This window comes from Chrysemys picta, chromosome 2 (genome assembly GCF_011386835.1).
Source record: "Chrysemys picta bellii isolate R12L10 chromosome 2, ASM1138683v2, whole genome shotgun sequence".
In the NCBI taxonomy this organism is placed as follows: domain Eukaryota; kingdom Metazoa; phylum Chordata; order Testudines; family Emydidae; genus Chrysemys; species Chrysemys picta.
The window spans coordinates 28,410,517-28,482,605 of NC_088792.1; the positions used below are offsets into that span (position 1 = coordinate 28,410,517).

At 42.2% G+C, this 72,089-nt stretch overlaps 1 protein-coding gene across 1 annotated transcript; it reads left to right on the plus strand.

Moving 5' to 3' along the window:
* Positions 1–29,190: 29,190 nt before the first annotated feature.
* LOC135981142 (myb/SANT-like DNA-binding domain-containing protein 2) lies at positions 29,191–38,141 on the plus strand. Its single transcript, XM_065582422.1, has 3 exons — positions 29,191–30,085; positions 30,986–31,160; positions 38,075–38,141. Exons 1-3 carry the CDS (start codon positions 29,548–29,550, stop codon positions 38,139–38,141), a joined length of 780 nt encoding a protein of 259 aa, XP_065438494.1. The 5' UTR covers positions 29,191–29,547.
* The last annotated feature ends 33,948 nt before the right edge of the window (positions 38,142–72,089 follow it).

Consider the following 72,089-nt stretch of genomic DNA (forward strand, 5'->3'; position numbering starts at 1 on the left):
CACCCCTCTCCAGCATGAACTGCTGCCTCCTTGCCACAGTAGGAACAACACTGTCTCTATTCATCTGCTTCCTGAACTGAGAATAAGATGAGCCAGAAGCATTCAACGGAAAATTGTAATTGGAGCCTACAGTAGTTTGGAAAACAATTGAAGCTAGAAGGGGGAACTCTGCTTTCACATAACGATTCATTCTGGCTATACAGATGTATCATTTGTTCTTCTTTGGCCCCATAAACCAGTACATAATAACTTTTAGAAATATAGGAATATTGGAAACAGAAACCAGATGCTCAGAACCCAAAACACCTTTCCTTTATTTCCTCTAAATTACTCCACCTCACACACAAAAAATGCTCTGTAACATTTGTGAATATAATCCTTTTAGTATTAAAAGAAAATAACATGTTCTAGTAGCTAATTGTGACAGTAGTTCCCTATTTTTGAAGTGGCAAACTTATATTACACAATAAAGAAATATTTTTAAATGCCTGTGCCTAGAAAGCTGTAATGGTATCTATCATGCACTGGTCTCTGAAAACTTAGATGTCCATGTAATGTGTCTGTGACAGAGTGTATAAACCCATCACCAGCATGGAAGGGGTTAAGGACCTGCTTTCGGCTCAAGTTGCCCTGCCCCACCATACCTACAAGTCATGCCATGAATGGTGAAGGAATGTAAAAGGAGAAAGTGCCCTCAATAGGGGGCAGCTTTGGAAAGGCAGCAGGCTGTTGAGCGTCCCACCTCCCAGGTAGAGGCCTAGTAGCTATCAGCACTTCTGTCACCACAGAAAAGGAACACAAATCCTCTATGCTAAAAAAGGGGGAAGAAACTGTATCCTATGACTTGTGCTGGAGACCCAGCAAACTTTGGAGTGGACAGTGGCCCATTTAGGACCCCTTTGAAGAAAGAGAGGCTGTCACCAACAGAAACACTACACGGCTCTACACTGGTAAAAATGCAGTCTCCTTAAGCATCCCAGTTATTTTAAGTCAATGAGTTGGTCAAGACAGTATTCATGGAATAAATCTGAAATAATATGACACTTAATTAGACAAAGCCTACAGTAAGTCAGATACAAACTTAATTGTGGTTTCGGAAAGTTTATTCATATTCTCGACTCTGCACTTTCTACCTTCTAGAATGAGATACCAGGCACAAAGTATCCTATTTGATAGAGGAAAATGTTAAACAATTTTGTTGTGTATGAGCTATACCAATCAAAGGCTAGGCCCAAACAACCTTACATAAGAATGACCATACTGGGTCAGACCAAACGTCCATCTAGCCCAGTATGCTGTCTTCTGACAGTGGCCTTCTGGAGCACTGCTGTTACAGATGTGTTTAAAGGATCTATGTGAGTCAGATAAATGGAGTTCCATGGTCCTCAATTCCAAGTGAGATGGAAGTGTGATAAGCAGATATGCCAAAACCTATTGTGCAAAATGGTAGAGACAGTCCTTGGGATTCAGTGGGGAAACATTTTACTCATTTTGTGGAGAATTATATAATTCAAGCCCTATGGCCCATACAGAGAAGTGGAAGAACAAACAAGCATTTAGTGGCTATAAGAAAGGTTTGATATGCTTAGGGACAGCATAGCCCTGTTGTATGAAGCACGTAAGAAACTGTAAGATTTAAACATTAGGTTTTCAAGGATAGTTCATCAGAATGAAGAGAACATGTTTTCTAAGTATCTTTTTGTTTTGTTTTTAGGTTCATTTTTTCTCTTTCTGCATGTAGTGCCCATACATATCTGTCCTTCTTTGTATTCAGGGCTTCACCTCTTCTTTGTCTCTCTCCATCTCTCCACACTCAGCTCCCAGCCTTACTCCCAATCTAAAAAATGCGCCCTGCTTGTTTGCTCATTAGAGATTTTCAGAGACTTAAGGTGGATGCATCAGGGCAGGCCCCTGTTTTGACTAAAGAATCTCTATTTCCTATGGAGAAAAAAAGAGAAAAATATATTAGCTAACACAGTCTGGCGAAGACGCATTTGGGTTCTTTCCTGATTGCACCCTGGAATTCAATGCCCTTGTGTTTGCTGGGAGGCTAATAGGGCCCAATTCAGCAGCCCTTACATGGCTAGTGTATTCATTCAAAGGCTGCAGGATGAGCGAACTGTCAGAAGAATGGAATATGCAGAGCACTCCTTCATTCACACACATACACTGTGTGTTTAACTGTAGAGGGGGTTGTTGCTGTGGTGGCCAGGATTGGACTTGCTAAGTACTTTTTTGAGATGAAATATGTTTTAGTGATTCAAAGACCATATTGCCTAGAAAGTAAATATCAGCTAACTGGCAAAACTAACATTATTGCTAACTGCAGGTTTATAACCAAGGAGTTCACAAGGCAGAATCAGTGCCAAACTTATTAGGTCTCTTCAAAAAATTTCTGTCAATGGGGTTTCTGACTAATTAGTTTTTTCCAATGAGAGTCTGCTTTGTGCAGACATTTTTGAATTTTTTGTTGAAAATCTAAACACCGGAAAATTCTCAGTTTGAGGCTGAAAAAAAAAAGTCTGCTATAAATTAACACCTTCAATTTGGAAATATCACAATGTTTCATTTCAACATTTTTAGTCAAAACAAAACTTCATTATTCCCTAATCAAAAAGCTTTATTTAGATTGGATTGATGTTTAACATGTCCTCCTGAAATGCTGTGGTGCCTCATGGGAGTTGTTGTTCAGGGGCCTCATATGTACCTCATATGTACCATTTTCCTCTATGTACCAGGCTCCAGAGCTGGACCACATCTCTCATGATGCAACACAGCCATAGAACTCCCAGGATGCACTTTGAGAGGTCATTAAGCAGGGATGCTGTGATGCAGCTTGTCAAATAAGTCTTGCCAGGGAGGTGGCTTACAGGGGAAAATGGGGGCATGAGGCATAGACGAGGGGCATACAACTCCCTGGAGAGACAGTGGCAGCTCAAGCAGTTGAGATTAATGTTGAATTCACCTGAAATGAAATAATGTATTTCAATTTTTGCAAGGGAAACTTCCGATTTTTTAGCCAATTTTTTTTTCATGTTTATGTTTGTGATGAAAAGTTGAATTTTTGTGTAGGAAAAAAAAATCTTACAAACTGCTCTGAAATTGATAGTAGATGGAAATCCTCTGCAAATAGTTCAGTTCTCACCCTCTGAATTAACAGCTAGAGAAATTCTTCAAGATGCTTTTCAAAAAGACTGATAGAACAAAGGGGATTTCACAGGAATATTTTTCATTGTTACTTTGTGAGGCCAGGTTTACATAAGCAACTGCAGCAGTTCTGCTAACCCATATGCAATGCCTCAGTCCTGGTTTATGACTTCTTAAACCATCTGAGAGAGGAGCTGTTTTGCCTTCTGTCAGATAAGGATATCCACAGGGAAAATACAACTGCTGGCATGAAGACAAAACTCTCTTCATCTAGCAATCATGTATTTTTCTTCAGTTGTTAAAATGGATCTATGGGTGCCACCCAGTGCTGTGGACACCTATCCCACAAATTAAAAATCACAAGATAAACATGAATAAAGGACTGCTCATAAATATATCCACTTCAGTTCACATCATCCTCAGCAGCTGTAAGAAGGACTGGAAAAAGGTGGGTTATCAAATCAGGGCTTTTACAAACCAAGTTGGGGAGTGACTTCCAGAATTGAAGAATCCTCACAGAGAATGCCCTGCTAGGAGCCGCCTGTCAGTTATATTGAGGGAGCTCCATCTCTAGCGTGCGTCTCTGATGAACTCATCTATGGCAGTGTATCATGAGAATAGAGATAATGTCTCACAGGTAACCAAGTCCCAGACCATTTAGGGCTTTGCAGATGAATCAACAATCTTGAATTCCACCCAGAAGCTATGGAAAACCAGTGCAGATCCTTAGAACTGGTCTAATATGCTCCCAATATATAACTACACTTAGTAAGAAGGCTGCAACATATTGTGCTAGGTACAGGAATGGTTTATGTAGCCCCATTACAGCAATTTAATCTTAACGTGACAAAGGCATGGCAAAGTCCTCAACTGACAGAAACAGTTCCACTCATCTTGCCAGGTGCAGGTGGAAAATACATTCTTGGCTACAACCACTAGCTGGGCATCCAGGAGCTGCACAGGATCTCACATCCCAGAATTACCCACCTGTTAATAATTTGGTGGGTCACAGGAGAAACTGGTCTCCTCCAGGAGTTTCTGATTCTGAAGCCGTTTCCACTACACTAAGAAAGCAGAGATTTTCAGAAGAATGCAGATCCCATTCTGGCACTAAACTATGTGGCCCTATTTTCCAAAGAGTACAGCACGTTGGATGCCGAGCTCTTTTGAAAACCTGTCCCTTATTTAGGTATCTTAAATGAGAGCTGAGCTCGTCTGAAACTCTGGCCCCAGTTGTGGGGGCTGAGAACTTGAAGAGCTGGCTCCAAGTGAAAAAGGCATTGGCTACCAATAGCAGTAACAACGCTAGCACTGCCACTTTAACATCAGGCAAAATAAGCAAAGTCCAAGAACCAACAGACTCAGCTGCCCATTCTTTGAGGAATTACACTCAATCTATGTGAACTGGCCACTCTAGGATCAGAATGTTTATGTGGATAATAGCCAGGACCCCGATAAGGACTTATAGAGAAGGAGCAAAACAAGGCTCAAGAAGGGTCTGTCTCAAGAGCTGCAAACCAAATGGTAGAGGAGCGTGGCAGTAATAGATTGGAGCTATTGGGAGACATAGACCTCAGCAAGAAGTACAGAGCTATATTTAATTGTGATGTATTGTATTTGCTTGTTGTTTCCTGTGTGACTTAAGGGATGCAAAGGTGGGTAAAATCAGAGCCTGAGACTCTACTCTGGATAGCTGTAATGAGAGCTCTGCGATAGATAATTCAGAAGTCTTACAACGCCCAGCACAGAATGCTCATAAAGTGAGCTGCATGGACAGACAAAAAAAAATCCCCTCCCAAAAGGACAAGCAGTGCAACCAACAATTCTTACAATCGGCATCCCTAAAATGATGCACTGCTTTAATGTAGATGGGCCCTCAGAAACTGGAATATCTCAGGTGTTAGAAGGACATAAAGAGATATTGAGTTTGCTTGGTGACATTTGCAAAGAAAGCTTGTGATTTCCAGTCTTTCAAGCACAAATCTAAGACATTTTTTAGAATTCTGCACCTTCATAGGTGAAGACCCATTTGTTAAATGTACTGATTATCATGAATACTTACTGACTTATTGTGATATGCATAATAATAATTCCTAGGTCTTCTATAGGGTTTTTCACCAGTAGATCTCAGTGTTCTTTATAAAAGAAGGGCACTATTACTACTTTATAGATGAGGAAAGTAAGTGACTTTGCTTCTGTGTCCTAACTACAGTCATCCAGGAGGCATCGAACCCAAGTCTTCTAGCTTGCAATTTAATGCACATCTCTAGGCCATGTGGCAGTTCTTCTATGACTACCTTACTCCTGTTGGCCTCCTGGGGCACATAGACACCAAGTTTCTATAGGCATGCTTTCCCAGAATGCTTTTCTAGAGGCTGGCCCTTTAAATTAGGCTGAACCACTGCCCTCAGCTAGACATTTTGCAGACAGCTTGGTGTATCTCCTTTTGCTCTGGCTGGTGAGTGTTTCTAACTCCTGTTACGTTTTTTTTTTTTTTTCCCTGAAGAGGTGCCACATTTTCACAGTGAGCTTATTTGGTAAATTCCTTATCTGACTTCTGCTTCAGTGATGCAGTTGAGGTAACTGGAAGTTCCAAGTACAGTGATTGCTCAAAGTTGTGTGTATTTTAAATTTTGTAATTCTGTTAGATCAGAAATTGGAATTTACTGGTAGTTGTTCCCATTGAGCTTCTCTGAGGGTGGCAACACATTGCACATGTAGCAAACGCTAGACCTAGACTCGTTCCCCTCAACAATCATGTGGGGGAGGAGCCCCAGAACCAGAGGCAGTGGGAGGAGGGGAGAGAAAAAGACTGACTTTTGCAGCCTTGAATTCTTTTGGTACTCTATGATATGCTGCCCGTTTGGAGAAGGATGTCTCAGTGGTTAGGTCACTAGTTTGGGACTTCTGAGAACTGAGTTTAATTCCCTGCTGCACTACAAGCTATTTTATGACCTTGGGCAAGTCACTTAGTCTCTCTGTGCCTATAATAGTATTTTATCTTCACAACATCCCTGTAAGGTAGGGAATATATTAAAGACTGTGAGGAGGTCAGATGTTATGATAATGGGAGCCATATAAATTCCTTAGATAGATTTGTGATGCTTCACGGAATCAGCACACAGGACACAGAGATGAGGTCCCATTGTGGAGGAAAAACAAAGGAGAAGGGAAGATGTGAGAAACCAGACAGAAACTGGAAAAGAGAGAAAAATGCCCATGTATATCTATACTGTGGAGTAGCAGCAGCAAGCACCAGACTGCAGCATCTTCCCAGATAGGTTTTCAGATGTGCTGAACACCCATATTTCCAGTTAAACTTAAATGGGAGCCCACAGCACCTCTGAAAATCAGGCTTCACATAGCAGGAGTCTGTTATACTTTTCCTAGATGGCGCAGAACTGAGTCTGCAAGTATCTCCACTAGCCCTGGACCTCCAGTTACACAAGAAATTATTTTTCTTATATACACATTGTTTGGCCAGTGGGAGCTTCGTAGATGGATTAAACGGTTTTCAGTGGTGGGTTGTGGATGAGGAAGGGGAAAATGGATTGAAGGAAGATAAGTTCTGCGGAAAAGGGATTGTTTAGGTAGGATTTTAATAGGCTGTAATTTTTATTAATTGTTTATAACCAGTCACGCAAAGGGAGTTTCACATTGATTCATGGTGAAACAACATCACATGAAATATGATGAGGTATCTCATGCTATCATATAAAATAGCCACTACTGGTACATCTACATAGCGCACCCCCCACACACAAATAAATAAATAATTAAATAAATAAACAAACAAACAAACACGGCAGCAAGTCTCAGTTCCTGGATTTACAGATTAGGGCTCATGTTAGGGTACTAAACATAGCCATGCAGATGGACTTCAGATCCCAAGCTCCAGTCCAAGTCCAGACATCCACAGCTATTTTTAGTGCCTCAGAGGGAACCCTGTGACTTGGGCATTGAGACTCGCTGCCGCTGTTTTGATTTTTGTTTTTTGTTTTGTTTTGCCACATCTCAGTGGTTTGATCATTGGCCTGCTAAACCCGGAGTTGTGAGTTCAATCTTTGAGGGGGTCATTTAGGGATCTGGGGCAAAAACCTGTCTGGGGATTGGTCCTGCTTTGAGCAGGGGGTTGGACTAGATGACCTTCTGAGGTCCCTTCCAACCCTGATAGTCTATGATTCTATGACTATGTGGTTAGATTCTCTACTGCCTTGCACCTTTTGTAGTCATATGTACCTGGACAAAGTGGGTGCAAAATGTTATCATTCTGATGTGGTCATGTTGTGCGCTCACTTTGCACATATACAAATGACTATACAGGAAAGAAGGCAGGGCAGAGTCAGGCCCTGTATGTGAAGGCTGGATTCACATAGAATGGAATGAGAGCTGGATGGATGATACAGGTCTGTATCATCTTTAATTCATAGGATTGAAATTGAAATTTAATATTAAAGTCAGATTCTTAATATTACTTTAATGTAGTTTTTTATTCATTCCTTGCCTCTTTTTTTTTTTTAAAGTGTGGATTAAAAGAAAAATATTTCCAGTAAAGGCTAGCAGATGTTCTTGTCATCCACAATCTGCAGATCACTGACATAACAAAATCTTTCAGTGCGCAATTCAGGAGCTTTAAAATATAAATAGTCCACATTTTAAAGCTGTGGACTATTGACACAACAGACCACATTGTCTCCTACAGAGCCATTATGGTCTGTCTTGTCAATGGGAGTTTGCTTACTTAAAAAATAATATGCTGTGTGTGGGATCAGATCCAGTGGGTGAGCAAAATAAAGACAGATGGCAATGGATTAACTCTGACATTTCATTGCAAGGCAGCCATTACAGTTTCAGATTCATCTACTACACTGACTAAATAGAACTTTTTGTAATTACCTGAAATTGCACATGCTGGACATAATGCTGTATAATCCATTATATTATGGGCCAGGTCATCAATTGGGTGTAAACTGGCATAGCTCTATTGATTTTGACAGAACTATGGTGATTTACACCAGTTGAGGATTTGGCCTTGTCTGTGTGTATGCAGTAAAGAAGTGTACGATTGTAAAGTAGGTACTCACCCATGATACAGTAGCTACTGCTTAAATCTCAGTATTTTAGTTTCTCTCTAAAAGTTACTTAGAACATTTCCTCATTTTTAAATATTTAAAGGTAAAAAGCAGCCAAGATTTAATGTATTTCTCAGATTGGTATTAAAATGTGTTCCATCTAACAAAATCAAGGACACATTCCTTATTAAAATATCAAGGTATGTAGTTTCAAGACAAAATATTAATTACTTTAAGAAGTACAATCACAATGCAATGTTCTTAAAGAGAGGGTATTAGCCTGACATAAAAGATATTTGTGGTATTGGATACTCCCTGCTAATCCATGCTCCAAGGACAGGCTGCTTTTGGGAGCTCATTCTCATGGAGAAGTCTTAAAGAAATTAATAGGGATGAAATCTATAGTGTTAAGTCATCTTCTGTAGAAAATTTATCTTAAAAACCTATAGAATTTAATAAGGAATCATATCCATGTGCTTTAGAAATTATAGGTTGGGGCATACAGTCTATAGAGGAATTGTGATTCTCTGTTAAATTGTGCAGGACTTTTTCATAATGCCAGGGACAGTAAATGAGGTTATGTGGGGACATCAGTTTATGTTCATGCGCTGCTCTTCATTTAAAGAACTTCTAACTGAAGACTTAGAGGACTGCACTCTTCCAGAGGTCTGAAATGGTGTCTATTCTCTGAGTTCTTAGTAAATATCTGAAACATCAGATATGCATTTATGTGAATGGGCAACTACAAAATGTATGTGATACATATGACTTTTATGATAAGAAAACTAATTATTAATCAGTTGATTACATCACACTGGGGAAAATATCACACCTGCAAAACATGTTGAATGTTATAACATACATACAACCATGGAAGATTCCTACAATTTTAGTAATAATAGCTTGACTTTTTCACAGGGAACACTCCCTTCTCCCACACACACGCACAAACTCTTAAGGTCTGAAGAAGTCTGTTAGGTTAAGAAAGAAGCTGTGAGTACAGGAAAGAAAAATAAAGTTACACTTCTTTTCTCTGTCTTCGGCACCATTCTCCATGTGTGGTACTAGTTTAGTCCATCTGGAATCTCCCCAGACCTCTGTAACATGAGGTATGCATAATGGATGGAAAGCAAAGCCATTAGTAGCACTATTGGGTAGTCATCCAGTAGATTCTGTTCCCACAGAAGAAAAGAGTGTAGAGAGGAAGTTCTGGATGGGAATCCCTGTAAGTTAGCTTCATTTTCAGCTGCTGCTGAATCAGACATATCTGTCCTAGCCATTGGGTCACAGTGGTGAATCCTACTCTTCAATTTGAGTTTCAACTGTGCTGAGGAAAAAAAATTCATAGCTCTCAGCCTTCAATAATATATCTTCAATACGATATCTAGTATATCACTCCCAGAGAATGAGCCTGGTTCAACAGAGGCAAAGTAATTTGCACCTAAGCGTTAGAGAAGAATGTGTCCTATGATGTAGACCAGAGGAAAATAGATGATATAAGGTCTAATACAAGGATGAAAAATGGCATGTGTATTTACTTGTTTGACCAGCTTCATCACAGGCAGAAGAGAATGCAAGTGCATTTACATATAAGGCAAACAAAACCATTAAGCTAATAAGCAGGGAAGAACAGCTTAACAGTCACAACAGGGAATGGACAGAATCAGCACCCCAGAAAGCCTTCCTGGCTCTTTAGACAGAGAAAATGAACTTTATGGAATATATAGACAAGCAAAAAGCCAGTTTGGTTATCCATCACTGAGGGGACTTATCGTTCTGCATCCTTTGAGCCTATGAAAGCTAAATCCTCTTGGCCTAAAAGCCAAGAGTAGCTGGAAACCAACTATGGGTGAGAAACCTACTTAGACAGTTTTAGTCACTAGAAACCATGTTTTGTTTGGTTTTAGTTGGAACCATACTTGTTTCTTCTTTTCTTACATATTATCACTTAAAGCTCTGTTCTTTGTTAATCAACTTATTTTTGTTTTATTACAAAACCATCTCAGTGCTGTTCTATTACAGTTAAGTGTAAGTCTTCAACTAAACTAACAGACTGGAACTCAGGAGTTGCTGTTCAGTGATGGTTGCAAGGCAAGATTTGGATGGGAAAGTGTGATGTTCCCCCGGGTGTTATCTGGACCGGTGATCTGCTAGGTCAGTCCAATCCTCGACTCTGCGAGACAGCCTTATCCTGCTCTGTTCTGAAAACCCCCACTCCTGGGCTTTTCACGCACAGCCTCTAGCATGTAAGCTGCTCCCAGCTACGTCAGTGAGCACTTTTGGCCAGCCGCTGCTCGGATTGTGCAACTGAATGACACTAGCCAATATCTCCAATCACAGACACAACCCTAGGAACCTCCATCTTGCAGTGTCCAGTTATGCCTGCTGGACTCTGCAAGCTTATATGACTTTGTCAATTTAACAAAAAATTGATATGTACCAGGCTTGTTATCCCAAGGGGAGTCTCTGACATGCTTCAAACCAAATACACTGCTTCAGGTAGAATAAAGAAACAAATTTATTAACCATAAAAGATAGATTTTAAGTGATTATAAGTCAAAGCACAAGAAATCAGATTTGGTCAAATGAAATAAAAGCAAAACACATTCTAAGCTGATCTTAACACTTTCAGTGCCCTTACAAACTTAGATGCTTCTCAGCACAGGCTGGCTGGTTGCCCTTCAGCCAGACTCTCCCCTTTGATCAGCACTTCAGTCACTTGGTGGTGATGTCGGTAGATGGAGATGGAAGAGAGAGAGCATGGCAAACATCTTTCCCTTTTATCATGTTCTTTCTTCTCTCTTGGCTTTGCCCCCCCCCCCTTCAGGTGAGCAGGGTCAAGTGACCATTACCTCATCATAGTCCCAAAGTGACCAAGGGAAGGGGGGGTGACTTACTCAAGAGTCCAACAGATACTTTGTTGCTGCCTAGGCCAGTGTCCTTTGTTCCTCTGAGGCTGGGCTGGGTTTGTCCCATACATGACCTGATGAGGTGTGAACTGCCCCTCTGCTCCTGGAGAGTTTTTCCTGGGCTTGTTTTAAGTCATGAGGACACATTTTCAGCCTCATAACTATATACATGAAATATACAACCTATAACATTACTATAACAACAATGCTCAGTTTATCACGAGCCTTCTGAAGACACACGACATGACAAACTTTGCATTGGACACCACACAATCATATTATAAGGATGAACATGGGGATGCAGGTTGTTCCCCTGAGATATAGAGTGTCACAGAGAGTCCTGAAAAGTTTGTTGGCAAGGCAGATAAGCTAGTGTGTCAGGGAGCTGACATACACTGTAGTTAGCAGCAGCAAAACTCTCACTTGCTGAGGCTGACTGGGGTAATAAGGTGGCTCACAGTTCGGGATACCCAAGCAGGATGTCACATAAGGCAAGATGAAAATGAATCCTGGAGTAAGCCTAACACTAAGGCAAATATGACAGTACATGTGTTCATGAGCAAAATGATTCAGATACGAATAACCATTCTCTGACATATACATTTTGTGATCCCTCTATATGACCATCCCTATTAAATGTGGCTTTCATATTTGTCCCATTCACGCACCTTAGTTCAATGTGTTTAGTATAGCAAGTGATACTGTAAGCTTGCATAGGTCCAGTTTGAAGCCCTCATTAATAGAGGTGACAGTTTTCATTAAGGCCAACCTACTATTTATTCAACTACATTTCTAAACTATGGTTGCACTTACCAAAAGAAATTTTGTGGCAGCAGCAATTCTTCCAATAAGTGGAAATTTTGTTCATTTATATATTTCTTTGCAGAAGACTGTACATTTGGTAGTTATTCCAATTGTAATGTTTATTTTTCATTTATTTCCCCATGTAAGCAACAAATAATGTACACAGACATGAGGAAAATGTCACATTTGTTTTATTGCAATTTTTTCAGTATACAATATAACAGCCCATTAAAATCTTTAGAAAGAAATATAGAGACCAATACCTGAGATACAAATATATAATTTAAATACTAGCCTCCCGCACCCTACACAGCCCTGGTGGGGATGCATATCTTTTCTGCCCACACTGACATATCACCATGCTATTAAGAAATAAGAAAAGAAGACATGCAAGTTAAATGCCTCACTAAGTTCAAGTAACTTTTCCAGTATGAATTTTATATCCACGCCAGCTAAGCTAAGCAAAATGTAACAGTTAACTTTGAAGAGAGACTTTAGCAAGGAATAGAAAAATACCACTGCAGTCATCCAGTCTCTCAAAATATCATCACTGTAATTGCCAGAATTATAGCTTGTGGTTACCTGCCACATTCTTTGGTGCTCAACTCATGGTCATTGTGCTGCCACAGTTTAAAACACCAGCTAAAATGTGTTTTGCAATCCACATAATGCCAAATCTGCTGTATACAATGCTGTACCAAACTTAATAAAAACAAGCCTTGGAGTGACGTGAAACATATCCACAGAACAAAGACATTTTGGATAAGTAAAAAACATGTCTCAGTGGGTGTTATTCCTGAAAGCGTGTCTGAACATCTGACAGTGACTCTCAGAACCAAACTGCACTTTGCATCTTTTGTCTTTTGCGATCGCAGGAGACAAGACACTTTCAACAGCTTCAAGATTAAATCAATATGTGGCTTATTTCCCTGGGTCTTATTACCACAGATAATGAAGGCAATTGGGTAAAAATAGTGTGAGATGGCCAATTCATACATATGCCAAGTTTGTCGTGCTGTCTGACTCTGCTGCAGAATATTGATTTTTTTTTTAATGGCAGCAGTACTAAACATTCTCTCATAGTTTCTTCTCAAGAGAATCAACTTCTTAAAGTCTCTAAAAAAATCTTTGGGAAGCAGGGATGGGGGAGGAGAGGGAGAAAGGAAAGCAATGTGTCTCTAGAGAGAAACGTAAAAAGGCCAACTCAGTAGGACTCAATGTTCCCCATGCTGGAAAGCCTGGCAGAGCAGCAAGGAGCCATCTGTGGATATGCATGGGCAAAGATAATGAGGCTCCAATAACTTTTAGGCAGTGAAGAGATACAGAATTCTTAGCTCATTGTTTTATTTTTAATGGATCCTGTAAGCCAGATATGCTGAACTGTAGTGGTCAACCACTATGAGGATGGGATGGTGATTGTACTGACTACCTTTAGGATATGTCTTCACTGCAGAGTTAACTTGGGTGATCAGCACCTGAGTCTGAGCACCCATGTTAGCCAAACCCAGACATGAGCACCCATGTTGCAAAGCCAGACCTGAGTTACTGTACCCTCACTAGTGCTGCATTCATGCATGTGCATTGCAAGGACTTCTGGGGGCATATCCCATGGTTCTTTGTACTTCCATAAGCTGAGTAGCTCTATGATTTTTTTCCCAAGTGACATGTGGAAGAACGTGTCTGTCCTTCTGAACCCATGGGGAGAATTGTGGAACTAGAACTGTGGGAATAGATGGCATGAGAGGACAATCGGCACACAAGTGGTCTAGCCTGTGTGCTCACTGCAAACTGGGCAAGTTACCAGCCTAAGTGAAACAATACCCAAACTTTAGCCTTCACATTGGGTAACACTTGCTCCTTACAGTCCATGGTGGGGAGTTCTCCCTCCCACCTGATTTCTGTTGTTGAGGGTCTCCATGACTTTCTCTTCCACTGACCTCCGGAACAAAAAAATATAAATCATATATCCAAGGTGATCCAAAGCCCTTTGAAGTCATTGGGACCCTTCCCATTGACTCTAATGACTTCTGGATCAGACCCTTATTATTCCTCTCCCAATAGCACACCCTAGAAAAACTAGTGAATCAAAGTAGTGCAGTGTCAGAGTTCAAGGGATGATTACTTCAATTAGCCAGTAGCAACTATTTGCTATCACTCTGTAGAAACAGCATGAAACCAAGAAATGTCTGAGTGTAACCTACAGGATGACATCTGCACTAGTGAATATCACCTGGCTCAGAGCAGCTATTGAGCTGCTCACCCAAGAAATCATTCTCAAGACAGCCCCAGTTACAGGCAACAAACTTATGTTTCAGTCATTTGACCTTTATTAAATGATCTGGTTCGGTTTACACTTACAATTAACTCCTCCCTGAACAATGGCTACCAGTGACTTGCATGGACAAGTTCTGATAGACTTGGTATAGTTCTGTTAGACTTTACTCTGCCCTATTTCCTTACCATACTACTGGCTGAGAAGCCATTGTAAGGGGTGGCAATGTGGACCAATGGATGGAGCCCTGGACAGGGCTCCATTTCATTCCATGCTTTGCTGCTGACCTGCTGTGTGACTTTTGGCAAGTCACTCCAGTGATCTATGCCTCAGTTTCCCCATCTGTTAAATGGGGATAATGGTACTGACCTCCTTTTTAAAGCTCTTTGAGATCTACTGATTGACAAACACTGTATAAGCTAGGTATCATTTATTTCTAAGCTTTATTTTGATACTTGTTTTACTAAAATGAAATGAATTAGAAAATTCCTGCCCCCCCAATCACCACCATTGCAGAAACAGAACAAGTTAAAGACTCCACACACATTACAGATCTCCCTGCAATTGGTACAGAATCTCCTCCATACAAGCAGCTCCCCCCACATACTGATGTGCCTCCCCACCACCCAACCACCCCTTCCACACACACACAGTTGATATCCGCCTCCTTCCTTTCCCCCATCCTGGGGGGAAATGACAGCACTTGGGGGATCTTCACTGCCCCCCTGACTGAATGGAGAGCAGAGGTGGGCAAAAGCTATTCAGGAAATGGGGACAGTTGTCCATCAGCACATCGAGCAGCTCTGATTGGCTAGGTATAAACTGCATTTTTGCTGGTATAACTGCATCTACACTAGGTTTTTTGCTGACACAGCTATGCCAGTCACAAATTACATCTCCTCACTCCCCTGACCAACATTGCTATGCTGTCAAAAGTTTGTCATGCAGACCAACAGTCTCTTACTGTGTAAGTTGCCAAGTATTCATGGCAGGATTGGTTCCTAAGTGAGAGTGAATGAGTGGTTTTTTTTTTCAAATAGTCTATTAGCTGAGTATCTGTTACTGTTCAGTGTTTTAACAAGGTTTGACAAATCTAAACAAACCCTCTAATGTATATGAGTCGCATGCAGCAGTCAGAAGGGCCTCCATTACTTCAAGCTACAGAACAGTTCAACCCACATCATATTATATAGCAATGTATCCCTTGAAAAATGTGTCCATATTACCAATAAGCCAGTCCATTATCATTGTATTTCTATCTGTCACCCTGGGAAACAAAGGCATTTGATATAACACATCCAGTCATCTTCATTGTGTCATCCACTGCTTGGGTCACTACCACTGCTGCCTCTGTATCTGTCATAGACTTCCCACCTAAATCCTGTAAATCCGGGAAACACCAACCAAACCACAACACCACCACCCACCGCAAAACAAACCCCCAACGAGCACCAAAATACTGCCAGAACACCACACCCCCCCTTCACAACCTGTCTGTTCCTCTGCCTGCCTCTTAGTTTTCCCTCAAACTCCTCTTCCAAACTTCCAAACTCCCACTAAACTCCCCTATTTACAGCTCTGTTTGCTGGCTCCTGTGCCGCTGCAGCTGTCTGTGCCGCTGCCTGACTGGCTGGCTACCTTTATAGGACCCCTAGTCAGAGATGTAGTATTCTGTGTGAACCTTTCAGACTTGCATCTGAAGAAGTGAGGTTCTTACCCACGAAAGCTTATGCTCCCTATACTTCCGTTAGTCTCAAAGGTGCCACAGGACCCTCTGTTGCTTTTTACAGATTCAGACTAACACGGCTACCCCTCTGATACTTAACCTTTCTAGTGGTCTTTTTCCAAAGATGTAGCCACAGCCCTACAGGAAAAGCATTGTTGATGAATGCTCATCAAGGTTAATTATGCTCTATAAAAGAGCTCACACAAGGTTAGTTTGTCCTTGCCTTCAGTGTGGATGTAGAAGGATAAAGTGCAAGTAGGTCTCCCAGTGCAAAGGAGCCAAAGAAAATTGCAATACCAGCATGCAAAGAAGCACATGGGATGCTGTTTCTTCTGTGAGCACCAGGGTGTTCAAATAGCCCCGCTGAATATGGGAGAGGGTGGAGACAATCCATGGCCTTGCCACCCTTTCCATATCATCTTGAGGAGTTGGTTGCATTTGTTGGAGAGCAGGCTGCACCTTCTAAAGGGACAATGAAGTTTTCATATGCAAGATGGGGACGAAATTGTACAGTCCCTCAATGATTGGGGTAGTGTGCCTTTGTTGTGGCCAACTACCACAATCTGGTCCTTAAGGAGAAGGAAAAATGGGTGAGGAAAGAGGGCTTATGCACACAAGGAAGAAGAATGAAAATATAAACAGAAGAACTGCTTCATTTATAACAATACAGGCAAATTGGCAAAGTTGTATTAAAGGCAAATTCAATTTGAAAACTAAATTCAGTTTAAGTTTCCTTAGTCTGTCTATTAGTAACAAAATAAGTAAGAAAGAAGTTGAAGGCTCCATGTGCATTCCTTTCATCTGTTTAATTTCCTTCTTACTTGGAGAAGGTATGCAGTAAACAGGCCTACTGCAAAGCTTTTTCTCTTCATGGTGTCGTTAAAAAATCTCTTACAAGGGAGAAACATATGGAAATGAGACACAGGAAGCTCACATCAGATAAACACAGGAAGTAATTATTCAGCAGGAAAGTTTGCAGGAAATGGGTTGTTTTTCTGTCATCTCTGGTGTTCCTGGGGTTTAAGGACATCAGCAGTAATGAAGGAAATAGATTTGTAATTGCAGGGCAGCTATTGTTTATATAGAGTTGACACCAAATGTCACTCACCTTGTATTTACCTTGTACAAATAATCCAATATTGTGTGAAATTAGAGTCTCTTTTAGCAATGATATAGACGTTAGTCTCTCAACATCTATTCTCTGCTTATTGGACTTTGACAGGGGAGACATGAGAGGGAAGGAACTAATTGGCCAAGAAGTTATCCTAGGCATTTCCAAACGTTGTTTACCTTTTTTTTTTTTTTTTTTTTTTTTTTTTGAGGTGACAAATTCTGATCCTGGGAGAAAACAAAATAAATTTCCAAGGTTCCCATTTGTTGTACTAGAAGGGGAGAAAACATCTTCAAATACCAGTGAACTTTGGAAAGGATGGGTTTTGAATGGAAAAGAAAGGCAATTGTGAAAGATGTTCTCTTCCCCACAACCTACCATGTAGCCAATCATAGAATCATAGAGTCATAGAATCATAGAGTATCAGAGTTGGAAGGGACCTCAAGAGGTCATCTAGTCCAACCCCCTGCTCAAAGCAGGACCAATTCCCAGCTAAATCATCCCAGCCAGGGCTTTGTCAAGCCGGGCCTTAAAAACCTCCAAGGAAGGAGATTCCACCACCTCCCTAGGTAACGCATTCCAGTGTTTCACCACCCTCCTAGTGAAATAGTTTTTCCTGATATCCAACCTGGACCTCCCCCACTGCAACTTGAGACCATTGCTCCTTGTTCTGTCATCTGCCACCACTGAGAACAGCCGAGCTCCATCCTCTTTGGAACCCCCCTTCAGGTAGTTGAAGGCTGCTATCAAATCCCCCCTCATTCTTCTCTTCTGCAGACTAAACAATCCCAGTTCCCTCAGCCTCTCCTCATAAGTCATGTGCTCCAGACCCCTAATCATTTTTGTTGCCCTCCGCTGGACTCTTTCCAATTTTTCCACATCCTTCTTGTACTGTGGGGCCCAAAACTGGACACAGTATTCCAGATGAGGCCTCACCAATGTCGAATAAAGGGGAACGATCACCTCCCTCGATCTGCTGGCAATGCCCCTACTTATACTGCCCAAAATGCCGTTAGCCTTCTTGGCAACAAGAGCACACTGTTGACTCATATCCAGCTTCTCGTCCACTGTGACCCCTAGGTCCTTTTCTGCAGAACTGCTACCTAGCCATTCGGTCCCTAGTCTGTAGCAGTGCATGGGATTCTTCCGTCCTAAGTGCAGGACTCTGCACTTGTCCTTGTTGAACCTCATCAGGTTTTTTTCGGCCCAATCTTCTAATTTGTCTAGGTCCCTCTGTATCCGATCCCTACCCTCTAGTGTATCTACCACGCCTCCTAGTTTAGTGTCATCTGCAAACTTGCTGAGAGTGCAGTCCACACCATCCTCCAGGTCATTAATAAAGATATTAAACAAAACTGGCCCCAGGACCGACCCTTGGGGCACTCCGCTTGAAACCGGCTGCCAACTAGACATGGAGCCATTGATCACTACCCGTTGAGCCCGACGATCTAGCCAGCTTTCTATCCACCTTACAGTCCATTCATCCAGCCCATACTTCTTTAACTTGGCAGCAAGTCCTTGACAAGACATGTATTCTGATAAGACATGTATTCTGATAAGCTGTAGTGAAAAAGGGGACAGGGAGCAGGGAAGACATCAAGAAGCAGCAATTTTAAGCATCCCATTTACCTTCCTATGTGAACAAATGTCTGCCCAGAAAAACAGGATTTCAGTAATTACTGCACTTTACTCTGTGACCTCCATTGTAACGGTTACAGAGCTTAGCTGTGACCTCTGCTGAAACAATGGCAGAACTGAGCCAGCCATTCCACTATTCCTGGAGGAGTCCTGGAGTGGAATGTAGTAATAGAAAGTCTCCATGGTGCTTATCTGCTATCCATAAGTTGGAGACATTAGCAGTTCTGTTGTTTTCTGTATGTTATTGTAATTGTTATTGCAACTGTAATTTTCCTCCCTCCCTTATTTGATCAAAGTCATGGATACATGGTAAATTGAGGTGGATGTGTGCACCTGTTTCTCCCATAAATGGAAATGTGTCTCTACTGACCAATGCAATTCACTCACTTTTTCCATTCTACAAAACCAAATATTAATTTATTTGTATTTCTTTAATGAACATCCAAGCAATACAAAGATATTGGCAATGTTCTTCAAGTGCATAATATTCAAATATGTGACTATGCAAAAATAGGGTTACAATATGTCCAGGTTTTCCTGGATAAAGCCTCTTTTTTTTTTGTTTCCTTTCTCTATCCAGGGAGGATTTTAAAAATAAGGGGCAATGTCCTAGGTTTTTGCAGAGCAGACAAGCCGCAGCTCAGAAAGAGCCCTGATTGGTCCACTTCCCAATTGGTCCCTCCCCTGCATCTGCAGCTGATTGGTCTGTTCCCCTGCAAGCCACAGCTGCCAGATCCCACCCACACAGGCCCTCGCTCTCAGCCCTGGGGAAGGGGTCCCACAGGAGATGCTGACTGATGGCTGTCACTGCATCCTCAACTTGCAGCAGCTGCACTGCCACCATGACAGGGAGTAACGTTGTCCCTCACATCCAGTGAGTACCCCTGCTGAGGTACTCCCTCCAGTATCCCCAACTGTATCCCCCTCCACCTCCCTCTTCCTCCTCCGCCTCCCCCCCCCCCAGCTCCTTTCCCCTGCAGTGCCCTCTTTTTGGGTGCCTGAAATATGGTAACCCTGCCTTCTCATCTTGTATATGTAAATTGAGCCTATTCATACAGACTCATTGAGACATTAGGCACGGAGCCCTGTGAATAGAGCTGCACTTGGGCCTAATTTGAAGCCCAATGAAACAGATGGCAAAATTCCCATTGGCCTCTGTGGACTTTGGATCAGACGCTTGAAGGCCAAGTCCAAACTGAATAAAATCATAAAATATTGTCTCCGGTGGGACATGAGTACAGGTTTGTAGGATTTGGCCTTCATTATTTGACTGAAATAATGTCATGTGGGGCCCTGCTTGGGGAAGCTTGACAGAAGTCGGATCATCCATACACTGTGTATCTTCCACAGGGGGAGGTGGATAAATGAGATATCAGGCAGTAGGAGCTGCCAGTGATTACAGGGGCCAAGTAAAGGGAAATCTTTTTACACTCAGAAACTTCCAATAACGTGGATGCCTTCATGGATTCCCCTCTCTACACTAGGATCTCAGGTTATGCAGTGGGCAAGCTGGAACGTGGGCATAGTGGAGCTGCCCGAGGCGGAAGGGTGGCCTGGTGGTTAGGATGCTAATAGGAGACCCAGGTTCAATTTCTTACTTCACCACAGACTTCTTATGAGGGGAAGTTACTTAAGGTGGGACTCACAAGGGGGACTTAAGTGCTGCAATGCTCAGTGTTGCAGTGTCTAACATTAGGCATCAGGGTGCCTACATGGAATTCACAATCTCAAGTTAGGATCCCTGTGCATTCTACAGGGCTCCTAAAAAGTGGAGTCACAAAAGCCAGCATGTTAAACAAGGAGCTGCCTAATCTATCCAATATGAAATGCTGAGAAGAGGGGTATGGCCTAAGTTAGGCACTTAGGTGCCACCCTCCAGCCTGAATTTATCTCCCCTTGGGATGCACAGCCATGAGCCCTCTCCTGGAAATAGGCACCTAAGCCAGGTCTGTCTTTTTTCAAGGATACATTTGTTATATTCTTAAAACTGTCTGCTGTTTTCATGAAGCTTGCAAGGAAAAAAATGTATAAAGGTTTTTCTTAAAATACAAAGGTTCTTAATGTGAAACAAATAAATTAATAAATTACCGTAAACAACCATTCGCAGGCTGTATGCAAGCTTTTCTCTCCCAGTTCAGTTTAAGGTTATGAAGAACTAAATGGAAAATTGTATTGAACCTGACAGCTTAATTTTTCAATATTTAGCCATTTGAGCAACTGGCCATCTCCATCATTCAATGTTTAAAGTGTACAAGCTTATAAAATACATTAGTTAAAAATACTAGTACTTTCTATGCATCACCAAAGTATAGAGAGAGTATAAAACATCAGTATATCAGCTCTCAAGAGAAATGTCAAATAGCAATCAAACAGGGTTGCACTCTGCAGATGCTGAGCTTAATTTATATGCCACGATCTGTTACACTTGAAAACCTTGGCATATGCATCTCATAGGCACAAATTAAATAAGATTAATGTTCTCTTACTTCTTGAATAAAAATGCATTCACCACATAGCTTGTGTTTCAAATGAATTGCCAATAAAGTAGTTTGGGGATTGCAATTAGTTACTTACTAGCTATGTTTAAATGAACTTTAAAAAGGACTGGTGTTGTAAATGAACCGGTATTCCCCTTTGGCCATCTAAAGCAAAACTTCTCCTCTTTCATTCATTTCACTTTTTAAAAATTGTTGTGCACTATTCCAATATCTGCTCTTTAAAAGTTTGTGAGTTACAAAACTCACCACCATCACTATACAACAAGATGAAGTGAAAGAGCACTTCTTACTTAAATAGCTTGTTCTTCTCTGCATGATCCAAGTCATGAATAAATTGTCAGACAACACTTGGTGTTTACATAGTGCCTTGCACTAAGGCAATGGGATTGTTTTGGTGTAACAGAAATGAAATTTAAGTTCTCTGATCCTACATTTCACCACTTTCCCATCTTTCCAAAGTCCTTGGTGATTTCAGGGTGACAGGTGCCATACAGCAATGTGTTATTAATTATTACTGACTTGAGTGGGACTGCCCCAGGGTAAATGACAGGAGAATTTAGAATAGGTATAATAGCACTTCTCTACCTCATTGGGATGTTGTGCGGCTAAATGCATTAAAGACTATAAAGGGATCTACTGAGGCAAAATGCTATATAACAGGTAGCTATTCATATAAAGGATTGTAAACAAGGTTTTAATTTCAGAATCAGATGATAAAATGTGTTTAGAGCTGGGTTTGCCTAAATTTTGCCCAGCTCAGCACATCACTGGTTCCTTGTCATCAGGATCCTGAAGGTCACACTCAGTTCATGTAGTACAGTGAAACAAATTGCAACCACCTCACACCAGTGTGGGCCACAGAAACTACAGAACTCCATATGCAGTGTTCTTTCTCGGTGTGAGAGCCATTAAAAACAAGATGGAGCACTGTATACATTTAAACTTGGAGTCTCCAGAGTTGGCATCTCTCTCTGTGTGTATATATATATATACTGAAGTGGCCATTACTGGGCTTTCAGTGTTCATGTGCTATGCTATGGTAGCTATATCACTGGGGAAGAGGACACAGCCATAATTTGGGGAGTCCAAAGGAATCACAAGAGTGGGACAACTGGCTGCAATATCTGCCCAAGAAGAGGGATGGCTGATTCTAGGAACTCTGGCAGGGCCGTCCCTAGGCATACGCAGCATACGCAGCTGCCTAGGGCATCATGAAATTTGGGGCACTAAATTGCCCCAAATTTCATGGTGCCCTAGGCAGCTGCGTGCTGCATACGCAGCAGCACCAGCCCCGGCGACCAGCCCTATCCCTCAGCCTATCCCTGCCCTCCCCGTTGGCTGCGCCCACTGCAAGGGTCAGGGCTGAGGTTGTCCCTGGGGGGATGTGTGGGGTCCCAGACAACTCCCTCCGCCCTGCCTCTTACCCTTCCCCCCTGCCCTGCCCCCCGCCCACCCCCATTCCACCTCTTCCCCCCGTGACCCTGCGCTCACTGGCAGTGGCAGGAAGTGGAGCAACTTGGCCCCAGCCCGCTCTACTCCGCCAGCTCCCAGCAGCGGCGCTCCGCTTCCCACCGCTGGTGAGTGCGGGAAAAGGACCACCCCCAGCTCTCACTTGCAGCGGGAAGCGGAGCGCCGCAGCTGGGAGCTGATGGAGTAGAGTGGAGAGAGGGCAGGCTGCTCCACTTCCCGCCGCTGCCTGTGAGAAGGAGGAGGGGGGAAATCCCTTCCCTTCCCTTCCCTTCCCTCCCTCCCCCGCAAACACCTTCTCCCGAGCAACACAGCTGGGGCCAGGGCGAGGGAAGTGGAGCGGGCTGCTCCCAGCCCCCCGCTAATCCCTTGGGCCACTCTGGGCCTGTGGGGCCCCCAAAAGTGGCTCCCCACAGCTCTTGCCTCCCAGACCCTGGTGTGGGGGGTGACGGGGAGGCCTGGGGCCTCACACAGTCCCCCACGGGGGGGCTGCATAAGGCACCCAAATGGCTAGGGACAGCCCTGTACTCTGCCCTTACCTTGCACCCCGTGTACCCTAATAGGGCTGAATTCAGGACTGTGTGAGGAATAGGCAGAGCTAAACGTACCTGTTGCACAACAGTCTCCGATTGCTAGATGTTTGTAGTAAATATTGAGGCAGGTTAAATATCCTGTATTGTGTGATCGTGCCAAGGGTCTCATAGATCAAAGAACACACTGAATATACCAAATGCTTTGTATTTTCCACTGGAAGAAAAATTAACCAACTCCCTCCTCTCCCTTCCCCTCCCCAAAAAAACTACAACCCTGAAACAGCTTTAAAGAAAAAAGCAAGTAATCCAGATAAAAATGCCTTTTCCTGCTCTACTAACTTCCTTAAACCTGATACATGGCACTTGTTTTCTGCTGATTTTCCTTGTTTACCCTCATTAACATCTCTTCCTGAAAACAAAAGCACTCCTAAGATTATTATAGTCCACATATTTGCTTTTATTAAGTTATTTGTTTGTGCCTACATCTGAATAGGGAAAGATAATTGTGGGATTGTCATTTACAAATGATTGGTCATTACTCCTACAAAAGAAGTTATTTATTAGGATAGTGAGAATAATGCTCCTTATAACCTGTTTATTTAGACTTGCTGAATGTCCTTGGGTTCATGAGTTGCTAATTATATGTTTCTTTCCTAAGCTGGTAGCTTTAGCTGAAGAGAGACAATAGTAATGAATTGCTTGAATAATTAGGGAATTGTTCAATTTGTCTGGTGTTGTAGTTGACTAAATATCTGTTGAGGTCTAAGGAATTTCTCATTATCACCTGTGTAGCAGCAGTCTGTGGTCTCACTTTCATTTTTTCTCCTAATGTAACTTCAACATTACCAATTTTCCATTAGTGAATGCAATGAAATTACAAGTGTGTTCTAGTATTAAGAACATTCACAGCAATTACTACTTTTTAATCATCACCAATGCAATGTAGTGGTGCTGTTCAGATACCATTTTGCTCCACCTCCCTTCAAAAGTTACTATTCCACTAGTTCAATCTAAGGCCTTGGCTACACTTGGGAATTCACAGCGCTGCCGCGGCAGCGCTGTGAAGCGCGAGTGTAGTCGCGCCGCCAGTGCTGCGAGAGCTCTCTCGCAGCGCTGTAGGTACTCCACCTCTCCGAGGGGAATGGCTTGCAGCACTGCGAGCGAGTGTGCAGCACTGCAGGCGCTGATTACACTGGCGCTTTACAGCGCTGCACTCGCTGCACTCGGGGGGGGGCGCGTTTTCACACCCCTGAGCACAGCAAGTTGCAGCGCTGTACAGCGCCAGTGTAGCCAAGGCCTAAACAATAGCTGTCAGTAGTAGCATCATCCACAGTCTTCCCTCAGCTGGTGTTAACATTGGTTTAACTGCTAGACTAAAGGAGGCGTGGCCTTTTTTCAAACACTTATAGAAAGTAGATCGAATGGAATATCTTGAAATGGCAATAGTCAAACTGTCCCCTCTACACTAGCAGTTAAACCAGTGGAGTGACAGGTCAGCAGTCCTTTTAGCTGACAGTATTTTTCTTAGTAAAAATTGTACTTGTAGGTATTAAGTTGACCTCTACCTTGATTTTATTGGACCATCTGCTGTTGCTAACAGAGAGGAAGACCAAGGACGGGGTAGGCCCATTACTCAGTGGGGGTGGGGGGGGGATAATAACAGAAAATGTGGAAATGGCAGAGGTGCTTAATGATTTCTTTGTTTCGTTTTTCACCAAGAAGGTTGGTTTTGATTGGACATCTAACACAGTGAATGCCAGTGAAAATGAGGTAGTATCAGAAGAGGCTAAAAAAGAGAGAGAACAAGTTAAAAATTAATTGGACAAATTAGATGTCTTCAAGTCACCAGGGCCTGATGAAATGCATCCTAGAATACTCAAGGAGCTGACTGAGGAGATATCTGAGCCATAAGTGATTATTTTTGAAAAGTTATGGAAGACAAGAGATTCCAGAAGACTGGAAAAGGGCAAATATAGTGCCCATCTATAAAAAGGGAAATAAGGACAACCCAGGGAATTACAGACCAGTCAGCTTAACTTCTATACCTGGAAAGATAATGGAGAAAATAATTAAGCAATCAATTTGCAAACATCTAGAAGATAATAAGGTAATAAGTAACAGTCAGCATGGATTTGTCAAAAACAAATCATGTCAAACCAATCTGATAGCTTTCTTTGACGCGGTAACAAGCCTTGTGGATAGGGTGGAAGTGGTAGATGTGGTATATCTTGATTTTAGTAAAGCTTTTGATACTCTCTCACATGACTGTCTCATAAATAAACTAGGGAAATGCAACCTAGATGGAGCTACTATAAGGTGGGTGCAAAACTGGTTGGAAAACCATTCCCAGAAGATGTTAGACAAACACCTGTCAGGGATTGTCTAGATAATACTTAGTCCTGCCACGAATGCAGGGGACTGGACTAGATGACCGCTTGAGGTCCCTTCCAGTTCTATGATTCTATGATTGCCCTAGCTCAAACAAACCCATAGTTATCCAAATACTTGCCCTACTTGCGGGTTGGCAATGCCAGAAAGCATGGCTGGACCTAATCATACAGAAGATGGCACTTTTAGCTTAAAATTGCTCTCGCTGAATGCTTTTTGTATTGATTGGATGGTGTTGTTCTTACAGTCTTCTTATCTGGAAAAAAAATGTGGCTGCAAATCAGGCTCCTCATTTTTACTAAAGTGATCATCAATCAAAAAAATGGAAATAGAGGTGTAATGTTCAGAAAACTTTCAGGAAGCCAAGTTTTTCAAAACATTGTGTCAAGTTAAAGAGATTTGGTTAGTAAATTTTCTAGCCAGATTAGATAGCGTCCTTTCACTGACTGGAACACCTACCTGACCAATACTCTAATAAATATTTGTATTTCCTTTTTATTTGCTCTCCATACTTTTATCTTCTGGTGTTACCCCTTATATATCTTCATTTAGCACATTTTTCCCCATTCTGCGTACTGATGCCAGGAATGGAGATTTCACGAGTCTCTCCCAACCTTCTCCCCTCATCTCTAGTTTAAATTCCTATTCATAAATCACACCAGCCTTGATCCCACAAGATTAATAGCTCACATACTCAAATGGAGTCCATCAGCCAAAAAAAGTCTGCTTTTGAGAATGCCTTCTAGTAGCTGATGATTCCCAAACCTTCCTCATAGCACAGTCCTTGAGACACCTGTTGATCTTCATTATCTTGCCTCACCTTCACCTTCCTTCTGTTGAAGATCTGAGCTTCTATTTCTTTAACTGTCTTACCCAGACAAGCTTAGTCATCCTTGATCCATTTGAGTGGGAATGTAGCAGTTTCATTTGTCTCAACATGCAGCCCAGTCAGTGGATTTTTCCTCCCACTTCCATAAGGATCCTTCTCAGTCACATCCACATCTCATATCCTTGCTCCTGGCAGACAGCAAACTCTTCTGTTCTCTGGATCTGGTCTGACAAGGCTGTTGATTCTTCTGAATATGGCATCCCCAGTCACATAGACCTGCCTCTACGTTCTCTCTCACAGTCCCCTGTACATAATCATCATTTTTCCATAAGCTCCAGTCCCTGGCTAACTCCATCATCTCTTTCTCTCTTCTTCAGGGACTGTCTTCTCTTCTTTTCTTCCTTGCCACTCCATCTTTTGCCTGTTTCTCCTCCTTGTTCCCCAGTGCAGCAAACCTGTTACTCAATTCAGTTTCATATAGGCGAACATATAGGTTTGGCCCCATTCTTTCTGAGGGGTGATGTGACTAAATGGAAGAGACTCTAAGTGCTAGATGAATCTGGATTCTGTTTCTAGTTTGTGTAACCTCTCAGTGGGATATGAGGCCTTGCTCAAAAACAAGAGTTGTGAGGGGCATAGAATTAACACCAGTTAGGGGAAGTGGTGAGCTAGAATTATGGTTTGTTGGCTCCTAGTCCATTATATCTTCCAATATGCCAAACAGCATGTCAGTGAGATCTTTTTATTTGCTCCCCATCTGGAGGTTCAGTTGTGTGCAGCATGCTGAAGTGAGACATTGGAAATATGCTCAGTCCAGTCCATTGAGTGATTTTTTTTTTAAGCATCAACCATCTTGCAAACTGGTCTATGCATAACACAGAATGCAAATGGTGATTTTCAATAGCTTCTAATCTAGCCAAAACGAAATGTATTTTCATGGGTACAAGAAAAGGCACAGCTCTTATCCCAGGACTATCACCCTGTCAAATTCTAAAAAGTCCTGCTGAAAATCATAAAGAGAATTCCTCAAAAGAAGCTTGGAAAAATTTTACAATGAGAAGTGCAAGGCAATCTTAAAATAGGAGTTGCTAATGCTTCACCTATTATTCCTATCTCAATGTTGCTCTAGGCTTTGTATATGAAAAATAAAATGACAGGTTAATTATTGTTTTAAATGTATTAGCCTAATTTCTTCAAAATAGCTAAAGTTACAGAAGACAAGAGACCTTTATGGCTCAATAAAATCATTTAAAGTGAAAGTGTTAGTGATCTAAACATAATGCTTAGATATTAAGACATGATGCTGCACAAAAGAAATCACTGAAAAGTTTGTACTGAATGCAGTGATTGCAGAAACAGGCACAAAACCCACCACTAATCTTAATAGATGAAGACAAATATCATTATAGGAAAGCTACCAGTACTTCTTGTGGCACTAGCTGAATCAGCAAGGCTTCAGAGAGATTTCATCCAGAAAGTGATGGAGTAGTACATTAATAATTTGGTATTGTCTGTTATTGTGTTTAAAAATATTACTAAATATAGAACATAATTCAGGAATTCCACACTGACATTTAAGCAAGCTACTATTTTTTTGTGGTGCACTTCAAGAAGGAAGTGGTGTAAATCCAAATAATTAAAATGTTTCTTTTTATCATCTTCAGCCTAACTCACAGTGAATCAGATGCAACAGCAAGCCTGTTTAACAGGATAAAATGTGGTAACTTGAACATTCACTTTTCTGACAACCAGTTTCCAGATTTTCATAATCTCATGTAAATAAACCCAGAAATCCATGCCAAGACTTGTGGACTCTCTAATGGGATGTAAAAGCTTCCAGCAGGAGTAAGCAAGCATGATAAGGCAATTAACGCTATTGCTGTCTTTGTTGACAAAAGTCAAGTAAGATATAAAGAACAAATTATTCCAGGTAGCTCATTTGCAGAAAGATCAAGGCTTGTTGTGTTTCCATTTAGCCTAGCCTATAATTATTTGCATTTAGAAAGGACCTTATAACTGAAGTGAACAACTTCTTCCCTTCATAAGCTCTATTTTAACAACAAATCAGAAGTGAATATTTTATACAGATCCATTTAATTATCTTGCAGTTGATACACTTCCAAAGAACAGGACAAACAAGTGATATTTTTACATATTTGTGTGTGTGCATACACACACACTCACTCACAGTAATATCTAGCTAGATAGTGATAAATCTTGGGTCAAATTCAGCCTGGACGTAAGCGGCCACATCACAACTGATTTCAGTGGGGTTGCATCTTCTTACATGAAGGGCCTGCCTTGACTAGTATTATAACGTTGGTCCAGATTCTCAGCTGGTGTAAATTGGTATAGCTGCATGAGCTATGCTGATATACATCTGCTGAAAATTGAGTCCATTCGCTTTCAGATGGACATTGACTAGCTAAGTCCCAAGTTGAACACAGCTTGACCTGTTAGCATAAGGTTCAAAGTCCTTCTTAAGATCATGTTAGTTAAAATGTGTTAACTCTCATGTTTAAAACACATTTTTTTCAATCCATGCATGCCATAAGGCTGTGTCTACACTAAGACTTATCCAAAAATTCCCCCCATTGCTACTACCAGTTCAGCTTCATCATAGTTAGCCACTTTGAAAGTACTAATGCATCCAAGACCCCAGAAATCCACTGTCATTACTAGCTGCAGCGGCACAGGAGCCAGCAAACAGAGCTGTAAACAGGGGAGTTTGAGTGGGAGTTTGCAATGGGAGTTTGGGGGAAGACTAAGGCCTGGTCTTCACTACGGGTTTAGGTCGACTTTAGCAGCGTTAAATCGAATTAAGCCTGGACACGTCCACACGACGAAGCCCTTTCTTTCGACTTAAAGGGTCCTTTAAACTGGTTTCTTTACACCACCTTCGACGAGGGGATTAGTGATAAAATCGGCCTTAGCGGGTCGGAATTGGGGTAGTGTGGACGGAATTCGACGTTATTGGCCTCCGGGAGCTATCCCACAGTGCTTCATTGTGACCGCTTTGGACAGCACTCTCAACTCAGATGCACTGACCAGGTAGACAGGAAAAGACCCGCGAACGTTTGAATTTCATTTCCTGTTTGCTCAGCGTGGAGAGCACAGGTGACCACGCAGAGCTCATCAGCACAGGTAACCACGATGGAGTCCCAGGATCGCAAAAGAGCTCCAGCATGGACCGAACGGGAGGTACGGGATATGCTCGCCATATGGGGAGATGAATCAGTGCTAGCTGAACTCCGTAGCAGTAAAAGAAATGGCAAAGTATTAGAAAAGGTCTCCAAGGCCATGAAGGACCGAGGCCATAACAGGGACACACAGCAGTGCCGTGTGAAAATTAAGGAGCTACGGCAAGCCTACCACAAAGCCAGAGAAGCAAACGGAAGGTCTGGGGCAGAGCCGCAAACTTGCCGCTTCTACGCGGAGCTGCATGCCATTCTAGGGGGTGCAGCCACCACTACCCCAACCGTGTGCTATGACTCCATCAATGGAGAAACACACAGGGAAGAGGGTTCGGGGAACGAGGAAGATGAGGATGGAGGTAATGTAGGTAGCTCACAGCAGCAAGGAAGCGGAGAAACCGGTTTCCCCAACAGCCAGGATATGTTTATCACCCTGGACCTGGAACCAGTAACCCCCGAACTCACCCAAGACCCTGAGGGCACACAGGAGACCTCTGGTGAGTGTACCTTTTGTAAATATTACACATGGTTTAAAAGCAAGCGTGTTTAATGATTAATGATTAATTTGCCCTGGCAATCGCGGCCAGTACAGCTACTGGAAACTTCTGTTAACGTGTATGGGGATGAGCGGAAATCCTCCAGGGACATCTCCAGAAAGCTCTCCTTCATGTACTCCCAAAGCCTTTGCAAAAGGTTTCTGGGGAGGACTGCCTTATCCCGTCCGCCATGGTAGGACACTTTATCACGCCAGGCCAGTAGCACATAGTCTGGAATTATTGCATAACAAAGCATGGCAGCGTATGGTCCCGGTGTTTGCTGGCATTCAGACAACATCCATTCCTTATCTCTCTTTGTTATCCTCAGGAGAGTGATATCATTCACCTGGTTGAAATGGGGTGATATCATTCACCTGGTTGAAATGGGGTGATTTTATTAAGGGGACATTCAGAGGTGCCCGTTCCTGCTCTTCTGAACAGAAATGTTCCCCGCTGTTAACCACGCGGTGGGGGGAGGGGTGAAGTGATCATCCCAGAGAATCGAGTGTGTGTGTGTGGGGTGTGGTTTACTTGGGTTTGTGCTGCATGTTAACCCGGAAACCGCAGCCCCTCCTTTTACATTGAAAACCCATTTTCAATGGCCAACCCAATTCATCCTTGATATGTGAAATGCGCTGCTGTTTGAAACCATTCCCACATGTTAAGAACGTTAAAAAAGCCAAAACACTGTGGCTTACCATGGCTGCCTGCAAGCCGAAATCTGTTGCCTGGCACTGCGTGAGTGATCTCTCATACCAAACCGGCAGGCAGAGGAAAAATGTGACCTTGTAACGAAAGAGTGTACCCATTGTTCTCTAAAATGTGTCTTTTTTTAACCACCTCTCCCTTCTCCTCCACCAGCTGCAAATGTTTCTCCTTCGCAGAGGCTAGTGAACATTAGAAAGAGAAAACGGAGGATGCGGGACGATATGTTCACGGAGCTCCAGATGTCCTCCCACGCTGATAGAGCACAGAAGAATGCGTGGAGCCAGTCAATGTCAGACATGAGAAAAGCACAATATGAACGAGAGGAGAGGTGGCGGGATGAATGGCGGGATGAAAAGAGCAAGTGGCGGGCTGAAGATGATAGGTGGCGTCAGCTTGCAGACAGAAGGCCAGAGTCAATGCTCCGTCTCCTGGAGCATCAAACTGATATGCTCCAGCGTATGGTTGAGCTGCAGGAAAGGCAGCAGGAGCAGAGACCGCCGCTACAGCCCCTGTGTAACCAACAGCCCTCCTCCCCAAGTTCCATAGCCTCCTCACCCAGACGCCCAAGAACACGGTGGGGGGGCCTCCGGCCACCCAGTCACTCCACCCCAGACGATTGCCTAAGCATCAGAAGGCTGGCCTTCAATAAGAGTTAAAGTTTTAAAATGCAGTGTGTCCTTTTCCATCCCTCCTCCCCCACCCATCCCAGGCTACCTTGGCAATTATCCCCCTACTTGTGTGAGGAATTAATAAAGAATGCATGAATGTGAAATAACAATGACTTTATTGCCTCTGCAAGCGGTGCTCGAAGTGGGGAGGGGAGGGTGGGGGTGGTTGGTTTACAGGGAAGTAGAGTGAACCGGGTGGGGAGGGGCGGAGGGTTCATCAAGGAGAAACAAACAGAAGTTTCACACCGTAACCTGGCCAGTCACAAAACTCGTTTTCAAAGCTTCTCTGATGCGCACCGCGCCCTGCTGTGCTCCTCTAACCGCCCTGGTGTCTGGCTGCGCGTAATCAGTGGCCAGGCGAGTTGCCTCAACCTCCCACCCCGCCATAAATGTCTCCCCCTTACTCTCACAGATATTGTGGAGCGCACAGCAAGCAGCAATAACAATGGGGATATTCTTTTCGCTGAAGTCTGAGCGAGTCAGTAAGCTGCGCCAGCGTGCTTTTAAACGTCCAAATGCACATTCCACCACCATTCGGCACTTGCTCAGCCTATAGTTGAACAGCTCCTGACTCCTGTCCAGGCTGCCTGTGTACGGCTTCATGAGCCATGGCATTAAGGGGTAGGCTGGGTCCCCAAGGATAACAATTGGCATTTCAACATCCCCAACGGTTACTTTCTGGTCCGGGAAGAAAGTCCCTTCCTCCAGCTTTCGAAACAGACCAGAGTGCCTGAAGATGCGAGCATCATGTACCTTTCCCGGCCATCCTACATTGATGTTGGTGAAACGTCCCTTGTGATCCACCAGGGCTTGCAGCAGCATTGAAAAGTACCCCTTGCGGTTTATGTACTCGGTGGCTTGGTGCTCCGGTGCCAAGATAGGGATATGGGTTCCGTCTATGGCCCCACCACAGTTTGGGAATCCCATTTCAGCAAAACCATCCACTATTGCCTGCACGTTGCCCAGAGTCACTACCCTTGATATCACCAGGTCTTTCATTGCCCTGGTAACTTGGATCACAGCAGCCCCCACAGTAGATTTGCCCACTCCAAATTGATTCCCGACTGACCGGTAGCTGTCTGGCGTTGCAAGCTTCCACAGGGCTATCGCCACTCGCTTCTCAACTGTGAGGGCTGCTCTCATCCTGGTATTCTGGCGCTTCAGGGCAGGGAAAAGCAAGTCACAAAGTTCCATGAAAGTGCCCTTACGCATGCGAAAGTTTCGCAGCCACTGGGAATCATCCCATACCTGCAACACGATGTGGTCCCACCAGTCTGTGCTTGTTTCCCGGGCCCAGAATCGGCGTTCCACGCCATGAACCTGCCCCAGTGACACCATGATTTCCACATTGCTGGGCCTGTGCCTTGTGAGAGGTCTATGTCCATGTCAATTTCCTCATCACTCTCTTCGCCACGCTGCAATCGCCTCCTCGGCTGGTCCGGGTTTCGCCTTGGCATGTCCTGGCTCTGCATATACTCCAGGACAATGCGCGTGGTGTTCATAGTGCTCATAATTGCCACGGTGATCTGAGCGGGCTCCATGATCCCAGTGCTAGCTATAGCACCTGGTCTGAAAAAAGGCGCGAAACTAGTATCTGATGGACCAGGAGAAGGAGGGAGGGCGGGAGGGAGGGAGGGAGGGCTGAGTGACGACATGGCGTACAGGTACAGGTACAGGGAATTAAAATCAAGAAAGGTGGCTGTGCATCAGGGAGAAACACAAACAACTGTCACACAGAATGGTCCCCCCAAAGATTAAACTGAAAAGCCTGGGTTTAGCAGGCCGTTGATTTCATGGAGGGAGGGGAAGCAAATGAATACAGAACAAATCTATTTTTTACATCTTAAGCTGGCAGCCGACAGTGCAGCATGACTGATAGCCTCTGCAGTACGATGACGATGGATACCAATCGTAATATACCATCTTCTACCAAAAGGAAAGGGGCTGCTGCTGTTTAGCAATGCAGCCCCACGTCTGCCAGCCCCACGTCTGCCAGCACCCAGATCGCCCTCGGCCTCTTCTGGGTGCTTAGCAGATAATACTGGGCAATTGGCAGAAAATAGTATACTACGACTGATAGCCATCATCATTGAGACAGTAGCATGTCTGCCCAGGTGCCCATGATTGACAGCCACTGCAGTACGATGACGACGGATACCAGTCGTAATATACCATCTTCTACCAAAGGGCAAGGGGCTGGTGCAATGCAGCCCTACGGCTGCCAGCCCCACGGCTATTAGTCATGCTACACCGTCTACCGCCAAAAGGCAGTTAGCAGCTGCTGCTGTGTAGCAATGCAGTCCCACATCTGCCGGCACCCAGAGGACATATGGTGACGGTGAACTCAGCTGAGCTGAGCGGGCTCCATGCTTGCCGTGGTATGTTGTCTGCACAGGTAACCCAGGTAAAAAGGCGCAAATCTATTGTCTGCCGTTGCTGTGACGGAGGGGGAGGGGCCTGACGACATGTACCCAGAACCTCCCGCGACACTGTTTTGCATCATCCAGGCATTGGGATCTCAACCCAGAATTCCAATGGGCGGCGGAGACTGCGGGAACTGTGGGATAGCTGTGGGATAGCTACCCATAGTGCAATGCTCCGGAAGTCGACGCTAGCCTCGGTACTGTGGACGCGGTCCGCCGACTAGAGCACTTAGAGCATTTTATGTGGGGACACACACAATCGGCTGTATACAACCGATTTCTATAAAACCGGCTTCTATAAATTCGAACTAATTTCGTAGTGTAGACATACCCTAAGAGAGGCAGGCAGAGGAACAGACAGGCTAGTGAACGGGGGTGTGTGGTGTTCTGGCAGTGTTTTGGTGCTCGTTGGGGGTTTGTTTTGCTGTGGGTGGTGGTGTTTTGGTTTGGTTTGTGTTTCCCGGACTTACAGGATTTAGGTGGGAATGCTATGATAGATACAGAGGAAGCACTGGTAGTGACCCAAGCAATGGAAGAAACAATGAAGATGACTGGATGTGGAAGCTGCGGCATCCCAAGAAAGGGCAAAAAATTAATAGGCAGGAATTGTAGACCAAGCTGGATGAGCAAGCATCTCAGAAAAGTGATTAAGAAAAAGCAGAAAGCCTACAAGGAGTGGAAGATGGGAGTGATCAGCAAGGAAAGCTACCTTATTGAGGTCAGAACATGTAGGGATAAAGTGAGAAAGGCCAGAAGCCATGTAGAGTTGGACCTTGCAAAGGGAATTAAAAGCAATAATAAAAGGTTCTATAGCCATATAAATAAGAAGAAAACAAAGAAAGAAGAAGTGGGACCGCTAAACACTGAGGATGGAGTGGAGGTTAAGAATAATCTAGGCATGGCCCAATATCTAAACAAATACTTTGCCTCAGTCTTTAATGAAGCTAATGAGGAGCTTAGGGATAATGGTAGGATGACAAATGGGAATGAGGATATGGAGGTAGATAGTACCACATCCGAGGTAGAAGCCAAACTCGAACAGCTTAATGGGACTAAATCAGGGGGCCAGATAATCTTCATTCAAAAATATTAAAGGAACTGGCACATGAAATTGCAAGCCTATTAGCAAGAATTTTTAATTAATCTGTAAACTCAAGGGTTGTACCGTATGACTGGAGAATTGCTAACATAGTTCCTATTTTTAAGAAAGGGAAAAGAAGTGATCCGGATAACTACAGGCCTGTTAGTTTGACATCTGTAGTATGCAAGGTCTTGGGAAAAAAATTGAGAGAGAAAGTAGTTAAGGATATTGAGGTCAATGGTAATTGGGAGAAAATACAACATGGTTTTACAAAAGGTAGATTGTGCCAAACCAACCTGATCTCCTTCTTTGAGAAGGTAACAGATTTCTTAGACAAAGGAAATGCAGTGGATCTAATTTACTTCAATTTCAGTAAGGCATTTGATACAGTTCCACATGGGGAATTATTAGCTAAATTGGAAAAGATGGGGATCAATGTGAAAATTGAAAGGTGGATAAGGAACTGGTTAAAGGGGAGACTACAACGGGTCGTACTGAAAGGTGAACTGTCAGGCTGGAGGGAGGTTACTAGTGGAGTTCCTCAGGGATCGGTTTTGGGACCAATCTTATTTAATCTTTTTATTACTGACCTTAGCACAAAAAGTGGGAATGTGCTAATAAAGTTTGTGGATGACACAAAGCTGAGAGGTATTGCCAATACAGAGAAGGACCGGGATATCATACAGGATGATCTAGATGACCTTGTAAACTGAAGTAATAGTAATAGGATGAAATTTAATAGGGAAAAGTGCAAGGTCATTTAGGGATTAATAACAAGAATTTTTGTTATGAGCTGGGGACGCATGAGTTGGAAGTAACAGAGGAGGAGAAGGACCTCAAAGTATTAGTTGATCACAGGATTACTATGAGCTGCCAATATGATATGACCATGAAAAAAGCTAATGCGGTCTCGGGATGCATCAAGCGAGGTATTTCCAGTAGAGATAAGGAGGTGTTAGTACCATTATACAAGTCACTGGTGAGCAGGGCCAGCCTTAGCAAGAGCGGGGCCCGATTCCTGGGGGAGGGGCTTGCCACCAGCAAGCCCCTCCCCCAGGAATCGGGCCGCGCTCCGGCCGGGGTCACGGGGTTTGGGTCCGGGCTGGAGCCGCCGGGGCCGGGGGTGCTCGGCCGGCACCGCTTGGCTGGGGCCGGGCCGGAGTCGTTCGGCCAGGGACGGGGATGGCGCCCCGGGGCCTGAGCCAGAGCTGCCGAGGTTGGGGTGGACAGCTGCAAGGCCTTCTTAGGCGCGGGGCCCGATTCAGCCGAATCGGCTGAATCGGCCTAAAGCCGGCCCTGCTGGTGAGACCTGATCTGGAATATTGTGTGCCATTCTGGTCTCCCATGTTTAACAAGGATGAATTCAAACTGGAACAGGTACAGAGAAGGGCTACTAGGATTATCCAAGGAATGGAAAACCTGTCTTATGAAAAGAGACTCAAAGAGCTTGGCTTGTGTAGCCTAACCAAAAGAAGGCTGAGGGGAGATATGATTGATCTCTATAAATATATCAGAGGGATAAATACCAAGGAGGGAGAGGAATTATTTAAGCTCAGTACCAATGTGGATACAAGAACAAATGGATATAAACTGGCCATCAGGAAATTTAGATTTGAAATTAGATGAAGGTTTCTAACCATCAGAGGAGTGGTTCTGGAACAGCCTTCTAAGGGGAGCCATGGGGGCAAAAGACATATCTGGCTTCAAGACTAAGCTTGATAAGTTTATGGAGGGGATGGTATGATGGGATAGCCTAATTTTGGCAATTAATTGATCTTTGACTATTAGCGGTAAATATGCCCAATGGCCTGTGATGGGATGTTAGATGGGGTCGGATCTGAAAAGTTACTACAGAGAATTCTTTCCTGGGTGTCTGGCTGGTGAGTCTTGCCCACATGCTCAGGGTTTATCTGATCTCCATGTTTGGGGTCGGGAAGGAATTTTCCTCCAGGGCAGATTGGCAGAGGCCCTGGGGGGTTTTCGCCTTCCTCTGCAGAGTGGGGCACGGGTTACTTGCTGGAGGATTCTCTGCACCTTGAAGTCTTTGAACCATGATTTGAGGACTTCAGTAGCTCAGACATAGGTTAGGGGTTTGATACAGGAGTGGGTGGGTGAGATTCTGTGTCCTGCATTGTGCAGGAGGTCAGACTAGACTATCAAAATGGTCCCTTTTGACCTTAAAGTCTATGATTCTATGATTCCCCTCAAAAAAACCTTCCCTAATATAAACAGAAATTGGCTCTTTCTTTTTAATTGCCTTTTATGGGCAGCCCAATCCTGTACATTCATAATCCAGTAATAAGTCTTTGAAGTCAAAGGGAGTGATCAGTAGGCCTATTGCTGTGTGAAAGAGGTACTTGTATGAGAAAATACTTGCAATATTTCATTCTTGTTTAGAATCACAATCAATGGCTCCTTCAGATGAGAAATTATATATTTAATATAATTAAACCTTCAACAAATTAAGGGCCAGAACTACTTTTGATGTAATTTAACTTTTGGTAGAGTAACCATACCTACAAGCTATTACTGTGCTCAACTGAAGATACCGCAGAAATATATCCACTGAATGAATTATTTTGTATGATGCTGTTGCCTTCGTAACATAAGAGTCTGATCCTACAAGATGCCTATAAACCATTAACTCTCATGAATTTCAACTGAATTTAAAGGTACTTAGCACCTATCTGGATTGGGCCTGAAAATTGCCATTGCTTTTCTTTTGATTACATATCACATTCGCTGTAAATTGTGTATAGCCTGATTCCTCTAAACATATTTCACTAGCTTGAATTAATGAATAAATAAATCAGATTATAAACCCATGCAATTTAGAGGTATGTTCCCCCAAGTTACTAAAGATCTATCTACCTACCAATCCTAGAAAACTTATTGACTAAGAACCTTTGTGAGTTTGGCTCCTCCATTTCTGTCATGATATCTCACAACATTGGCAGAATGTGGCACAATGTGTAGAGCAAATCTAGTCACCAATATTTTGTTAACCTTTCTGCATATGAGAAGTTCTATTTTACTTATAAATGAGCTTTTTATGTTGTGTTTTTCTCAGAACTGTTGTGAAAATCTGTAACTATGTGCTGCTGAGGGATGAGTCTCAAAGTGCAATTTTACTCTAAAAAGTGTCTCTGTCATAAATGGCCTTTTGGAGTTCCATGTTATTGTTGTTATTTATTATTTGTATTACAATTACAATGACTAGCAGCAACCCCAGTGATGGATGAGGTGCTAGCTGCTGAACAAACATACAAGGAGCTTGCATTCTAAGGATAAAACAAGAGACAACCGATGGCTACAGACAGATAGGAGAGCATAAGAAAACAAGGAGAGAAATTGGTTGATAGGCAGTGGTCACAGCACAACAGCTGCCTTGATGGTTTCCATATAAAATATAATCGGTAGAGGGCCTGATCCTGCTTTCACTAACCTTAATGGGAAATTTTCCATTGATTTCAATGAGAACAGGATCATGTCCTGTGTTAACAGGGGTATTTTAAAAACATTTTCCTTTTAAACTCTGAATTTCACCTTTTAAAAAAAATTCAACACCTTTCACTGCTGTTAAATCTTGTTTATATATTCACAGTTATTTCCTTCCAATGGAACATCAGGTTACAGCTGTATGACCAGACTAGCATGTTAATATCAGGATATATAAACCCAGTAAACTCTAGCATACCATTCGATACTATCATCCCCAGATGACATAGGAGGAGATGAACTTCCTTAAATGCTAATTCCTGTTTAGCTTTGGATTGAATAAAATGTGTTGTTAATGCTCTGTTAATGCTCTCTGCAGCTGATGCTGGGTAAAAGTTCAGATGACTGCCAACATTTAACAGGATTCATAGCATTTAACAATTGCCAGTAATCCTCCAGCATGTTGTCAGAAATCTTCTACTGTTTATATTTCCAAGAGACCAGAATTCAATCAACCTGTTTGTGTCTGGTTTTATTATTTTGTTCAAGCATTATTAAATTAAATACAATAAATATATATATTTTCAATCTTGCTCACTTCTATTGCTAATCTAATGATTTCATAAAGAAAATATTTTTTCTGTATATGTGTATATATATATGTATATGTATATTTCTCCTTGTAATTTATGGCAAGACATTGTAGGTTTGGCACTGTTACTTTGTGTTGATGCTAGCAACATTTATTCAAGAAAAGGGGATTATAAACTGTAATCACTGTGATCATAACTATTGCTTTCACTATTTATTTGTTTTATAGTAGTGCCTCGATGCCCTAACCAAGAGCAGGGCCTTGGTCAGCTAAGTACTGTGTGTACACATAGTAGAAGACAGTCCCTGACCTCAAGAGACATCTAAATAGACAAGACAGAGAAAGGATGAGAGGGGAAACAAAGTCATTAAGAGGTAAAGTAACTTGTCTAATTTCACACAGCAGGTCAACAGCTGCGCACTGAGTCTTAATCCAGCGACCTCTACTGGGCCATATTCTTAAAATGAACCACAATGCTTCCTGCTGTTATGTGCAACCTGACAGTCTAATAAAAAGTGCAGAGAACTCAGTCCTGCTACCATTGAATGCAATAGGAATTTTGCCATGGTCTTTCAATGAAAGAAGGCACAATCCCATAGAGCTCAAACCTGGGAGAAGCTGACAGGCTCCCAGATAGAGGCCACTCTATCACTCCCAGGAAGCCCTCTGTATTTTTTTAAGATTGGGACCAAAATTTTATGTCAATTTGGGGGTAGGTCCACAGTGGGATTTAGGCATCAAACTGCCACTTTAGGCACTTACATCCAAAAGTTAGAGCCTCAGGAGCCCTGCTCAGGTGTCACCTAACCCTGTAGGCACCTAAATTCCCTGGGTGAGTAAGGGTGAATCTACATGGCAAAAAACACCCTGCAGCAGTGTGTCTCAGAGCGAGTCTACAGACTGGGGCTTGCAGGCTCACCTATGGTGCTAAAAATAGCCATGTAGATGTTCTGACTCAGGCCCACCTCCCTTCTGGGCTTCAGAGACTCAGCTCCAGCCTGCACTGCAATGTCTACAAGGCTGCTTTTAGTGCCGTAGCGCAAGTCCGGTGAACTGGGGGTCTGAGACTCACTGCCCTGGGTTTTAAAACACAGTGTAGATATACCCTTAATCTCTCCTGTTGACACTGTTCCACTTTGTGTGAAATGCTTAAATATTCATTGGGCCAGAGCGTGCGTGAGAATAATTCTATATCCCTATGGTTAGGACACTCCTCTGGGCTGTGAGTAAGTCAAGTTTAAGTTCCTGATCCTCTCAGGCAGAAGGGGGATTGGAACCTGGGTTTCATGCATCCCGGGAGAGTACGCTAACCACGAGGCTATTGGGTAAAAGAAAACTAGAATCACCTACTCCTTGTTTCTTTTGAGAAAGGGCTGACTTGGCTTAAGCACTTAACTGCAGGGGAGGAGTTCTGGCTGTGATTCTTGAGCAGAGATAGGCACCTCCCTCTAACCGAGAGTTAGGTATTTAATTCCCTTTAAGGGGTGGGCCTTAAGCCATATCTCTCTCCTCAGCATTTACTATTGGCTAGTTTAGGTGGCTTCCCACTCAGATCGCTGGCTTTTCTGAATCCCATTTTTAGGGACCTTACTCTCCCAGTGCATTGCATAGGATGCCTGGGCGCCTAACTCAGGACTATGGATTTCTGAGGGGCATCTAAGTTACATGTTGCAGCACTGAGTCTAAGTTGCCTTGGTTGATCTATCCCTTAGAATCTCAAAAGTTCATAGTAATATTCTGTGTGACATACTGTGCAAAGCCATGCGGGCCAGAGAGCGCGAGTTCTTGTGGTGACAGTGTGTCAGACACGGCACGTATAAACCCTCAGGAGAGCAGAGAAGGGAAACAGTTTGTGTTTTATTTTCTGTTAGACTCATAAACTTTAAGGCCAGGAGGAAGTAACATGATCATCTAGTCTGACCTCCTGCATATTACTGGCCACAGAACCTCACCCACCCACTCCTGTAATAGACCCCTAACTTCTGACTGAGTTACTGAGCTCCTCAAATTATGATTTAAAGACTTCAAGTTACAGAGAATCCACCATTTACACTAATTTAAACCTGCAAGTGACCAGTGCCCCATGCTGTAGAGGAAGGCGAAAAAAAAACAGGTTCTCTGACCATCTGACCTGGGGGAAAATTCCTTCCTAACCCCAAATATGGCATCAGTTAGACCCTGAGCATGTGGGCAAGACTCACCAGCCAGACACTTGGGAAAGAATTCTCTGTAGCAACACAGCTTTCCCAATCTAGTATCTCCTCAATGGCCATTGGAGATATTCACTGCTAGCAGTCACAGATTGGCTGCATGCCACTGTAGGCAGTCTCATCATACTGTCCCCTCCATAAACTTAGCAAGATCAGTCTTGAAGACAGTTAGGTTTTTTGCTCCCTTTGGGTAGCAGTTCCAGAACCTCACTCCTTTGATGGTTAGAAAACTCCATCTAATTTCAAGCCTAAACTTGCTGATGTCCAATTTATATCCATTTGATCTTTGTCCATATTGGGGCGTAACTTAAATAACCTCTCCCTCCCTGCTATTCATCCCTCTGATGTATTTAGAGAGAGCAATCATCTCTCCCTTCAGCCTTCTTTTGGTTAGGCTAAACAAGCCAAGCTCCTTGAGTCTCCTCTCATAAGGTAGATTTTCCATTCCTCTGATTGTCCTAGTACCCTTTCTCAGCACCTGTTCCAGTTTGAATTCGTCCTTCTTAAATATGGGAGACCAGAAATGCACACAGTATTCCAGATAAGGTCTCACCAGTGTTTTGTATACCGGTACTAACACTTCCCAATTTCTACTGGAAATACCTCACCTGATGCATCCTAGAACTTCACTTAGTTATTAAATTTCATCCCATTTCTATTACTCCAGTTTTCAACGTTGTCCAGATCTTGTATGCTATTCTGGTCCTCCTCCGTATTGGCAATACCTCCCAGCTTTGTGTCATCCACCAATTTTATTAACACACTCCTACTTTTTATGCCAAGGTTATTAATACAAATGTTAAACAAGATTGGTCCCAAGATCAATCCCTGAGGAACCCCACTAGTAACCTCCCCGCAGCCTGAAAGTTCACCTTTCAGTCTGACCACTTATAGGCTTACCATTAACCAGTTCCTTATCCAACTTTCAATTCTCACATTAATCCCCATCTTCTCCAATTTAACTAGTAATTTCCCATGTGGAACTGTATCAGAAGTCTTACTGAAATCCAGGTAGATTAAATCCTCTGCAATTTCTTTCTCAAAGAAGATCAAGTTGGTCTGGCATGATCTACCTTTTGTAAAACCATGTTGTATTTTATCCCAATTATCTTTTACCTCTATGTCCTTAAATACTTTCTCTTTCAGAATTTTTTCCAAGACCTTGCATACAATTGAGGTCAAACTAATAGGGCTGCAGTTTCCTGGATCAAATTTTTCCCCTTTCTTAAAAATAGCTTAATATAGTACAGGGGTGGTCAAACTTACTGACCTTCTGAGCCGCATATAACAATCTTCAGAAATTTGAGAGCCATGGGGCTCGGCATGTCAGCCCCGCAGGCCACACCTTGCACGGCTGAAGCCCTGAGAGCCCCCGTCCCTGCTGGGCAGAAGCCAGAGGAGATGCATGTGGGGGGAGGGAACAAGGGGGTCATTTGACCCCCCCCAGATTTTTGCCAGGATTTGCTGGCCCCGGTCGGTCACATGGTACCACAGGGCCCTCTCCCTGCACAGCAGCTGCTGGAGCCTGCAAGCTTGGACCTGCGGCTGTGGGGAGAGGCAGCGGCAAACAGCTGGGAGCTGCAGGGTAGGAGCTGCTGCTTTTGCTGCTGCCTCTCCCCACGAGCTGCAGGGAGGGGTCACTGAGGGTAACAGGAGGATGTGACTCAAGCTGATGCAGGGGCAAACCTTTAAATTTTGCCCCCCACACACACTTTCAGCAGTCACCAATAATCTCTGCTGAAGCCCCTAGCCTCACCATCGCCCTGCAGGGCAGAAGCCCTTATCTCCCCCCCCCCCCCAGCAGTCTGATAAGCAGAGAATGTGGGGGACTCCACAAGCCGCACTTTAAATGTAAAAGAGCCGCATGTAGCTCGTGGGCCACGGTTTGGCCACCCGTGATATATTAGCAATTCTCCAGTCATAGATATGACCCCTGAGTTTACGGATTCATTAAAATCTTTGCTACTGGGTTTGCAATTTCATATACCAGTTCCTTTAATATTCTTGGATGAAGATTATCTGGGCCCCTCAATTTAGTCCCATTAAGATGTTTGAGTTTGACTTCCACCTCAGATGCAGTAATTTCTACTTCCATATCCTAGTTTCCGGTAGCCACCCTGTCACTACCCCTAAGCTCTTCATTAGCCTTATTAAAAACTGAGGCAAAGTATTTGTTTAGGTGTTGGGCCATGCCTAGATTATCTTTAATCTTCATCCCATCCTTAGTGCTTAGCGGTCATAGAATCATAGAATCATAGAATATCAAGGTTGGAAGGGACCTCAGGAGGTCATCTAGTCCAACCCCCTGCTCAAAGCAGGACCTAATCCCAACTAAATCATCCCAGCCAGGGCTTAAAAACCTCTGAGGAAGGAGATTCCACCACCTCCCTAGGTAACCCATTCCAGTGCTTCACCACCCTCCTAGTGAAAAAGTTTTCCCTAATATCCAATCTAAACCTCCCCCACTGCAACTTGAGACCATTACTCCTTGTTCTGTCATCTCCTACCACTGAGAACAGTCTAGATCCATCCTCTTTGGAACCCCCTTTCAGGTAGTTGAAAGCAGCTATCAAATCCCCCCTCATTCTTCTCTTCTGCAGACTAAACAATCCCAGTTCCCTCAGCCTCTCCTCATAACTCATGTGCTCCAGCCCCCTAATCATTTTTGTTGCCCTCTGCTGGACTCTTTCCAGTTTTTCCACATCCTTCTTGTAATGTGGGGCCCAAAACTGGACACAGTACTCCAGGTGAGGCCTCACCAATGTCGAATAGAGGGTAACGATCATGTCCCTCGATCTGCTGGCAATGTCCCTACTTATACAGCCCAAAATGTCGCTAGCTTTCTTGGCAACAAGGGCACACTGTTGACTCATATCCAGCTTCTCGTCCACAGTAACCCCTAGGTCCTTTTCTGCAGAACTGCTGCCTAGCCACTTGGTCCCTAGTCTGTAACAGTGAATGGGATTCTTCCGTCCTAAGTGCAGGACTCTGCACTTGTCCTTGTTGAACCTCATCAGGTTTCTTTTGGCCCAATCCCCTAATTTGTCTAGGTCCCTCTGTATCCTATCCCTACCCTCCAGCGTGTCTACCACTCCTCCCAGTTTAGTGTCATCTGCAAACTTGCTGAGAGTGCAGTCCACACCATCCTCCAGATCATTAATGAAGATATTGAACAAAACTGGCCCCAGGACCGACCCTTGGGGCACTCCGCTTGAAACCGGCTGCCAACTAGACATGGAGCCGTTGATCACTACCCGTTGAGCCCGACGATCTAGCCAGCTTTCTATCCACCTTACAGTCCATTCATCCAGCCCATACTTCTTTAACTTGCTGACAAGAATACTGTGGGAGACCGTATCAAAAGCTTTGCTAAAGTCAAGGAATAACACATCCACTGCTTTCCCCTCATCCACAGAGCCGGTTATCTCCTCATAGAAGGCAATTAGGTTAGTCAGGCATGACTTGCCCTTGGTGAATCCATGCTGACTGTTCCTGATTACTTTCCTCTCCTCTAAGTGCTTCAGAATTGATTACTTGAGGACCTGGTCCATGATTTTTCCAGGGACTCAGGTGAGGCTGACTGGCCTGTAGTTCCCCGGATCCTCCTTCTTCCCTTTTTTAAAGATGGGCACTACATTAGCCTTTTTCCAGTCATCCGGGACCTCCCCCGATCACCATGAATTTTCAAAGATAATGGCCAATGGCTCTGCAATCACATCCGCCAACTCCTTTAGCACCCTTGGATGCAGTGCATCCAGCCCCATGGACTTGTGCTTGTCCAGTTTTTCTAAATAGTCCCGAACCACTTCTTTCCTTGTTTTCTTCTTATTTATATGGCTATAGAACCTTTAACTATTGGTTTTAATTTCCTTTGCAAGGTTCAACTCTGCTTGGCTTTTTGGCAGTTCTCACTTTATCCCTGCACTTTCTGACCTCGAAGAGGTAGCTTTCTTTCCAGATCCATCCCATCGTCCATTCCTTTTCTGCTTTCTCTTTGAGTTTCTTTTTCTGTTTGAGATGCTTGCTCATCCAGCTTGGTCTGCAACCTTTCACTACATATTTTCCCCCTTTCTTGGGGTACAGGCTTCAGATAGTTTCTGCAACTTTGACTTAAATTAATTCCAAGCCTCCTCCATATTCAGATCCTTGAGTTCTTTAGTCCAGTCCATTTCCCTAACTAATTCCCTTATTTTTTTAAAGTCTACACTTTTGAAATCAAGGACCCTAATTGCAGATCTATTTCAGTTTATCCTTCCATTTCGTTTAAACTGAATAAGCTCATAATCACCAGAACCAAGTTTGTCCCCTACAAGCAGTTCTCCTATGAGGTCCTTACTACTCACTAATACCAAATCTAAAATGGCATCACCTTTTGTTGGTTTGGCAACTATTTGGTGAAGAAATGTGTCAGCTATCACAACCGGAAAAATCTGGGCCCTACTATTATTAGTAGCACTTGTCCTCCAATCTATATCTGGGAAAATAAAGACCCCATAACCACATAATTCCCAATAGTATTTATTTCATTAAAAACATTAAAGAGGTATCTATCCTGATCGAAACCTGGGGATCTGTAGTGTACCCCAAGCACTATCCCACGGGAACCTCTGGTAGCTTTCTTCCCCAAAGTGATTTTGACCCAAATAGACTCTCTTTTATCCATTCCATCACTTCTAATTTCTTTACAGTCTACCTCATCATTAATATACAATGCTACTCTACCATCTTTACCTGTATTTTTGTCTTTCCTGAACCACACATACCCTTCAATATCTGTACTCCAGTCATGACTACTATTCCACCATGTTTCTGTTATCACTATAATATCTGATTTCACTCCTTGCACCAGTAGTTCTAGTTCCTCTATTTTGTTACGTAGGCTCCTTGCATTAGTGAACAAACATCTTAGTTGTTGCTGCTTGGCTTTGCCCAGTTTTCTCACCCGATTGGGTACAGTCATTCTACTGACAGTATCTCCTACCTGACTATTAAAGGAATTTGGTGTTAGGTTGGGAAATGTATGAGTAGGTGTGAAAGCTGGTGATCCCAGAACTTCCCCTAACAGTGTCTTCCATTGCCATCACCTTTTTTAAATTACTCTCCACTTAGTTTCTTTCATACCTCAGTATAGACGATCAGGATTTATAAAGATTAAGTGCCTAAGAAATCAGTAACAGCCCCAAGGACTAGGTTGTGGCCATTCCCAGCTATCACTGCATACAGTGCAAACCATTCACTTTCAGAATATTTTTAACAATTATAAAATGTCATTCAACTGAGGATCTATAAGTACTTTGCAAATATCAGATAATCCTCAACTGAGATGCTGTAGGTACATATATCTCTGTTTTTACAGGTAGACACAAAAGGGCTAGGGAACTTGTCCAACATCACACAGAAAATTAATAGTGGAACTGGAATTAAAAAACAGAACTTTTGATAGATTACTTTCTGCTCTCGCTACAAACACACATGCCAATAGTAGGAGGGAATAAGGGCACTTGTAGAGTGTTATATTTACAATGTCATTAAAGGATTTCTATTTTATACTGCGTTGGGACACTAACATGCACCTATTACCTATTTTATTTGACCTAACATGGTTGCTCAGTTTGTATTCCTTTCCTTTGTAAGAAAACATATGAGCTGTTGTCTTTTGATATTATAGTGTAGTATCATAAGTCTTCTTCATTTGAACAAGGCATTTGAACCACTTTTTTTTATTTCTAGAGTAGTTTATGCCCATCAGAAATTATCAGCGCTTAATAATATTACAGATTCAAAACATGCTTCTAGAAAAGTGAAGTCAAATATCACAATGAATAAATCTATATAGCTGTCTTCTACTGCTTTACATACCTTAAAAGATCACACATAATGGTTTTATTCTCCCAAAAGAAAGAGCTGGCATATTTCGCCTCAGCTGAATCAAGCCTGAGACACATCTGAAGATGTTGAAAAATAGCTTAAATTACCGCCACCCTCCCAACAAACTCACAGTTTGCATTAGCCCATTAAACAGATATGTTGCTGATGGTGTTACTTTTATATTTGTCACACCACTGTTTATATAAACAGTGAAATTCATGCTGATTTTTTTCTTTTCTCTCTAATCCTCATGTTTTTTGAAATCCATTAACGTCTCTTCATATAATCAAAACACAACAGATGTTATCAGTCTTCATAAAGGATTTGGGATATTTTTTTCATCAGGGACAAGAAATCAGAGCAGACCAGACTGTACCGCCTAGTACAAAAAAGATTGAGATGTCAAGATCATCAGTACAGTCATTAAAGAATGTGGGAAATGCATATAAATATAGATGTATGTACACTGTCCCATATATTTTACAAAAAACAAATATTTTTTTTCTGCCTTTACTCTTTTTCTAATCTGAAATTCTATATAATCATATATTGAAGGTCTAATTTAACCTGCGAAATTAGAGAAAGCTCTACCCTGTCACCAGCTTGTGCCATGACATGATTAGCTTAAAATTTAAATAAAAAGTCATTTCACACTGGGGGTATGTCTACACTGCAATGTAAGCCCAGGGTTAGTGAGACTCAAGTCTGGAAACCTTGGGTTTGAAAACCCAGGGCTTGAGTGGGACCTTAGATGGAGAATTTTTGATCCTGGACCACAATCTGGGTCTCTTGCATGTACACCGCATTCTGCAGGCCTGAGTCCAACCAACCATATCCTACACTGCCTAGCCTCATGAAAGGTGATTGCTCTAAAACTTTGTTCCTGGTGCAGTGTGGGAAAACTTGACTGTCCACCCCCATGCATCCCAGGAAGTTTGACCAATCTGCCAACACATCCTGCCAAGTCATGCACTCCCAGCAACCAGAGTGAGCAACATGGAGGAGTCACCATATGAAGAACTCTCACTTGTACTTTCACTTTTGTTTAAGGGAATGGGCAGAACTTCCATGAGACACTGATGGACATTCCAGCAGCATTTTCTGACCCATCAAATGCACCTGACAGAGAAGAAGGAGGAAGAGAAGGATGACACAGATATGGCAGACTCAAACTGCCTGATGCTGCTCATGACACTCGTTATAGCCACTGATGCCCTCTACATAGACTGGCGCTTCTGGAGCAGGGCAGCAAGCACAGACTGGGGGGATCAAACCGTCCTGCAGACTTGAGATAACCAGCAGTGGCTCCAGAACTTTGGCATGAAGAAAGCTACATTTCTGGAGTTTTGTGAGCAGTTTGTCCTGATCCTCAAGCATCAAGACACACACGAGGGCAGCCATGTCGGACCAGAAATGGGTTGCTATAACAGTCTAGAAGCTGACTGCCCTAGACTGCTACAAATTTGTTGCCAGCCAGTTTAATGTTGGATAGTCAACGGTGAGTGAAATGGTTGCAGATGTTTCTGAGGCAGTCAGGCATGCAGTTTACCTCAGGGTGTCTGACATAAAAGATATTCCTAACGAAATTACTGGCTTTGAGAGAATGGGGTTTCTAAACAGTGCCAGCGCCATTGATGGGATTCATGTGACCATAGTTTGTATTCTTCAAGGAGCACTTGAATATATAAACCAGTAGGTATACTACTCCATTGTTATGCAGGTTTTTGTGGATGACAGAGCCTGATTTATGAATGCCAATTTGGGCTGCACTGGAAAAGTTCATGATGCCTGAGTTTTCTGCCGATCAGGAATCTACATTCAAGGACTGACTGGGACACTATTCCCACCAAATGACATGGTCATTAATAGAGATATTGTTGCCACTGTTATTCTTGGGGATCCCATTTGTCCTCTTTTTCCTTGGCTTATGAAACCATATCCTGATCGTAGAGGCCTTGGCAACAGAAGGTTTGATTACACTCTCAGCAGGTGTTGAATTTTGATTGAATGTGTGTTTGGCAGATTGAAATCCTGCTGATGCTGTCTGCAGACCTGTTTGGATTCCAGTGTCATCAATACTATCTGGATTACTGTGGCTTGCTGTGCTCTTCACAATCTTTGTGACGACAATGGTACATTTCCCCATGAGTGGACCTATGATACTGACACATTGCTGAACAGTACACTCAGCCAGAAAGTGCACTATTACCGCTGGAGCTGGATGCACCTAGACAACAGAAATTAGGGATGCTTTATGCTCCCACATCATGGACTTGAATGGGCCAACGGAAGACGGAGAATAGTACCTTTATGAATGTACTTGTGCAGTGCTTACAGTACATTAGGTGAGGGGCAGAGGAGGCTGGTGTTGATTGACCTGCATTGTACTTATGAATGACCACTTATGCAATGGAGGTGGGAGGTGGGGGGTGGAGGTGGAGAACTGTGGGTTTAGATGTCTGTATAGACAAATAATGGTTGCATGCAACTTCAGTTGTCCCTTATCATGTGTTTAACTTTATTTATTGAAATATACATATGATGTGATGCAGTGATGGTAATACAATTTCTTAATAAAATAAAAAGCTTTATTTTGGGACATTTATTAGAAAAGCACAATATTAAACTATTGCCGGCAGGCCAGCTGCCACTAGCATATCAAAACACTAGTAACACCAAAACCTTTAACAAATCCACTGTTTTCTAAAAACTGCAGACCAGTTTGAGCTTTGGGCAGTTACCATGGTGTTCTACATAAGCCTCCTTTACCATTTCAGGCATTCCATATTTTGGAGGACATAACCATTCTTGGTGTTCCTGAGTGGCAAAGAGAGGTTTTATTCAAGCTGCTGGTGGGAAGCCAGCTTTGTATGCCACCAAAGTAAACAAGTCTGTAGTGAGTGAACAGCACATCTACATCTCCTCTTGGCTTCCAATGCAGTCTGTTATGACTGCGTGCGAACACACATTACTTTACCAGAATCCCAGTTTCTACCTCCCCAGCATGTTTCTGGACTGCATTCAAATCTCCAGACCTATTTTGGACAAATGATTTCATCACCTATGGACCACGTGGACTACATTTAACTGAAATGGGATACAGTTGTAAATGGACTACATTTGGACATCCCTCCTCCTTCATTTGGTTCATTACACTGTTGGGTTGATGAGGAGCCATGTACTTACAGGGAAGGCAACATAAGTTTCTTATTTTTAACAAACCAGCAAGTCCTAGCAAAAATGTGTGCTCTTCTAGTAAAACTTTATTTTCAGAGGCTTGTTTCACTGCTTGCACTTCCTGGTCTCCATTTTGAATTCCATGTTGGGAGGCAGGGGACACTAAGGTAGTGCTCTGCAATCCACCATTAGTGGATACACACTGCTTCCCGAGGCTTGTAATAGCTTTTGCATTGGTTAATGAAACAGAAATCCCTCCCATAGCTATACAAATAAACACAAAAATGAAACCAAGAACTTACCCAGCTTTAGGGTGACTTCTGTCTCTTCTGTTTCTGCTGCTAGTTCCATAGCAGGCCGCTCCTCCAAGTATAGCCCCAGGATGTCCTGCAACTGCTCTTGTGGCAAAGCCTCATCCGGCACCTACAGCTGCCTCCCATAAGTTCCCATGCTAGATTCTGGGGTTGGCAGGGTGCCATTCCTGCTGACCAGGTCATTGTGTACCACTGTTGGCTCTGTGATAGGCACCCTGTCAAAGTCCTCATGAGTTGAGCATGATGATGAGTTCCCAGGGGTGCGTTTCTGGTATCTGATTTTGTGGTAGTCAATCTTGAGCCATTTAATCCATTCCCTGCATTGGTAACTGGTCAGGTAAATTTCCAATACTGCCATCTTCTTCACTATTTGCTGGTAGGAGTAGTCATTTCTGGTACTCTTACTAAAATCAAATCTTTTGCTTGCCTCACACCAGAGATGCATCAAAATTTGGCTGTGCTCCTATGACCAGAAGTAGCACATTTGGCAAACAAATTGGTCTGGTCGGTATCCATTGCAAATGCAGGAGAAGATTCACTGTATTTGCAGCTCAGCGGTCACAATAAAATGGAAGGGCTAAATGCCATGCTGTACTTGAAGAAGGGGGGTTGCCTCCATTTCTTGGGAGTCAGTTGGCAATTCATGGGATAGAGAACACTGGCCATGGGATTTTGGGATAGCATTGGCAGACTTCCAGGGCCCAAATCTAGCATGGCCATATCCACATTTCAAAAAGATAGGGCTTGATCCCTGGGTCCTGTCTGGACTTGGGTTCAAACCCTCCACCCCATGAGGTCCAAGAATTCTGAATCCAAGCCCGAGTCCAAGAGATTTGTGTGTGAATGGAAGGGGGGTTAGGGCTTGAGTCTGAGTCGGAACCCAGGCTTACATTGCAGTGTAAACATTCCTTGGAAGACCAAAATGTTAGTTTTGAAAAAGTCAAAACAGGTTATTTCAATAATTACAAAATTTTTCTCAAATGCTTTTGAGTTGAGAAATTTGCTGAAACTGACCTTTTCGGACAAAAAGTATCCATTTGTATGAATTGGCATTTTTCAACAAAAAAGCTTTCTGACCATTCCTGATCAGCTTTGCTTTCAAGAAATATGATAGCAAACATTTGTTCATTTATTTCCAGAAATGTTCATCAACAGAGAGGTTTTGGTGAGTATGAGCAAAAGCAAAGTTTGAACTCTAAATGTGAGGATTCACACCAGAAACCTGCTTCTAATAGTTACTCATCCATTCAGAGACAAACAACATTAAGCATCCTGCTGGTGGGGGTCCAAAAAATGCTAACACATTTGGAATACTGAATAGCCACAACAAACCGCATGTGAATCATTCACAGTGCAAGAATTACGCAGTAAAATTATTCAGAAAATAATACAGAATTACAAATAAGTTCATGCAAATTTATTCATACAATTTGTCACTATCCATCTGGGCTGGATTCAAACCATAAAATGATATTTCACAAGCAAGGGGGAGAGAGGACTGCTGAAGTCACTGACGTATGTGAACAAGATGAAACATAAGAGAGGCTGTACTGAAATAAGTAGTTAGAGGTACTTATTGTGAAAATAAAGTATATCAAGACTTAGGCATAAATGGCCTGAACCAAAGTCCATTGCACTCAATGGAAAGATTCCTTTGATTTCAGTGAGCTCTGGAGCAAGCCATAAAGTCTCTGACAGCCTGCAGCCTGTTTCAGATTGGTTAGTCAGTACACTGAATGCTGTAAAATAATCAGTACTAAAACGTATATTCAATTATTATAGGCAAGATGTTTTATCTAGGAGGGGGGGAAGGTTGCTATGCAATAAACCTGCACAAGAATCCCCCTCCCCCCCTTAGGCCAGTAAACCAGCATCATCTAAAACACAGCAAATATAATTAGTTACAAATTGCTTTTTACAATTTAATTAAACTTCGTTGCCTCTGTGCTGCATAGGCAACATGTAGAATCTTTTATGTACATGCCAATTAATGCATGGGGATTCTGCTTTGTAATTGGACTGGGAAAAAACGGAATAAACTGAGCAGCACACTGTTGATATCCAGAATCAACTTCGTTTTAAAAAACAATGAAAAGTGGAGAGAGCTTTAATGCTTCAAATATTTATCTCAATTGAAATTGATTAAAACAATTTGAGGTTCCATTAGGTACAGATACAACCATTTTATTAACAAGATCCATCTGGTCTAAGAAAGAAAATTAAGATGAACCAATTGAAATTTGGAAGCTTTTTCCCAAACACACATAATTCATACTGACGGAAAACAGAAGCCGCAATTCACCACAAACTGTCAAGTAGATGAATGTTTCATTTAGCTGGAATTTCAGATTTCACCCAGCAAGAGTCTATAAAGGCTTGTAGTGAGGCACAGCCTGAGAAACAGAAAATCTGTTCTCATTTTACTGGTATCATATTAAAAGCCCGAGTACAACTTTTTAGGATTTATCTTCATGCAACATGAAACCACTTCAGCCTTAAAACATTTCTATCTGTGGATTTCCTGGTCATGGATATTGGCCAGGATCTCTCTAGTCCCTGTGCAACACTGTGCCCAACTCTTTAAAATTACATCCTCATTACAGTCTGCATTGCTCTCTTTCAGCTTGCACCAGGCATTGCTCTTGTGTAACAGTATAAAATAGTCTCCAGAAGGCTCAAACTACATCAGGCCAGCGCTGAAAATTGGAACAAAGCCTCACAGCACTTGTTTTCCTATGCACATATATTGTTATTATTTATAACAATAGGGCTCACTGACATCATGGTTAAACACATAGTGGACAAAGTGAACTCTACACTTCCAGTTTCCCACCTTGTCTCATAACTTTCTGAGTTCGTTAAGTGGGACTCACTTTATTTTTCATGTATTTATTCATTCATGTATTTAGGTATTCACCTATTTCTAAATTGCCCCATCACCTCAGCATCTGGGTGCCATACCTTGGAAAGAAAATGAAATCAATGCAATATACACAAGTTACAGGTACAAGGCATAACATATGTTCCATCTCTAAAGTGATCTGGAGGCCCATATAAAAGCTGCACTAGACACATACATCTCACTGCTAATGTTGACATATGGTGGATTGCCAGAAGGAGCAGTTTCAAGAAGCATGGGTCTTCCGGTCAGTGACGTAGCCAGCTTCTAAGAGGAGGGGGAGCAAACATAAAAAAAGCGCCCCCCCTTGGGTCCTCCTCTGGCCATGCCCCCCTTGGCTCCTCCTCCGGCCGCTCTGTGCCCCCGCCCCATGGTTTCTCCAGCCCTGCCGTGCCACCCCTGTGCCCCCCCCCGCTCCTCCGGCCATGCCCCCCTGCTCCTCTGGCCATGCCCACAGCCCCCCCATGGCGGCTGGCTGTGCTGCGGGCCGCCAGCCTGCGCCCCCCTCACTCCTCCGGCCACTTTTGGAAAGGCAGGGGAAGCGGCTGCTTCCCCTGCACCCCGCTAGCTACGCTACTGCTTCCAGTGAGAACGCCCTACTTCTATGATCAGGGCTTTTACCCCAGCAATTGTCAGCAAGTGCTAAGGAGAGACGATCCCTATAAGATATAACTGGGTTCTAGACATATATAAACTTATCAGTTGCAAACACCTTGGAAGAGATGAGGTAGACAGTGCAGTACACAGAATACTGATGGTCTCTGCACATAAGGCCTATCTCAAAGCCCATTGAAGTCAATGGAAAACCCCCCATTGACTTCAGTAGGCTTTGGATAAGGCCCATGGACCCTGATTCAGCAAAGGCCATGAGCACACATGGGTGCTTGACGTTAAGGTCATGTTTAAGTATTTTGTGGGATCACAGCCTGAAAGTGTAAGCTGATGCATTCTGCAGCTTCTGAAGTTTCTAGTTGCTTTTGAGCTAAAACCCAAAGTAGAAGTCATTGCTTTAATATAGTCTGGAGGAAGAAACAGAGGAACTAATATCCCATAGTGGAACAGTGAATACCACAACATCAATCTCTTGACGACAGTCATTCATGTGTATTGAACAGGAGAAGTGATAGGATGGAATCCCAAGGAGCCCCACATGGGAGAATATTTGAAGGGGAAAGGGTAAGTCCTCTATACTTCCTTTTTGGTGCCTCTCAGTGAAGAAGGAAGGAATCTACTAAAGGGTTGCTCCAATCACACTTACAAGACTCTGCAGATGAGTTAATAGAACCTTAGAACCAATAGTGTCAGAGGCTGTGTTGACAGATATAGCAATCAACATGGACATCAGAAAACAAAATATTCTCCCTTTTCTTGCCACCTCTACAACCAGACTAGTTGGAACTGAAAACACATGCAACAACAAGTTGTAAGCAGAGTTGTTCCAACACTACTGTCTTGGTAATCTTTCCCCAAAGTAGGAGCCTAGGTAATGGTGGATGACTGGCAAGGCTGTTCAGGCCAAGGAATATCCTTTTGAGCAGGAGCCTCATCACTGCATTTAGTAACTAGCACTTTAAAGGGAGGAAGTTAAACATTCTCTTCCACTCACTCCCTCAGCTAGGATTGCCAGCCGTGAGGGGTGAGGACTTGGATTACAAGGCATAAAGTGTAACTTTTCCATCTCATCTAAGATTACGCTGAGCAAAACAGAGAAATTCAGCCAGGCAAGTTTACAAACTCCTCGCTGGACACCGTGCGTACAATGACACCCAGGCTTGACCAGATCAGACTGATATTTCCAGCAAAGCAGATGGAAAATTCCTCAGCATTGACTCTGACACCCTGATCAGTCTCACTTAATTAAAAAAAAAAATCCAATATATTCCAAGCACTTAAGCACAAGATAAGGCCAGTTACAAATACCACTAGAACTGGTTAAGTCACACTGATGACCGTTGTGGCTTCCTGAACAAAATATGCTGTTCATTTATAGGATAAACATGCTTCAGTTTTAACTATATCTGGGTCAATAACTTGTAAATTGTAATTTATTCAGTGGTGGGGATTTTGCTGAGTTCCTAAGGGACGTAGGACCATGAGTCCCACCTAAAAATAGGACTCATGCTCCTAAATCTCTTACGCACTTTTGAAAATCTTCCCTTCAGTGAATATCATTCCTTGCTATTTGCAAATAGATTGCAATTTTCTTGAATTAAGTATATCTGAAATTATTTCCTGCTAATTTCTGAGAGTGATTCTTGGTATGCAGATTGTTTGGTAGCTGTTTGTCGCAAGTATTTGATATTCAAAATTCAAGCTGTGTTGTTTAGATATGTTTGGATATGTCATTTCTGTCTCTGGGGTGGATTATTATTGTTAGTCATTTGTGAAGCAGTGATCATGTGCCTGGTACTGTATAAAACAGGAAATATGCCCTGCCCCAAGACCTGACAATTTAAAGAAAGACATAAGGAAGAACAGACAAGGTGAGGAAATCCAGAGGAAGGAATCATTAATATTTTTGTTTTCAGTGTTCACCCAGCTCTACAAAGAATTTGAGATATTGCAGTGTTTGCATGGAAATTATGGGTTGTAACTGGTACTCTTTAACATAAAGCTGTTGGTTCATCAGCATTATCATTTAGAATTAGGAATAAATAATTAATAGTAATTGCAATGTATATAGTGCCTATCACATAGTGATATCCCAACCCTTAAAGAGCTTCATCATTTTAACTAGCACAAAACTAGCGGAGCTGGGAGGTGGTTAGTCATGAGTTTCAGTATTCGCCCAACTACAGAGAACTGCTATACAGCAAATGGAATCTTCAGATGTCAGCAGCCTAATATTATCATTGCTGGAATTTCAGTGTAGAGTTAGGAATGGCTCTTAACTAAATGTTGATAACTGTTGGTCACAATGTTTAAAGGTTTTTTAAAAAGCTTAAAGATTGAAGGGAGTATGGTACTCCCTTGATTGAAGTGAGTGAAACCCACTGGAATCTGTAAAATGATTAAAGTCTAGTTCTTAATGTGCAAGAGTGGCAATCTAATAGGGCCACATACTGTTGCTAATTGGGATAACCTCATCTTGGAGGGCCATGATTTTCACAAAATAAGAGCAGGAGCAGAAAAGGCAGATACCAGATAAAGTTCTAAAACATTGTTCTAGTAAATAATGATACTTCAACAAATACATTCCTGCAGAATGTTGTGGTGACTCAGCATTCTTCATCTTAAACTCTGATTAATAATCTTGCTAAATTCTCACTAAAAATAAGTGACATTTTTTAGTTCAATTACTTTCAAGAAACCACCAGTAATTCCTAGTTCTGTCACTTGTTTGTCTTTTTTAAAGAGGATTTAGTACAACATCAGGCAAACCAGACTTGTCAAAGGGATATAATGATTACAAAGAATTACCATCCATCCAGCAATGAAGTTGAAACTGGCAAATGGACACAACATAGCCTACTTGTTAGTCAATGAGTGACAGAGTTATTTCCTAAAATATAGGCTACATCATTAATCTAGGTAAAAATAAAAGAACAATGTCTATGTGTTTACTCTCAGAAAAGAAAAGATTTTTTTCTTTTTACTGAAAACAGGAGTAGAGATTATTAATACTAAAATTGTCTTATTTTCCAGCTAACATGTATGGCACTGAGCTGTCTTGCCTTCAACTTATTTTTATCAACCGTTTACAAGTAATGAAGAAGTCTCAAAAAATCCCGCAGTTTGGTTCAGCTTACCCAAAGTTTTAGTATTGAAATGGACCTAGATGTGTCACGAGATAATGCTTTCTTGGGGAATTTACAATATTACTTGGTTTTGGTTGAACTTCCAATACCTTTTTTGTTTTGTTTTGTTACTATACTCTCTTCCAGATACAACCAAAAAGTGGAGAGACACAAGATCATTTATTGAAAGGTAATGATTGTTTTTTGAACGTCACAAAAGGTTGAGGTATGATTCAGTTCCAATTCGAAAAAAAGGTTCAAGATGATGCGTATTTCTGTTGGGTTCATCCTTGGTGTCCACATGTTCTTTTGAACAAACCTGTGGACCAAATCCTGCCTTGTGTTGTGCAGGTGAAGAAGAGGGGACTTGGAATCTTTTACCTCAGAATACCCAAGTAGTAAAGAGGCAGAATTCCTACCTAGTGCTTAACAGATCACTAAGAGATAAGTCTGACTATTATGTCCGCTATTGCTCCACATCCCCAAGGAGGTGTGGTACGCTAACTGGACACAGCATGTATACTGCAGCATGCCACCCATGCTAACATGGAGTGTGCACCCCTTCTTATTAAGGAAACAGCCAAGAGCAACCCAACACACGTTTCCTGTATCCATTTATTTAGGCTACCCTGCCATGAGCTCCTGGAACGTACGTGTCACTGGTACTATGCCTCTACCCTCCAACTTCCTGTCACAGGTCTCATCCTAAGGGTGATTTGGTCCAAAAAATATTAGTAAGAAGATTATAATATGAATTTATCCTATTGGAATAACAATGTTTGTTTTCTTACTTAAAACCTGTTCATGTTACCCAATAAAGCATGTTACCCAATAATACCCAGTAAAGACACAACAATTTTTGTCATAGTCGTTACAGTTCTGTGAAACGTTTACACAGCTGCTAATCTCCCACCAGTCCTTCATAACATTCTTTTATTTATATGCTAACCAGTAACCTCAGTATCAATTAAGAAGCATGTTCCTGTCAGCTGGATAATTAAATGCCAAAAAACTCACCACTCAATATGTAATTCACTCAATATCTTGTTGTTTGAAGGAACTAGTGTTCACAAATAGGATGGATTGAATTCCTAACAACATCTGGCATGAGCAATGGACTTGGCCCTTACAATAATAGCATTACGGTCATGGCAGAAATGACAGCTAAATGTAGGGAGATGGATGGGGCTTTTCTCTGAAGAGGCAGATTCATGGTTGCAGCCTAATGAATCAGTATGTTGTAACCCCTGGTCATGTACATACTGGCCTGTTGGAAGTGACAACCTACATCAGGAGGTCCAAAGTAAATTGTAGCTGTCAGATCTAATGGAGAAGGATGCTGGCTTCTAAGTTACTGGGAAAGCTGAGTATAGTTTCCATTCCAATAATCTGGATCAAAACACTTCCTGATTGCATTGGTCAATTTATTCTGTCACTTAATTAAACAAAAATCATTACAAATCTTCTCAGTAAGAAAGGACAGAGAGAATTTTTAACCTTGAGAATCAGGTCTAGATGTTAGCTATCAAGTGAAGTTACTTATATTGTGGGACCAGGATTTATTTATCAGTAAGTAAGCCTTGGGTATTTTCCCTGCAAATCAGTGGCCTGATTCTGCAACAAACCGAGTACCTTCAACATTGAAGCCAATGGGAGCCAAGAAGTACAAGCCAGGAGGCACTCAGCAATATCATAGAGCTGAATGCATGAGGTGTTATTGAAATTATCTCTTAAAGCACAAACACTTCAGATGACGATGAAATTCTTGAAAAAATAATGTTTAAATTAATATAATGAAAATTATATTTCCTGGCCCCATATAAGCTTCTAAATAATGACGGGGAAGTGTATCCATGACATAACAACAAACAGAAAAGTTTTTTTTTTTAATTGTTCTCAGTTTGGAAATTTAACTATCAGATAGTGCTGGATTTTTAAGGGAACCTGGGAAGTAGAACAGAAATAATAGATTTTTGTATGTACAATATTGACATTTGTCAATATGATTCTTATTTGTTTTTCTTTTTTGAACTGAAGTACATTTATTAGCCGAAGTCCAGAAGTAAAAATGAGTGAGTAGTATGGGTTGAATAGCCTTGTCTCTGGATAAATTAATTCACTTTATATGTGTGTCTATTATTAACATTCCTCTGCTTCAGTGAAATGTATTGTACTGAATTGTAAAATTCTTAAACCATAATCCATTATTCTGTCCATCATAATATATGCCACAAATCTCCATAGAGTATCTGTTAACCAACCTCAGGATTATACAAATTTGTAGGTGTCTGCTGATAATGTGCATTGACTGAGTGATGTAATTCTGCCCCTTGGTTTCTCTGTCTCTCAGCACTCTCTTAAAAACATGATGATGTGTCTCAGGAGAAAGGTTGTTTCCTAATGAGATGGATGGATGGACGGACGGATGGATAGATAGATTAGATAGATAAGGGAAATGTACATAAATTCCTGAGAGATACAGAAAGTGTGGTTTCAAGAAGACTATCAAATTAGAATACATTATATAGTGACTGCATTTTGCTACAGAAACTGTTGTTCTGGCTCTGTATTTTGAAAGAGCCAGACAGTATTAGCTTTTTTTTAGTTTCATAAATAGTTATTCCTCTAGGAAAGAATCCTATATCAGACATTATGTTACAAATTGCTACATGGTGAGCCGATGTGTATTTGTCTGCAGGGAAAATTTGTTTTTATTCATAATCTGCACTACAAATCACAAGTCTCATAAGACTGGCAAAGGTGTTGGCTATTCACAAAGAAAAACTTTTGTTGGCTGTTTTTAAAGGTTCGTTACATTGTGTTCTGTTCATTGCACTGTAATTAAAGTGGCTAAAATATGTATCTTTAGATCATGAGGTCTCTGGGGCAGGGAGAGTCTTCTATTTTTTAATTTGCCTGTAATGTATCTAGAACAAGAGGGCTCTGTTTCTTGGTCAAGGGAATCAAAAGTAAATAAAACAAATATTAAATAATATATATAATACATGTATTCCATTAACAACGTCAACAGAGACGGGCAAAGAACAAGTGTCATGAGGCGCTCAATAGAGCGGGTCAAAAAACAGATTTTCCATTTCACCCAAAATTTTGAGATTTGCTTTAGTGACTAGAGCATTGGACTAAGACCGAGAAGACCTGGGTTCTGTTCCTGACTCTGCCACTGGTTTCCTGGGTGTCCTTGGGCAAGTAACATCCCTTCCTGGTGCCTCCGTTTCCTTATCCATAAAATGGGAAGAAGAATAATCCTGACCTCCTTTATAAAGCATTTTTGAGATCTACCAATGAAAAGTGCTATATCAGAACTAGGTATTACCCTTATTTACTAACTCATCATACATTCCATGTAACTGGAATGAAAGGCCAATTTTTAAAAAAAGATTGCAACACAACATTTTTAAAAATAGGTTCAGGTCAATCAGTGTTTCACTTTGATTTCTACTTTTTTTTTTTTTTTAAAAAGAGAGATTAAATTTCAAAATAAATGTTTTGAACCGAAGGAAAATGTTCTGGAAATGTTGAAATGGAACAGTTTGACATTTTGTAATTTTTTTCCATTTTTTTTAAACCAATATGTCCTCAAATTGTTAGGATTTTGTAAAAAAATATGTTTAATTGAAACAGAATCTTCTAGCAGAGAACTGTTTCAGTGAAAATTTTCTGACCAGCTCTAGTGCTCAGCACCTGGAGAGATCAGAGATCATTGCATTTCCCACAGTGACAAGTGAATTCCATTGAATATCACTAAGCTCCTGTTTTAAAAAAAATACCTGCTGGATATGTGAAGCCTTAGGGCTAACAGGAGTGTACAGGGCATGTCATCACAGTTGGCTCCTTCCTCTTGCCTCCAGAGAGATGGGTCTTCAGAGGTGTTTTGTTAGTTCTTCCAAGGTATTGATATAAATGGGAGTAAGTTTGTGACAGGACAGTCTCACTGAGGGGCAAATGGCTCTAGAATTCACTCCCCAGTTTGACTCACCAGAGGCCAGATACAGCAATATTTTAGGCATGCTTTCTGACACACCTGCTTTTTAGGCTATTCTGGGGATAAGAAATGAGGGTGCTTGACGTTAAGGTCATGTTTAAGTATTTTGTGGGATCACAGCCTGAAAGTGTAAGCTGATGCATTCTGGAGCTTCTGAAGTTTCTAGTTGCTTTTGAGCTAAAACCCAAAGTAGAAGTCATTGCTTTAATATAGTCTGGAGGAAGAAACAGAGGAACTAATATCCCATAGTGGATGTAACAGGCAGGATTATGGAACAAGAGTCTGTGGTTTAAAACAAATAAAGTGAAGTTCTTCTTCACACAGCGCATAGTCAACCTGCGGAACTCCTTGCCTGAGGAGGTTGTGAAGGCTAGGACTATAACAGCGTTTAAAAGAGAACTAGATAAATTCATTGAGGTTAAGTCCACTAATGGCTATTAGCCAGGATGGGTAAGGAATGGTGTCCCTAGCCTCTGTTTGTCAGAGGGTGGAGATGGATGGCAGGCTGGGGCGGCGAGTTATATACACTCGTGCTGCCTGGGCTCCAGCAATATTTGGGGCTGGGTCTCTCCCCCGGCCCCCCCTGCTACCCCCACGTGCCTCCCCCAAGTATCCCCCGGCATCCACTTGCTGCCCCCACTCACCTCCCCTGAGCCCCGGGCCACAGAGCCTGCAGTTCATGCTGACTCTGCTCTGCCGGCTCCCGGCATCAACTGCTGCCACAGGGTCCTAGTGCCCCCCATCCATGTTGCCAAGTGGATTATTGTCATAAAGCGTTTGCTGTATTATTTATTAATGCAAGATAGTTAGTGAGCCAGATTCTGCCCATTAGCTCCACGGGCTTTGCAGTGATCTGAATTTTGGTGCCTGACTTTATGCAGCTGTATTTGAAAATTTTGGCTATTGGGTGTGAGCTCTGGGGGAAATGCAGCCATTAGATCATGACTTTAAAGAAGACATAGCTACTGTGGCCAGCAAACTCCCCTTAAAGTTCAATCTTAATTACAGATAGAGAGAATCAACTCATGGCAGCCAATTTTTTGAACAGTATCTTGTGTAATCATAAATGAGAATATTCTGGCAATCATCATTGAGGCTGTGAGCATTTCTCCTATATCCAAACTAAGGAGTGACTGTGTGTTATCTAATATATTTTAATAGTTATAATCATAGGGGCTGGAACTAGAGGTGCTGGGGATGCTACTGCACCCCCTGGCTTGAACTGGTTTCCGTTATTTACGGGGTTCACGGTTTGGTTCAATGGCTCATAGCACCCCCTCTATACAAATTGTTCCAGTACCCCGGTTGTAGTTGAACAGTAACATGAACTATTTTGCCAATATCTTTAAAATGCAGAGATTAAAATGTCTTTAATGCTGATCTGACTTTAACTGTCCACACTTCTCCTAATCCTTGAAGTGGATTATTGTAATATTCGGTGGAATGGCATCCCAGATCCTGTTAATTGAAAATTGGAGTATATTGAAAATGCCATGTCTACAAAATTAAAGAGATTAAAGCCCAGGAGTACTTTAAACTGCTTCTTAAGAGCTTACATTAGTTGCCAATGCAATTTCTGAATTGTTAAAATTTCATTACATTACAAATGCCTTATACTGGAATGGAAGGGAAAAGTGGCTTTACTACTTTGTATCCTTCTAGCATTCCTTAAGAGGGGCTGCAGAGTTTTAAAATTATGAAAACTATCTATCTATTTATCTACCTATCTATCAAATTCATGCTTGTATCCCCAAAGGCAGTGAGAGGCAGTGGCTTGATCCTCCCCTATTCAAGTATTGCTGTGAGGATTTAGAGGGTGTAGGGCAGAGCTGTCTCTGTATTTGGCAGCACTCTTGCTGTGCTAGGGGAATTGACCTTGTAGAGAGCATGGTGGTCCCTTTCCATTTATAACTAGTGTCAAGTGGTTGCCACAGAAGGGCAAATTCCTCCCAAGATGTCCTGCTGCATGTATTGAAAAGAGATTTCACAGTATGTCACTCCTCAGACTTTCTTTAACGTTTTGCTGCACAGTGGTCACCTGATCTTCTCCAGCATAAAGATCCAATGTAATCATTAGGATATGGACTCAACTGAATCAAACCAGGAGACAGATAGACAGAACTACGAGGTGGCACAGAGAGGTCCTGCAGGGAATGCCCATGCTTGAGGTGTAAAATGTAGTCCAAAGTTTGATTTTGTTGTTCACTGAAATAATACCACCACAACAAACTCAGGAATGGGGAAGTTTGGATATAATGTGTATATACTTTGTTCAGAGCAGGGAAGCAACTTATTCTGCTTACATCTAAATAACTTGATTTTCTAACATTTATAATATACAAGATATACATATAATCTTACATTTGTAATATAACATTATTTGTATCCTTCTGTACTGATTTCACCTACTCAATGGATTTTTAGGAGGCTCAAGCTATGCTGTTCCAGAATTCAGCAGTTCCATTTAGGTTTAAGATTGTGCTATTACAAACATCTAATGACTTGCATTTCAAGGGCCAGCTTCATACCTGTGTACAAGTGTGATGCAACTGTAATTGTTGTGGCTTTCTTTTCTCTGCACTGCATCCATCTACAAGGGCAATTTCTGGGGTTATTTGGAGTTATTTTGCAAAGCAGAAATGATACACATTACATAAAGGATACACAGTGCGCCCTTTCATGGAGACACTACTGTTTGTTCTTTCTTGTTTTGCTTACCTTACTCTAAAGTTAACTGTTAAGTTCACAGCATACACACAGTGATAAAAACATAAATATCCTTTCTGGAAGGTTGCACTATAATACTACTTTATTTCTTAGAATTCAGAAAGATAAACACAAGAACCCCAAAACAGAGAGTTCCCTAAGGCAGACTCACCAACATTACCTTTAAGCTGTCTCTTTCCACACTGACTCTGATCACACACTTCCCCAATGAGCCCACTAGCCTGCAAGCAGGGCCAATAAACTACATCACCTGAAGGTATGTCTACACTATAGCTGGGAGCATACTTTCCAGAATGGACAGACACACACGTTAGCTGTGTTCAAGCCAGTGCACTAAAAATGTCAGTGTAACTGTAGTGGCTTGGGCTACTGCCCTAGTATAAGCCTGCCCAACCCTGTGGGAACATACTTGGTCAGCTAGCCCAAGCCGCCACCTGTGCTCCTTCAGCCACACTGCTATTTTTAACATGCCAACTTGAGCAAAGCTAACATGTCTGTCTACCCCATGCTTCCAGCTTCAGTGTAGACCAGTGGGTTCTCAACCTGCAGCCCACCAGCCGCTTATGGCCCAATCAGTACACAACTGCAGCCCATGTGACATCCTCAGGGCCATACAGGTAGTATATATATTGTGTGGATGCTGCCCACATCACACATAGAGAACTGCATATGCAGCCCACAATGGTAAATAGATTGAGAACCACTGGTGTAGAAATACCCTAAAAGTGGTAGCTTGCAGTTCCAACATCTTCCTCAATACTCCATTAAACTATTCCTTCTGAAAGTATAGTGCTGTTCCTTGTGTAATGGAGAATATAGCAAGGAGAATTCCACCGAATTTAATGAAGTTGCATCCACTTACACCACACTTGAATTTTTGTCCTCTGTATGGATGTGAAGTACTGAAAGAGTCTATTTTCTCCACATTTGGGATTAGGCTCAAAGATATTTGGTCAAGGAATATGTAAACTTTATTTGACATCATGATGCATGATTTTTATAATATTGCAGACGCACATTCAAATGATCATTTTGGGGACTCGCTCACAGACTGAAGGAGGCAAATTTATTTCTGTCCTGGATTGTCTCCAAAATCCCATGAAGTGACACCAAAGATGAACGTCACACAATTTAATTATTTTAACTGGGAATATCAGCAGTTGGAGGGATTTAAAAACTTTTACTCTTAGAGAGCCCTACTCTATATGAAGTAGACCTTGTTCATTCATTTGCTGACAATTCCTGAGATATGCTTTATAGCTAAATATCCTCCCTCCCTCTCCCCCGCCAAAAAAATTAAAATGTTTAGGACCTGTTCCTGGCATTGCTGCTCTCCAGTACAGAATTACAGCATGTTCCAATTTAGCTGAGAGTGCCATCTCTTATTGCAGTGCCAGCAACAATTTTAAATAAATATCATTGCTTGCAGTCTTTTGTGTGCAATTAATTGAAAGCTTCAGGGGAAAACCTCATATCCCATGGTGTTCTGAAAGGAACAATTGTCCCTTTAAATTGCCTCACTGTTTCTTCTGTTGCTGAAAAATTCTGGAAAATAAAGCTTGAGTAACAGTCCTAATTTCTGTTCTGAATATGGGTGTGGGGAGGGTTGTAATTACAGTGATTTGTTGTTAAGTTAGATGCCAAAAAGTAAAAGACTGCATGAGAGCAGTAGAAGGACATTTTAAATCCAGCATAAATTGCCAGAGTCTATAATTCTAAAGCGAAACTGTCAAGTACCATTTTTATTAGTTGTGTTTAGCATCCTGTGGTAACACTCTCTGAGAAGCCTCAGCATAAATATTTGTTTCCTTTAATAAGTGCCATTCCTTTCTGTCTCCTCTCTTATTCCCAATGGAATTTGAAATTTATGAAGCTTTGCTATTTAATTCCCCCTTTCTGTACCAACATTATCAAGATGTCAGCCTGATTCTGGGAATTGTTTTGTGATATGTAACTTATCGTGCTTGTCCTTTGGTTCTGCAGCAGCAAAGTATAACACATTGCAGGTCATGCAGTAAGTGGCTAGATGCACAATGACAAAGAGTATATTGTACATCATATTTAGCTTATTACAACTTTAGGTGAAATCAGATTTGGTACTCAACCAATTTCAGTGTCCCTTTAAGAAAATACTGTATTTTCAGAGTTAACTAGTACAAAAAAAATGGGGTGGAAAATATTTTTATAGATTGCTAATTATAACTGGGGCCAGATTGTCATTTCCTATTGCAAAAACACACAGGAAGGGACTGGGGGAAATATAGAATTTCAGGTACATTGCCAAACCTTTTCCCCTTAAAAGAGCAGTCCCTGGAGTTTATCTGGGTGAGGCCTCACAGCCCTGCAGAAAATGAAGACAGAGCCATCTGTATGAAAGGTTCTGTGCAGCTCCACGGGCAGTATGCTCTTGTAAAAGATGGGCTGGTAATGGCTGGGTTCCTCCATTAGTGCAGTGTAGCAACCACAGATATGCACCCAAAGGGAATTAGTTCAATCTGTATCACTCTTGACCAGATTCCTGCTTGCAAATCTGTTAGGGCTGCAGGGGATAGTGCAACTGAGATCAGCTTGTCCACAGCTATTCCCTACTCCAGACCTTCACAGTGTCAAAAGGCCCTTTGACCAATAGAAGGACAACTCTGGGGCCCACAAGGAGAGGAGAAAGCCCTACTTCAGCATAGATCAGGGGTCGGCAACCTCTGGCACGTGGCTTGCCAGGGTAAGCACCCTGGCGGACTGGGACAGTTTATTTACCTGCTGACGTGGCAGGTTCGGCCGATCGTGGCCCCCACTGTCCCCGGTTCGCCATCCCAGGCCAATAGGGACGGCACGGGCGAGGGATGTGCTGGCCGCGGCTTCCCGCCGCCCCTATTGGCCTGGGACGGCAAACCACAGCCAGTGGGGGCCGAAATCGGCCGAACCTGCCACATAAGCAGGTAAATAAACTGGCCCAGCCCGCCAGGGTGCTTACCCTGGTGAGCCACGTGCCAGAGGTTGCCAACCCCTGGCATAGAGAAAGACCTCTCTGGGTAAGGGCCCCTCTGCATATGTAAAACTCTGATTAACTCAAATGGACCAGGACTGCGTGGTCATGGCCTATATCAATACAGTGGATGTTTTATGACACCTGTGGCAGATTTTTCATTACTTTTTATAAACAATGTTAGCAAATATTCTCACATTCATTACTGAAAAGGTTATGCAATGTTCTATTGACAAAAGAAGCTTTTGAGTAAATAAAATATTTTGATCATCTGAATAAAAATTTCATGAAAGAGGAAAATTGGTCCATTTTTAATCCTGCAAGTATTGAAATATTTTGCAAAAATTTGTTTTAATTTTTCATCAAGTTCTAGAAAAAATGTATTTGTAAATGCTTTATTAGTTTAAAAAAACCTCATAAAATATGTTGGGTAAATTGAAGACTCAGTTATCACTACCTAAAGAGGATTTGGTCAAGAAAGTCATATTTGGTGTGCTTAAATAGGATCTTTAGCTTCCATAAGTACATGTAGAGACACTACTCCACCTAACTCTGTGCTCTGACATCTGGGCTCTGAAACTCAATTTTAACAGACACACAGAAAGAATTTTTTAAATCTGAATTTTGTTACCTTTATTTAAGTCTCCCAAAAGTGTAGAGCTGACATGCGAGTCTGGGGTAAAAGTTGGGAACTCAGTCACAAGTCCACCTAATTTAGGTTAAATACATTTTCATACAATATCAGACAGAATTATTGTCACTTATAGTGTCTGGACATATATTTATGCCAGACAAATAATAACAGACAAGACAGATTGGTAAATGGGCCCAAATTACCATATTCTGGGGCATCGGGAAATTCTTCCACCTTCCTTGAAAGTAATCCCCTTCTCTGATCCCTTGATCCGGTCCTTTAGTCCTGTTCTTCAGTTTCTGGTCTGGTGTTTATCCAGTTTGTGCCCGTGTTCACTTAGATCTTTTATACATTTTTACATTACAGATTAAGTTATGTTTATCCAGTTGGCTTTTAGCACATCAGTCATTTGGCTTGTGTATAATCAATACATTACTCATGAACAGGTTTCAATTACCCAACTTCTGTATTTTTCCTGATGGTTTTGCAATTCTAGGCCTGCTCTGGGTTTTCCCAGGAAAATGGTTTTTTAAATTTATTATTACACGTTTATGTATCTTTTACTTACATCTTCCAACACAACATGTTACCTTTGTTCTCTCAGCAATAACATTTTAAGCAGATTAGCAATTCTATGTAAAAAAAAGGATTGGCAAAACCACATTTATGCCATCAAGGACTTGGCCTCAGTGTTTCTTCATGTATACTCATTCGCTATAAATAATTACAAATCATTAAATATATGGCTATCAAAGCTCTTAATCTTACCATTAACATTCTTCATTTTATATTTCAATGTTATATGTCAGTATATGTTACTCTGAGTTACCCTTAAGACAGAAAGGGGAAGAGGAGTTATGGAAAACATGTTGGTTTTTTCAAGTCAACATTTCTTATCTTACTTTTTTTTTTATTTCAAAGTCCAGTTTTGTTTGTGAATTATTACAAAGAAATGTTATTCAAAATGTTCATGTGCATGTACTTTGAGGGGTGGCTCAGTTTTAGGACCTTGATATTTAGTTGCTTTTGGCCAATGTGATACTGAACTTGTCAGATCTCATATATCTTTACATTTCAATTTTAGGAGGCATGATTGAGTCATTTCAGTACACAGGCAAGGAGCCACCAGCTCTTCCCGTAGAAAGTATAAAGAATGAGGTCAGGTCACTGATTAGAGATTTGACAAAAGTAAAGGGAACCGAAAAGGTGTACCGGCATAAGGAGTCATTCTCTTTAACCCATGATTGCAGGCTACAATTCAGACAAAATCACTGCCTTGTCACTGAACACAAAAAGTATTTCCATTAACATGTTTGCATCTTACACTCCACCCTTATGAAATGACTGAAAAATTCACTCATTCATACAAAGTTGTATGACAAAAGGTTGAGTAGCAAATGCAATGCCAAAAAAACGACATATTAAATGTTTCAGTCATTCACAAGTAACATTATTCATATAAAGTTATTAAAATAAAAAGTTAACTTTTGCGGGACTAAAACCACAAAATATATGGAGATGCACCAACTATGAATAGCTGTATTTATCAGCATTTTATTTGTATAAAATTATTTTTTCTTATGTTGTTAGATGGAGTTATAGTTCTGATGCTATTCAACAACATGGAGTTCCAAAATATTGCAGGTTCTTTGGGGCAGGGACCATCTCTTTGTCTGTGTTTGTAGAGTGCCTAGCACCGTGGGACCGTGCTTTATGACTGGGGCTCCTCAGCGGGAGCACAATGCATTGATATTTCTATCAGTGGATTTGGGAGGATATGAACTTCAGAGCAGAATTCAGATATGGTCAGTGAAGTATGCTAACTTCTTTTGACAATATAATGCAATATAGCACTTAATGACAAGAAATAGAATCAGATATATACACAGAGACAACCACAGTCATCAGCAGGGATCAGATCCATGACCCCCAGTACTAAAAGCCCACCCAATGAAGGGAAATTCTTTAGGTGTGAGAAAACAGCAAACGGTAGCCATGTACTGTTACCCTAAAATGTCGATGCCAATTATGTTACCTACAAATTTGCGTGGGGCTTTTAGCACCTTGAGCACAAGCCCGCCAATTATGTTAGCCTATGATAGTGCTTCTAATTTAACAAAAGGGTTACAAGGTTGTGGCCCGCTCTAAAGGAATTGTCAGGGTGTTACCCAGGGGCTTAGGGCTTCCCAGATCAAACTAGTCTTGTTAACCCCTGAAAGGACACGGATACAGCCTTCTGCTCAAGGATTGACACACATACAAGCAAAAATTCTTCAAAAACAAAATAATTTTTTATTTAACAGAAATAAAAAAAATACAGAGAGTTTAATAAAGCAAGAAAAGATACATAAGATTTAATAAAACACAATAGAATTACATTTAAGAATTATACAATTAAACAGCACACACACACACACAAAAGACACAGGCTGCATAAAATACATATAGAGAGAATACAATAGTTTCAATGTGAAATGTATATAAAGATCCCGCATACACAAAGGTTTTTAGTCTTAGTGTTACAATCTAACCCCGTACTTAATACAATGTAGTATACGTGGCCTCTATATACACATATGAAAAACCATCATTATATTCACAGATTAAAAAGAAAACATTCACTTAACATTAACAGTAAATATTTAACATTTAATATCTAACATTTAATATTTAACATCCTCTGAGTACTGGCCAACTGGTTGCAGGATGGGCAGGGGAGATTGCATTCAGAAGCAGGCATACAACTTTATTAACAAACATACCCAGGCACTCTTAAAGAAAATAATTTATAAAATTAGACTTACACTCTCACACCAAAATCCCTCTGACTCATCTTAGGTCCTTCTGCTCTGCCAATATAAACGATGAAGATGTCTGCACCTGGAGAAGATGCTGATGGGTCATGGCGGTTATCTGCCAGAACAGCTATAGTAGAGGCGGTTAGCTGCTTCGTAGCTGCCTTAGACGATGCTGCCCTCTAGAAGGTTCTATGCTGTTGCTCCTGCAGGTAGCTGCTTGATTGAGTTACTATGGAAACCATTGCCATGGTGACTTTTAGAATCTGCTGCTGTTGCTGCTGCTTCTTCTTGAGGCTTCTGATCTTCACAAACCCTCAAAACCCCCACACCTTTAGCCTACTAGCTGTCACCTTATATACTGGTTGCTCTCGCAAGGTCAGCTCGTCTCAGCCAATCAGCTTCTAGCTTTTCTAGCTCCTCCCTATTATATCATACCTACTTTTAGAAAGCAGTGCTCCTCCCTCTGAGTTGCTGGAACTTTTTGGAATTTTCCATTCTCTACATTTAAACTATGTCATCTCTGTCTCCACCATTTTGGTCCACCATGTTGGATTTTTTAAATTTAAACTATCATTAATTTATACTTAACTTTAGAACTAATTACTGTTTTATGCAAATCAAAGTGTCACCACCTTAATTATGTCAATTGGGAGAAGTGAATTTCAGTGTTTTTAAACCCCCTCTGAGGTTTGCCTGCAAGCCTGTGTTAAGGTGCTGCATGGTATTTCAGAACATTCAAAGCAAAAATCTCGGTTACAGTACTAGACACTAGAAAACTGAACTCAGGCTCTTGGTTCCTTAGCACAGAAAATTCACTTCCTTCTATGTCTTCCATAAGTTTAGAAACAGCCGCTAGACATGGACTCTTTTCCATTATATTCTGTTGTGTACAAATACTGCTTGTTAATGTTGATATCATTTCTGGCACTCCTGAAGCTGTCTTGTCTTTATCCTCTACACTTGTGCAGAGAATGACCAAGAGCAGCTTATAACAAATAAGAGGAAGAAGAAGAGAGAATGGCTGGCAACAAAAGGATTCATGCCAAAGCAACAAGAGTTTAGATCAAGAGCCCACATTGTTAATGTTGATATCATTTCTGGCACTCCTGAAGCTGTCTTGTCTTTATCCTCTACACTTGTGCAGAGAATGACCAAGAGCAGCTTATAACAAATAAGAGGAAGAAGAAGAGAGAATGGCTGGCAACAAAAGGATTCATGCCAAAGCAACAAGAGTTTAGATCAAGAGCCCACATGCTCGCAGCATCCTGATAATATACATAGGGTCCCTTGTACCCAGGGCCGGCTCCAAGTTTTTTGCCCCCCCAAGCAAAAAATTTTTTCTGCCCCCCACCCCCACCCCAACTCCACCCCTTCCCTGCCCCATTCCAACCCGTTCCCCAAATCCCCGGCCCCGCCTCCTCCCCCAGGCGCGCCACATTTCCCCTCCTACTCCTCCCTCCCAGGCTTGCTGCGCGAATCAGCTGTTTTGCGGCAAGCCTGGGAGGGAAGGGGGAGAAGCGGAGCGGGGCGGCGGGCTCGGGGGAGCAGGAGGCAGTAGAGTGGAGGTGAGCTGGGGGGGCGGTTCCTCTCCCCCCCCCCCAGGGTTACTTCCTGCGGCCCTCCCCGCGCCCCCCATCACCGCAGCTCACCTCCGCTCCACCTGCTCCCCTGAGTGCGCCACCGCTGCTCTGCTTCTCCCCCCTCC

What these genes read in the sequence shown, in the direction of transcription:
- LOC135981142 (XM_065582422.1), top strand. Translation starts at nt 29,548, where the DNA reads ATGGAGTCCCAGGATCGCAAAAGAGCTCCAGCATGGACCGAACGGGAG. An exon ending in GGGCACACAGGAGACCTCTG is followed by an intron (nt 30,086 to 30,985) that starts GTGAGTGTACCT and finishes CTCCTCCACCAG; the next exon opens with CTGCAAATGTTTCTCCTTCG. An exon ending in CAATATGAACGAGAGGAGAG is followed by an intron (nt 31,161 to 38,074) that starts GTGGCGGGATGA and finishes TGTTTTTCTCAG; the next exon opens with AACTGTTGTGAAAATCTGTA.